General features: G+C 39.4%; 3 protein-coding genes and 1 pseudogene across 6 annotated transcripts in view; all 4 read left to right on the top strand.

Annotated features, from left to right (window-relative positions):
• The window catches only part of LOC119775476 (serine protease HTRA3-like), an 8,281-nt gene extending 1,042 nt beyond the window's left edge, over positions 1-7,239 (top strand). The window contains exons 2-10 of the mRNA XM_038273471.1: positions 973-1,078; positions 1,277-1,499; positions 1,876-2,070; positions 2,449-2,481; positions 5,477-5,591; positions 5,694-5,744; positions 5,826-5,874; positions 5,951-6,046; positions 6,901-7,239. Of these exons, the coding sequence (XP_038129399.1) occupies positions 973-1,078; positions 1,277-1,499; positions 1,876-2,070; positions 2,449-2,481; positions 5,477-5,591; positions 5,694-5,744; positions 5,826-5,874; positions 5,951-6,046; positions 6,901-7,069 (1,037 nt within the window). The 3' untranslated portion in view covers positions 7,070-7,239. The remainder of the gene's footprint in view (positions 1-972; positions 1,079-1,276; positions 1,500-1,875; positions 2,071-2,448; positions 2,482-5,476; positions 5,592-5,693; positions 5,745-5,825; positions 5,875-5,950; positions 6,047-6,900) is intronic.
• Positions 7,240-24,408: 17,169 nt separating this feature from the next.
• On the top strand, positions 24,409-25,447 carry LOC119775488 (annotated as a pseudogene).
• A 3,118-nt stretch (positions 25,448-28,565) lies between these two features.
• LOC119775491 (carboxypeptidase Z-like) lies at positions 28,566-39,946 on the top strand. 2 transcript variants are annotated; one of them, XM_038273487.1, is made up of 13 exons: positions 28,566-28,820; positions 29,275-29,304; positions 29,926-29,977; positions 33,068-33,390; positions 33,502-33,717; positions 34,782-34,978; positions 36,951-37,112; positions 37,207-37,365; positions 37,459-37,594; positions 37,689-37,828; positions 37,946-38,045; positions 38,146-38,291; positions 39,220-39,946. In XM_038273487.1, exons 1-13 carry the CDS (start codon positions 28,730-28,732, stop codon positions 39,421-39,423), a joined length of 1,956 nt encoding a protein of 651 aa, XP_038129415.1. In that variant the 5' UTR covers positions 28,566-28,729; the 3' UTR covers positions 39,424-39,946. The 2 variants fall into 2 exon arrangements, with proteins under 2 accessions (XP_038129415.1, XP_038129414.1); XM_038273486.1 differs by having other exon boundaries at positions 34,782-35,017.
• Positions 39,947-43,521: 3,575 nt separating this feature from the next.
• LOC119775484 lies at positions 43,522-51,183 on the top strand. Of its 3 annotated transcripts, none has more exons than XM_038273481.1 (3): positions 43,522-43,716; positions 44,253-44,414; positions 44,800-45,980. In XM_038273481.1, the coding sequence occupies exon 3, from the start codon at positions 44,936-44,938 to the stop codon at positions 45,977-45,979; it is 1,044 nt and encodes a 347-aa protein (XP_038129409.1). In that variant the 5' UTR covers positions 43,522-43,716; positions 44,253-44,414; positions 44,800-44,935; the 3' UTR covers position 45,980. The 3 variants fall into 3 exon arrangements, 2 of the variants coding, with proteins under 2 accessions (XP_038129409.1, XP_038129408.1); XR_005279658.1 differs by lacking the exon at positions 43,522-43,716 and adding an exon at positions 50,911-51,183 and having other exon boundaries at positions 44,045-44,414; positions 44,800-44,852; XM_038273480.1 differs by lacking the exon at positions 43,522-43,716 and having other exon boundaries at positions 44,045-44,414.
• Positions 51,184-72,089: the final 20,906 nt, after the last annotated feature.

Raw genomic sequence — 72,089 nt, 5'->3', positions numbered from 1 at the left:
AGGACGATAATATTGTAAAGCATGGCAGAAAAGTTCCAAACAGGAATTACATCCTGATAAATTTAAAGATTTCTGGAAGAATTTCACAGGTTGACTGAGTACAAAGGGCTTGGTGTAACATGAGGTTGGAGAGCAGCTGCATATCTGTCTTAATTTGTAATTAAAACTATTAAGTGCTTTTAATCATTTTCAGAGATTTCAAAAGATGGAAATTAGAAACGTGACTGTAATGAAGAGCACCCTTACCACCACATGTGTTGATCACTCTCACAGATGTGTTTTTTTTTTCTTTTCTCAAAATACTGATTTTATAATAGAACAGCAAAAGTCCTTCATCACCAAATTAGATTCAACGTCCAATTGGTGAAGTTTCTATAATTAAAACTTCTCCTACTTCATCACTCAGGGTCACAGTGGTCCCTATCTCCAGCAGTTTATTTGCAAAAGTTGAGGTCACCAGTTTGCCGCAGGGCAACGCAGAGACACACAACCATGCACACACACTCACACCTAAGGACAATTGCAAGCTGCATATTAACCTAACAGTCATGTTAGGCCACAGGGACCAATGTCTTTGTATACTTTCTTCTAGTAACTATCTGAAAAGTGTGGCATGCATTTGTATTCATTCCGCCTGAGTCAGTAGATAGTGTTTGGTTCCAGCTGAAAGCTTTTTGGGTATTTCTCCACCCGCGTTGCACATCTAGATAGTGAAAATTATGCCACAAAATCTTTGCAAAACAGTTAAAATATGATCAGCATGGTTGAGGAGCATCTGTGAACATAGTTTCTCAAGTTTTAAGACTTTGACAGGGATAATGAAGGACATGGATATATTTTAATCTAATATGTAACAACCCCAGCCCAGCACAGCAATAGATCGGTCCCCAAGAGCCAAAAGAAGTGATAAAATGTAGAAGTTGGGGTTTGCGTTGCAGCCTTTTCTGTGTATAATGCAGCTTGTTTTCTCAGGTCGTTCTCTAACCCGTTCCGGCAGCCCTCGGTACAAGTTCAACTTCATCGCAGATGTCGTGGAGAAAATAGTCCCTGCGGTCGTCCACATCGAACTGTTTGTAAGGTGGGAAATCTTAGAGTAGATTTAAAGCAAATCTCGATGTTTAACCAAATGTTCCATACAGATAAATTTGAGCTTTCCAGGGTACTGCTTTCTTCCTGATGTTGAAATGTTGTTAGCTTCACTACCTGCAGCACCATTCAAATATAAAATCAGAAGATAAAATGAGAAAACCTTTTTCCTTCTGTTTCCCCTTTGCAGTCATCCCCTGTTTGGCCGCCATGTGCGTCTGTCCAGCGGGTCTGGTTTCATCGTGACTCACTCGGGTATGATCGTGACCAACGCTCACGTGGTTACCACTACTGGCTCAGTGATCGGGAGGCCGCAGCTGCGAGTCCAACTCCACGATGGAGATGCTTATGAGGCTGCAGTGAGAAATGTAGACAGGAAGGCGGACATAGCTACAATCAAGATCAATCCACAGGTAAGCGGGATGGTGTGGATGGCTTCTGGTCTATTCATTTACCTCTGCGATTGTTTATCGAGCTAGCATGAAAATTCTAACCCAGCTACATAACAGATATGCCTGCGAGGCTTTCAGAAAGTTAGCGGAAATGCTTTGGTAAACACTGAGTCATGCTCCAGCACTAATGTGTGTATTCTCACACCCACATCCCAAATACTTTGGCTGTTTTGCTTGCATGAAAGTGTTTCCCTTTCTCTCCTCATCTCTAGAAGGATTCTTTCTTTTTTTTTTTTTTTTTTTCCCTGACTTCCTGACCACAATGTTTTTCTGGCACTTGCATTTTTCACTCTTTTAGTTTTTTTTTTCCTCTATCTCGCTCTCCTTTGGAAAACAGAAGAAGCTCCAGGTGCTCTCTTTGGGCAGTTCAGCTAACCTGAGACCAGGGGAGTTTGTCGTGGCCATCGGCAGCCCCTTCGCCCTGCAGAACACGGTGACTACAGGCATCGTCAGCACTGCTCAGAGAGATGGTAAAGAGCTGGGCATCAAGGACTCGGACATGGACTACATCCAGACTGATGCCATTATCAATGTGAGCACACAAACACACACCTCAGCGAATGCATTGTTCAATAATCCAATCGTTTAGAGTTAACTTCAGTGATAAGCTTAAAGTCTTTGGGATTGTAAGGCCTCCTTGTCATCGTCCTAACCTATAGCTCCCTTTTCAAATTCTCAACCAAGGTTCAAGTCCAATTTAAGGCTGGGCAACTTCAGAACATTATAACCTTAAATCAAAGGAAACATGTTAGACAAATTAAACAATCACTTTATACCAGAATCTACCAGATGTATGAACGACTTTGGGCTTCACTTTATAATCATTTTACATTCATATTGATTATGACCAAGAATTTAATGTTGCTATGTTTTTTTTGTTCTTTTCTACGTCCATCATGCTTGAAACAAGTATGGCAACTCTGGAGGTCCTCTTGTTAACCTGGTAAGTTATATTTTTATGCACCCTATTTGAGGTAGTTCTCACATTTAAATCATTCAAAGTAATGAAAAACTCGAATTAAAGTGACAAGCCTTTTTGCTAAAATAATTTAGGTAAAGTCTTTCAATTCATTTGAGTGTTAAACATATTTATATAAGCAACTAGATCTAAATTCTGTTGTTTTTTTATGCAGATAATATTCTAGATATTGTGTATGTAATTCTGATGCTATTTTAAATACACAAAGAAAAATATATTTTTTTATCATCTTTAGAATGTTAAATGTTACTGTGATATTACTTGTGCTGCTTCTTTATCTATTGTTACTCATACTACCATGCTTCCTTTTCCCCATGTATAACTGTTTAAGAGCTCAACACTGGAAATCTGTTCAACTTAACCTGTTGAAGAGCACATTCATCTCATAAATACCTAGTATCTTTTTGATCAATTGTTCCTTCTGTTTTTATTATATATTTATTTCCGTAGGAGTAAATGTATGTACAGTGGGGGAAATAAGTATTTGACCCCTTGCTGATTTTGCAGGTTTGCCCACTTACAAAGAATGCAACAATCTACAATTTTAATCATATGTACATTCTAACAGTGAGAGACAGAATCCCAAAGAAAATTCCAGAAATTCACATCATATGAATTTATAAAAATTGATAACCATCTGATGAGGAAAAACAAGTATTTGACCCCCTACCAAATGGCAAGTATTCTGGCTCCTACAAGCCAGTTAGTCTTTCTTTAAGAAACAGCCCCAATCCCAACCAATTATCTACATCAAATACACCTGCCTCACCTCATTACCTGTATAAAAGACACCTGTCAACACCCAAACAACCAGCATCCAACATCACCACCATGGGCAAGACCAAAGAGCTTTCTACGGACATCAGGGACAAGATTGTTGATCTGCACAAGGCTGGGATGGTCTACAAGAGAATCAGAAAGCAACTTGGAGAGAAAAGATCAACTGTCGGTGCAGTTATCAGGAAATGGAAGAAGCACCACACCACCGCCAACCTCCCTCGGTCTGGGCCTCCACACAAGATCTCGCCTGGTGGGGTGTCCCTGATTATGTGAACGGTGAGGAATCATCGCAAAACCACAAGCGGGGAACTGATGAATCAACTGAAGGCAGCTGGGACCACAGTTACAAAAGGAACGGTTGGTAACACACTACGTCGTCATGGATGGAAATCCTGCAGCGTACGCAAGGTCCCCCTGCTCAAGAAGAAACATGTACAGGCCCGCATGAAGTTCACCATTCACCACCTGGACGACTCAGAAGAGGCCTGGAAGAAGGTGATGTGGTCAGATGAGACCAAAATAGAACTTTTTGGCCTCAACTCAACTCATCGTGTTTGGAGGGCAAAGAACACCGAGTACAACCCAAAGAACACCATCCCCACCTTCAAGCATGGTGGTGGCAACATCATACTTTGGGGGTGCTTTTCAGCCAAGGGGACAGGACAACTCCATCGTATTGAGGGGAGGATGGACGGGGCCATGTATGGTGGAATTCTGGACCAACATCTCCTTCCCTCAGTGAGAGAGCTGAAGATGGGTCGAGGATGGGTGTTTCAGCACAACAATGACCCTAAGCACACCGCCAAAGCAACAAAAGAGTGGCTGAAGAAGAAACACATCAAGGTTCTGGTGTGGCCTAGCCAGTCTCCAGACCTGATTCCAATTGGAAAACTTTGGAGGGAGCTTAAAATTCGAGTTGCCAGGCAACAACCTCGGAACCTGAATGATTTGGAGACTGTCTGCAAGGAGGAGTGGGCCAACATCCCTGCCGAAATGTGCACAAACCTAGTCACCAACTATAAAAGCCGTTTGACATCTGTGCTGGCCAATAATGGCTTTTCTACAAAATATCAACATACTGTTTGGTAGGGGTTCAAATACTTGTTTTTCCTCATCAGATGGTTATCAATTTTTATAAATTAATATGATGTGAATTTCTGGAATTTTCTTTGGGTTTCTGTCTTTCACTGTTAGAATGTACATATGATTAAAATTGTAGATCCTTGCATTCTTTGTAAGTGGGCAAACCTGCAAAATCAGCAAGGGGTCAAATACTTATTTCCCCCACTGTAGCTTTTTCATATCTAGGATATTAACATAATTTTCCTCATAAACTATTGTCAGCAAATGACTAGGAGAGTCAATCAAATTTCTTTTATGTTTTTTTGAGCACCTATGTTTTTACGTCTGTCCATTTCTGTGCATCCATTTTGAATGTCATGTACTTTCTTACATACAGTATCTTGCATTTATTTTGTCAGAGCATATAAATGGTTAATGGCCTGTACTTATAGGTCAGGAGACTTGACGAAACTGCTTTATATTCATTCATTCAGTCACTCACCCATTCACTCACACACTGATGGTGGCAAGCTACATTGTAGCCACAGCTGCCCTGGGGCTCACTGACAGAAGCAAGGTTCCCGTACACTGGCTCCAGCGGGCCCTCTGACCGCCATCAGTAGACAATGCAGAGGATAGTGTCTTGCCCAAGGACACAACGAAAATAAAATCCAGGGCCGGGGCATGAACCCTCAAACAGGGCATGGCAAACTCCTGCATTCAACACATCATCGCCCTCCAATCCATATAAGAGTTTCTGAAGATCCTTTAACCTTCAGAAAAGTTTTGGTTTTCTCTCCAGTGCTTGTTTTTGTAAAGCTGTGGTTTATGGTTGAACACAAAACTGCCTCCTTTTCCTGAGTTTTAAACATGTTTTTTTTGCGAGTAAACCATGGTTCAAAGTAAACTGGATTAACAAAGTACATCTTCTTAAAAGATGGTCAGACACTGGACAGAGAGAGGAGGAAAAATAAAATTTAGCCCAACGAAAAACACTTAGAGAGGCAAAAATATTTATCTGGACCATATTATACTTTGACAAGAAAATGTTTAATCTTAAAGAAACAGGGAATAATTCATGACACATGTCCAGTACTTCAGGTGTATTTTCTTACAGGATGGCGAGGTCATAGGCATTAACACCCTAAAAGTGACAGCAGGGATCTCCTTCGCCATCCCCTCAGATAGGATCAGCCGCTTCCTCACAGAGTCACAGATCAAACACAGCAAAGGTAAGGCTATTAGGTTGAGCAGGGGTCATTTCTTGAAATAACTAAAGTTATTCACTATTTTTTGACCAATGTGTTAATCACTTGTTCTTGCCTATGTGACAGAAAAGACCCAGCAGCTTAGGAGGCGCAAGGAGGAACCTCAGTCTGATACAGGTGAAAAAGGCTCATGCTGCTTTACTGATAAACATATTATGATCATATATAATAAATGCAATAATTGTTGGTTGCTTTTAGAAGTGAAGAAATACTTTTTAGGCATCAGGATGGTGACAATCAGCAAAGTGTGAGTTCAAAACATAAACACCACAGGACATGGTAAGATGATTGTTTAGTTATGATGGATTGTATCTGTGCTCCAGTTTAATGAGAGAGCTGAAACTTCAAGATCCGGACTTCCCTGAAGTCAGCAGTGGTGTTTTAGTGCAACAGGTCGTACCTAACAGTCCAGCTGAGAGGTATGCTGCACCATGTTTTTATAACTTGCTTTAAAAGATCTACACCTTTATTGTTAAATTAGCCCAAGATACTTTGGGAGAAATAAGTGTAAAATAGTTAGCTTTACTGTGTATGGGAACATGGTCATATTTCTTGAGCCTCTTTCCACCTTTTGTCACATTAGAACTACAAACTAATGTAATCTATTAGGATTATATATACATCACGTTATAGAGGAGCAAAATTATACATGCTTAATATGGTATGAATCATACTTTGGGCCGGATTTATCAAAGGTTTGCGTGTATAAAAACGTGAGCTATTTCACTGCGCACGCTAAAAAATGTACAAACTGATCTATCAACAGCGTGCTAAAAGGATTTGGTCTTTAAAACGTGCTAAATAGCGCCTCTTATCCATTTAGTACTTTTTCTGCAATGAATATTCAATATTGGGCGCAAACCACAAAACGCGCAAAACCATCATTTAAATAGGGAGTCTCCAACAGTTTTGCACCTGCCACCAGTTACGCAATCGCTCTTGTTAAATCACCTGCAAACCATGGTTCAGCCCCTCGCGCAAAATTCCAGTTTGCGAGCGCAAATTACTGCACGCAAAATTGGATCTTGATAAATCCGGCCCATTGAAACAAAAATATTGAGTAATAGTTTGAGGGAAAAACTTTAAATTATCTGGATAATCAATGGACGATTTCATAATATCATATTTAAAATGCAAATAGATTTGTTGTTGTAATGTGACAAAGTGACCAAATATTTATAGGTTAATAATACATTAAAAAGGCAATGCAAACTGGAAACTATAATTGTAGAAATATATATAATCACAATTATGTCCTTTTGTTTTTTATCAGTGGAGGCATCAAGCCGGGTGATGTTATAGTGAAGCTAGATGGACAGCCGGTTCACACCACTGAAGACATCCACAAAGCTCTGCAGAGCGATCTGCCACTACTTCTGGAGATTCGTAGAGGAAACAATGACTTATTGTTTAACGTTCAGCCTCAACTCTTGGTACATTGAAAAATAGGTTGGGATGTTTGTTATCAGTAGGAGCTTTCTAGTGAAATGAAGTAACTTGAGGCAAAATATGTGAAAAGTCTTTAGGAAATACTGCAAGCAAACAACTGCTGCCAATTCCAAAAAAGAATATGTTGTTATATTTTTACTTGCAAAAAGTTTGCTTTTTTTTTTTTTTTTTTTTTTTTGCACAATGCTTTGCAAAAGTATTCAAACACTTTGACTTGTTTATATTTTGTCTTGTTCCAGCAACAGTTATTGATACCGACATCTTTTGCAACATCTACCAGATTTTCTACCAGGATTGCCCTTTGTTTAACATGTCCCTCCTAAATGAAAGTCTTTCCGCAGGATAAAGCTGCCACCGCCGTGCCGCAGTGTAGTAATGTTGTGGTCAACTGTGTACGTTTTCTGCTGTATATATATTTTCTTTTTTTTCTGTTAACCAATAAGGTAGATTTTAGTCTCACCAGACAGGATTTGGGACAAAACTGCAAGCACAACTTTTTTATGGCTTTTCTTTTCCCATAAAACCCAGATTTTTGGCTTTCAAGGCCGATAATAAACTTGGTAAATAATTCTGCATTCTTCAGTGACAATGGGTCTCTTTACTGCTTCTTTGATTCACACTCTTGCCTTCTCACGCTGAAGCTTAAATAAAATGATGGATATTGTTTTATAACCCCATCTATGTAGCATTATGACTTAAATGACACACCGTTGGACTTCGTTTGTCAGTCATTTTGACAAATATGGTACGATCACTACTCAGGGTGCTTCTGAGTATAATGTGCTACACCGTACACTGAAGATGCTTTAGATTAAGATTGTGAAACAGTAACAAGTGTCTGGCTAAAGGGGTGTATTTATCTGTCTGGTCTGCTGGACACCAGCTGCAAACTTCTTTCCACTGTTTATGTCTTTTCAGGCCTCATCCTTCCTCTTTGGCTTGGAACAACACCCTGTTAATTTAAACAACCCTTAGCCAAAATTTTTGTAAAAATAGACCTCAGTGACATACAAGGAAAAGCTCTGACAGGGACATTCTGTATTCTCTCCTGTTTTAGTGTAAATGATCTGGTGGAGCATGTTAAATCTTTAGACCCACAGAAGCTGAAAGTGTTTCAGGGATGTTTAGTTTATATGATAAATTCAACAAGGAATCCGTTTTTTTGTTTAGGTTTTTGCATCACTAGTGGCTTGTTATTGTACAGTAGTCTGACAGGAAATGGGGCACAAGAGAGGGAGATACATGCAGCAAAGGCATAAGCCTACGTACATGGTCGTACGCGCTAACCACTGCACCACCCAAGCTTATGCTTGATTTGCTGGGTTAACATTGACCTCATAATTAAAGAAAATGTGTTTATAGATGGCAAGTAAACCCTTTCTATTTATATTATAGACATTATTACATTATAATTGCCATGAGACCACCGCCACCTTCAAAGCTTTTTTTTAAAGGAAATAGAATCTGTTCAGCTTATTTAAACAAAAAAACAAGCTCTTAAAAGGAGAAAGAAAAAAGTTAAAATTATGGCCAAAGCATCATTCAGTGGTCATTGAAGACCCTGTGTGTATTTCTGTGGGAGTGTCTCTGTTGTGGATCTAGCTATTTAAGAGTACTTTTCATTGTTGGCAATAAAAGATCCCTCCTACATTTGTGGGTCAGAGAGTGGACACAGCTCTTTATCCATATAAAGTCAAACTGCTCATTTAGTGAGCTCACATTATATGCAATAAACTTGCTGGATTTTAAAAAGGCACCTGTGCTGGATGGATGGATACAAATAGATAGATAGATAAAGATAGATATAAAGATAGATAGATAGATAGATAGAGACATATAGATAGATATAAAGATAGATAGATAGATAAAGATATAAATATAGATGGATAGATAGAGATATAAATATAGATAGATAGATAGAGATATAAATATAGATAGATAGAGAGATAGATAGATAGAGATATAAATATAGATAGATAGATAGATAGAGATAGATATAGATAGATAGATATAAATATAGATAGATATACATAGATAGATAAATATAGATAGATAGAACATATTTTTTGCCACCTTGAGGCCGAACATAGAACCGACATTTTTAATTCTCAAATCGGCCACTAGATGGCGTGTTGGTATAGAAATTTACTCCTGACGTGGCAAATTCAAAGTTTTGACCCTCTGAATAGTTTCCAATGTAGTGCGAAAAAACAACAACTTCGGTTTCAACAGTTTTGTTAGTTAAAAAAAAAAAACAAAAAAAAACGGTTAATGTGTGTCACTGACATTTTTTTTCTTCTAATTATTTATCCCACTCACATGTAGGTTTTAGGTTTTCAATAAAATTTTCAAATTAACTGTTTTATTGTGACTAGAAATTAGATCAATATAGTTTGTTCATCCATGTCCCAAAACAAACATTTTAGCTATATCATAGTAGCTATATTCAGTTTGAAGTTTAACCAATTTTCTGCCATCTTGTAAAACTGTAGAACTCAGATTTCTACAGCGAATCTGCAATAAACTAAAGATAATAGTACAGCTGGTTTTGGAAAAGACACAAAGGTATTTGTAATCATCCCCTTGCTGATGATTAATAAACTTTCCAATTGGGAGTCATTGGTATATTTATGCTCCCAATTGGAGGAGTTATTAGACAGCATGGGGTTAATTTCCACTGTTATGCTGATGATATGTGTCTATTAATCCAGATGAAGCTAACACATTACATAGATTACAGGCATTGCTTGAAGACATAAAAACCTGGATGACTCTTAACTTTCTGAGACTGAATGCAGTCAAAACAAAAGTTATAGTCTTTGAACCAGAGTCCTTGAAAAGAAGCTGATTAGTCAGTCACTTCATTTGGATGGGATTAAACTGATTTCAGGTAATAAAGTAAAAAATATTGGTGTTATTTTTGATCAGGACCTGTCATTTAATTCCCATATGAAAGCGGTTTCTTGATTTCTTTCTTTTATCTGTGGAATATTGCAAAAATAAAAATATATATATATATCTTGTGGGGTGATGCTGAGAAACTAGTCCATGCATTTGTCACTTCAAGGCTGGACTATTGTAATTCTTTACTATCAGGAAGTCCACAAACTTAAGTTAAAAGCCTTCAGCTGATCCAAAATGCTGCAGCCAGAGTTCTGATGAAAATTAAAAGATCATATCTCTCCTATCCTGGCTTCTCTTCACTGGCTTCCTGTTAAATCAAGAATAGATTTTAAAATCCTCCTTCTCACAAATAAAGCCTTAAATGGCCAAGCATCTTATATCAGAGATATAATTGTTTCTTTTGTTCCTAACAGAGCACTTCGCTTTTTAGTTTACTAGTTTCCTAGAATTTCTAAAAGTAGAATGGGAGAAAGATATTTTAGGCTCCTCTCCTGTGGAATCAACTACCAGTTTCAGTCCGTGAGGCAGACACCCTGTCTACTTTTAAGAGTAGGCTTAAAACTTTCCTTTCTGATAAAGATTATCCTGAGCTATCTCTATAGTTATGCTGCTATAGGCTTAGACTGCTGGAGGACATAGGGACCCCTTTTGATTGTCCTGCTCCATTCTATCTCTATACTCGAGTTCTGCAGTATTTGTTAGTTAAATCTCTATCATTATGCTGTCTCTGCTATTTCTCATTATAGTAGCTTCATCTTGTCTGTTCCTGTTTAATGATTATTTAAAGTTGTGTATAGAGATTAATGGAATTGTAATGTAAAATATTTCGTCTTACGAGGCAGTGAAGTTACATTATATGTTACAGTCAAGTTACAATATGTCACTGGGATCTGCAACAATGATAATGAATAATACTTGCTGGACATACTGCTTAGACTTTTTGTTATCTGTTGAAAGAAGGTATCATAGTTTCACAGGCCCGAGCTGCTTCCATCTGCCTGGGAAATGATTTTCTCTGAATGACGCGGTGCTTCGCTGATCAGAGATAATGTAGGTAGTTTATGGTAAAATGAGGAAAGGAAACACAAACCTGCTAAAGTTTCTAAATCACAGAATCAGCCCATTATCTACACACAACCACAGTCCACATAGTGTTGTGCAATATTATCATCTAATCTCTCACAGCCATAACAACTTAACAGAAGCAAGGAACGGCCATATGAGCTCATAAACAAAACTTTTTCTGAAATCTCTTCTCTGCATATTCCTTTTCAAATGTGGTTTTATCTGCTGTTAAGGTTTAAAGCTGGACATGCAAGGAAAGCCTGTGACAGCATCTCCGGTTAATCTTACCTTCAGTGAATTTATGCTGTCCTGGAGCTACATAGTTTTGCTTTCTTTTTTAGATTTAATGAGGTCTGAAATTCCATGAATGCCTCTGAAAGCACAATCTGTTTTAGTGGCATTTGGTCTGAATTTACTGTGTTATTCAGAGCAAGAAGAGACTGCAGGAAGCATATACTATGTCCGTAAGCATCTGGATCTTTCATATCATTTAATATGGTTTTGTATTTTGTTAGGTTCTTCAAAAAAAATGTAAAACACACTGATACAAAAATAAAATAAATGCACTGTAAGACAATACAAATAACAAACTACAGAATCATGCAAGCATTTGAGTGATGCATAGGAGGCCCAAGTACAAATGCCAGAGGACCATGTTGTCTAATGCACCACTGGCAAACTCTGCATGTGTAGGATAGAACATGATAATTTCAAACCATTTTTATTATTGCTGTTGCTATCTGGGAAACGCGTTATCACACTGTTGCTGGGGTTTGATTGTTGATTGATTGATCAATGAGAAGTTATTGTTTTTAGCTTGGCTGCATCTAGACCCACATTACCTTAGTCTAAATATAGACTAAATGCGGGCCTGTTCTCCAGACATGCCTGCAATCACAATGGGGATTTTTCCTAATTAATAGAGGAAAATAAGAATAATCCTGGATATTTTTTTAAAAGCAGTTCCCAAACTCACACAGAGACATAGCTCTGTTGAACTGTCCATCCCACCTGCTTTTAGCAGTAATGATTTTATGGGATTCTTTATAAATAAGATTGATTTTATTAAAAATTAGATCATTAGCACACCTCTACCTACAATTGGTTTATCTCTGGAAGGTGAGGCAGTATCTGACTAACCATAGAATCTGAACTGGGTTTAGACTGCTTTGATCCAGTTGAACTTTCAGAGTTACCAAAATTATTGTCTTCATCTAAACCTTCATCTTGCACGTTAGATCCAATTCAACAATGATATCTAAGGAGGTATTCCCTTTGATCTTGTCCTCCATTTTAGATGTGATTAATCTATCCCTGTTACAGGGATACGTACCAAAGGCTTTTAAGGTTAAACTTTTACTTAAGAAACTGTCTCTTGACCCAGATGACTTGGTTACCTGTGGAGTACCACAGGGATCAGTGCTAGGACCAATTGTCTTTACTATATATATATGCTCCCAATCAATAGAATTATTAGACAGCATGGGATCAATTGCCACTGTTATGCTGACAATTATCAGCTATATCTGTCTATAAATATAGATTAAGCTAGCCAAATACATAGATTACAGGCATGTCTTGAAGACATAAAAACCTGGATGACTCTTAACTTTCTGCTCCAAAATGCAGACAAAACAGAAGTTATAGTTTTTGGACCAGAGTCTCTGAAAAAGAAGCTGATTAGCAAGTCACTTCATTTGGATGGGATTAAACTAATTTCAAATAATAAAGTAAAAAATCTTGGTGTTATTTTTTATCAGGACCTGTCATTTAAATCCCATATCAAAGAGGTTTCTAGAATTTTCTTCTTTCCTCTGCAGAATATTACAAAAAAATTGAAATATCCTGTCCAGGGGTGATGCTGAGAAACTAGTCCCTGCATTTGTTACTTCAAGGCTGGACTATTATAATTCTTTACCATCAGGAAGTCCACAAACTGTAGTTAAAAGCCTTCAGCTGATCCAAAATGCTGCAGCCAGAGTTCTGATGAAAATTATAAAGAGAGATCATATCTCTCCTATCCTGCTTCTCTTCATTGGCTTCCTGTTAAATCCAGAATAGAATTTAAAATCCTCCTTCTCACATATAAAGCCTTAAATGGCCAAGCTCCATCTGATATCAGAGATCTGATTGTTCCTAACAGAGTACTTACCTCACTCTGCAGGTTTACTAGTGGTTGCTAGAATTTCTAAAACTAGAATGGGAGGCAGATCTCTTAGTTATCAGGCTCCTCTCCTGTGGAGCCAACTACTAGTTTTAGTCTGTGAGGCAGACACCCTGTCTACTTTAAATGGTAGGCTTAAAACCTTACTTTTTGATAAAGCGTATTAGTTAGAGTGGCTCAGGTTATCCTGAGCTATCTCTATAGTTATACTGCTATGGAGGACATAGGAAAACCAACCTAAATTATTGACTTTGAAGTATGGCACCCCCCTGCCAGATGATCCTGTGGCAACTGTCCTGTTTGCATTGTGTCATTGACTCTTTGCAACCCCTCATACTGAGCATGTAGGCAGCAATAGTGGAGAGGAAAAACTCCCTTTTAAAAGGAAAAACCTCCAGTAGACCCAGGCTCACTGTCAACAACCTTCTATCATCCTTATTTTTGTTGGACTGCAAGGGGGCGAATTCCTATCTGCAAAAAAGTTGTGCTAAATATAGGAAAAGTAAACAACAATACCACAAATGGATGAAGATGTTTTTGCGGTGTGGCGGGAAGTTTGCGCTTGCAATCCAGAGGTTCTGAATTCAAGTTCCACTCCCATTGACTGCCACTCTGGGTCCCTGAGCAGGACCCTTAACCCCGCTCTGCTCCCCTTGCTACACAAGGGGATGGGTTAAATGCAGAGTTCATTTCATTGTACTTGTGACAGTGTAATGACAATAAAAGCTGTAAAAAAAATAGACGAAAGTTGTGGGTTGGATTTCAGCTTAATTCTGTCACATGATGATGTGTTCCTGGGCAAGGCACAAGGCACTTAAAACACTTAGCCCCAAATTGCCTAATATTTTACACATTGAATGCTAGCTGTTTGTGAGTGCCAGTGGGTTAATGTGGTGCAATGTAAAGCTCTTTGAGTGATCATATACTTTAAAAAGACATACATGAAATCATTTTTACCATTAATGACCTTCGGAAAAAGTTTTGCTGCGGAGTAAGAACACACAAGACTAGTGCAGGCAGTCAGAAAAACAGATGGCTGTGTGACAACAGGATAATAAACTGTAAGCCCTCCTAAACAGTTTGATTATGTTTTTTATCTTAGACTTGGCACAAATATGGTTAACTTCTCTTACCCATAATTGAGACTAATTGTAGAGCATAGGAGCCAGGAGAAGGAAAGCTCTGAATCCCTTTCTGGATCTAAACCATTTTAGAATGACAACTAGAGCTCCTTTTCTGACTTATGTGTTAGTGTAGAATAGCACAAAGAAATTAGGTGATTTCAGATGAAACGCCACTGACCTATTTTTTCTGTTGTTTTGTGAGGTCATGGTCCCTATTTCAACCATGATCATTTATACGGAATCATTTTTATGGCTATATTTTTGGATGAGATAACTAGGGAGGGTTCTACATTGGATTACGTTATCAACCTCAAAAGTGTGTGCTGATTTGTCAGCACAAGAAGGAGGAGAGGGAACAGGAGAGTTAAACATTGGTCATTCCACATGCACAAACAGCTGTGACATCCAGAAAACTAAGGAAAGGCAGTAGATATGGAAGTGTATTGTTAAGGAGGAAGGAGGACCTGACTTTCAAATGCAATCTATGATAGTGAGATCATTCCAGAGAAAGACAGAGAATGAAGTGGAACCATTTTTTCCCTGCAAAGTTTGAATTAAACCAGAAGGAGAGAGCTGATGAATCAGTATGCAGCGGTACGTACTACCATCACTGCTACATTTTACCTTTTGTTGTACAGATACTTTTTTGAAATTAATGCCAGAACGTGAGCACATGACATAACGACATAATGACTTAGGCAAACTTTATTGTCTAATCCTATGAACTTTAATTGCATACAGGTTTTCAACAGTGAATGAGAAGATTACAACAGTGAAATGTCCTTTACCATTTATAAAGTGCAGCAGTGATCAATAATGTAGACAGTGTAGGAGAAAAGGAAACCCATTTTAAAGTCATGGTGCAAAAGGCATTGATATGGAAAGGTTCTGTGCAGTGCAAAATAAATAAATATGATGCAAAATGCAGTAGAACATTGAGTTATGTTCTATTTAAAGAGATTATGAATCAGCCATCTTGGTAGTGACATTAGTTCAAGTACTCTGTCGTTCCTCCACTTAAAAAATGACCAAAAATACTGTTTGTTTCTCTTCATTTACAAAATAATTTCTTATTAATGTTTTGAAAACAGCTGCTATATAAGATAGGTTAATTTTATGGGATTCTTTATAAATAGGATTGATTTTATTAAAAATGAGATCATTAGCACACCTCTAACTACAATTGGTTTATCTCTAGAAGGTGAGGTAGTGTCTGAGGTAGCCATAGAATCTTAACAGGGTTTAGACTGCTTTGATCCTGTTGAACTTTTAGAGTTGGCAAAACTATTGTCTTAATCTAAGCCTTCAACTTGTATTTAAGATCCAGTTCCAACCATGATATCTAAGGAGGTATTCCCTTTGATCTTCAGGGTTACCTGTGGAGTACCACAGGGATCAGTGCAAGGACAGATTCTCTTTACTATATATATGCTCCCAATTGGTAGAATTATTAGACATCGTGAGATTAATTTTCACTGTTATGCTGATGATACCCAGCTATATCTGTCTATTAATCCAGATGAAGCTAACCCATTATGTAGATTTCAGGCATGTCTTGAAGACATAAAAACCTGGATGACTCTTTACTTTCTGCTCCAAAATGAAGACAAAACAGAAGTTATAGTCTTTGGACCAGAGTCTTTGAAAAAGAAGCTGATTAATCATTTACTTAATCTGGTTGGGATTAAACTGATCTCAGATAATAAAGTAAAAAATCTTGGTGTTATTTTTGGTCAGGACCTGTCATTTAAATCCCATATCAAACAGGATTCTAGAATTTTCAATTCAATTCAGTTTATTTATATAGCGCCAAATTCACAACACATGTCATCTCAAGGCACTTTACAGTTCAACCAGATCATACAGTCAAATTGATACAAAGTTTTCTATCTAAGGAAAACCAGTTGATTGCATTGACTCATTGACTCAAATACAATCCCCCACACTAAGCATGCTTGTAGCGACAGTGGAGAGGAAAAACTCCCTTTTAACAGGAAGAAACCTCCAGCAGAACCAGGCTCAGTGTGAGCGGCCATCTGCCGAGGCCGACTGGGGTTCAAGGAGACAGAAGCAGAGATACAAAAAGCAGCTGTAAAAGGCGGCCCCGTCCAGGAAACACACAGCCAGGCAGACGAGCTCCAAGGCAGCTCCCATGCCAGAGGACGAAGAGAGCACATCCACTCAGTCACGGCCAGAGAAACAGGACCACACTGGAAAACAGGCCGATCTCCAACATCTATAAACAAGGGTGTTGATGGAAGCAGCACAGCTGATGTTTTTTTCCAGGATGACGTCACAGCCAAACAGGAACAGATGAGGCAAAGCTACTCTGAGGAAAAGCAGAGAGAGCAGAAGGTTAGAGATTGAACTAACAGATTCTGCAGAATAGGAGAACAGAGAGAGAATGAAGCAGAATGATGAAATGGGGGTCCCTATGTCCTCCAAAAGTCTAAGCCTATAGCAGCATAACTATAGAGATAGCTCAGGATAACCTGAGCCACCCTAACTATAAGCTTTATCAAAAAGGAAAGTTTTAAGCCTAGCCTTAAAAGTAGACAGGGTGTCTGCCTCACGGACTAAAACTGGTAGTTGGTTCCACAGGAGAGGAGCCTGATAACTAAAAGATCTGCCTCCCATTCTACTTTTAGAAATTCTAGGAACCACTAGTAAACCTGCAGATTGAGAGCGAAGTGCTCTTTTAGGAACATAAGGAACAATCAGATCTCTGATATAAGATGGTGCTTGGCCATTTAAGGCTTTATATGTGATAAGGAGGATTTTAAATTCTATTCTTGATTTAACAGGAAGCCAATGAAGAGAAGCCAGGATAGGCGAGATATGATCTCTCTTTTTAATTTTCATTAGAACTCTGGCTGCAGCATTTTGGATCAGCTGAAGGCTTTTAACTACAGTTTGTGGACTTCCTGATAGTAAAGAATTACAATAGTCCAGCCTTGAAGTAACAAATGCATGGACTAGTTTCTCAGCATCACCCCTGGACAGGATATTTCTAATTTTTGCAATGTTCCTCAGATGAAAGAAGGAAATTCTAGAAACCTCTTTGATATGGGATTTAAATGACAGGTCCTGATCAAAAATAACACCAAGATTTTTTACTTTATTATCTGAAATCAGTTTAATCCCATCCAAATGAAGTGACTGGCTAATCAGTTTCTTTTTCAGAGACTCTGGTCCAAAGACTATAACTTCTGTTTTATCTGCATTCAGAAGCAGAAAGTTAAGAGTCATCCAGGTTTTTATGTCTTCAAGACATGCCTGTAATTTATGTAATGGGTTAGCTTCATCTGGATTTATAGACAGATATAGCTGGGTATCATCAGCATAACAGTGGAAATTAATCCCATGCTGTCTAATAATTCTACCAATTGGGAGCATGTATAAAGTAAAGAGAATTGGTCCTAGCACTGATCCCTGTGGTACTCCACAGGTAACCTTTGAGCGTGTTGAAGATCTATCATTAACATGAACAAACTGAATTCGATCAGATAGATAAGATTTAAACCAGTCTAGTGCTGTTCCTTTAATTCCAACAAAATATTCAAGTCTTTCTAAAAGAATATTATGGTCAACTGTATCAAATGCAGCACTAAGATCCAACAGGACGAGCACAGATACAAGTCCATTATCTGAGGCCATGAGAATATCATTAGTGACTTTCACCAGAGCTGTTTCAGTGCTATGATGAGCTCTAAAGCCAGACTGAAACTCTTCAAAAAGTTCATTATGGTGGAAGTGATCGCAAACTTGTTTGGCAACTACTTTCTCAAGAATTTTGGATAAGAAAGGAAGATTGGATATAGGTCTATAATTGACCAAGTCATCTGGGTCAAGAGACGGTTTCTTAAGCAGAGGTTTAATTACAGCAACCTTAAAAGCTTTAGGTACATATCCCTGTAACAGAGATAGATTAATCACATCTAAAATGGAGGAGGAGATCAAAGGGAATACCTCCTTAAATAACCTGGTTGGAACTGGATCTAACATACAAGTTGAAGGCTTAGATGAAGACAATAATTTTGCTAATTCAGAGAGTTCAACTGGATCAAAGCAGTCTAAACCCGGTTCAGATTCCATGACTACCTCAGGTACAATCACGGATAGAGGAGTGCTTATGATCTTATTTTTAATAAGATCAATCTTATTTATAAAGAATCCCATAAAATCATTGCTGCTAAGAGCAGGTGGAATGGACGGTTCAACAGAGCTATGGCTCTGGGTGAGTTTGGCAACTGTATTAAAAAGAAATCTAGGATTATTCTTATTCTCCTCTATTAATGAGGAGAAGTATGCTGCTCTTGCTTTACAAAGGGTCCTCTTATACAGCAGTAAACCATTTTTCCAGACTAGGAAGGACTCTCGCAGGCCTGTGGAGCGATATTTTCTCTCCAGTTTCCTAGCATTTTGCTTCAAAGTACGCAGCTCTGCATTAAACCAAGGAGCAAGCTTTCTATTTTTAACGGTTTTCATTTTCAAAGGAGCTGCATTGTCTAAGGCAATACGCAGAGAACTAGCAACCCCATCAACAAAATCATCAACCTGTGAAGGGGAATAAGCTAAGCTTTTGCACTCTGCAGCACTGCTCAGTGACACAGAGGAGAGAGAAAGTGAAGCAGATTCTTTAAAATTTTTAACTGCACTATCTGATAAAGATCTACTAAAATTGAACCTTCTTTTGGGGGAGGAGAACTCTGTTAAAGTAATCCTGAAGGTTATTAGAATCTGCGCAATATTGCAATATTGCAATATTGCAAAAATTAAAAATATCCAGTCCAGGGTTGATGCTGAGAAACTAGTCCATGCTTTTGTTACCTCAAGGCTGGACTATTATAATTTTTTACTATCAGGAAGTCCACAAACTGTAGTTAAAGGAATAGTACACCCAAAACATGATTAGCCTTCATTTTCTACTCACCCCCATGCTGAACAACACCCTGGAGTACTTTTTTGATATCTCAAATGGATCTGGAGATCTGGGAGGCTTCTTGCTGTCTGCTGACATTCAAATAATGGAGGTCTATGGTGACCGAGACAGGAAGGTCCATAAAAGTCCACAAAAAACGTTTCAATATTCCTCCATACTGCTCGTCCAATGTATTCCAAGTTTCCTGAGTGGGTAGCATCCAGAATTTACTCGAAACGAAGTCATTTAGAATGTTTTTAGAGCATAAACAGTAGTGTATAGGATTTCCTGAAAGCGCGCGCCGGCGCGTTCATGACGCTACGGAAACCGCGGCAGACCAAGCCAGATGAAAGTGCGCATTCAGCGTCTGCTCTGCCAATAATGCAAGCGTAGAAGAAGAAATGTGCTGTTTACCTGTGCAAAGAAAGAAACAACGAAAGAAAAATGTCTGAGGACTTCAGTGTTGAGGAAGAGCATGAGTTCTTTGCCGAGCTGAATGCGCTGGTTTGGTTTGCCGGCTTCTGTAGCGTCGTGAGCGCGCATGTGCGCGCTTTCAGGAAATCCTATACACTACTGTTTAGGCTCTAAAAACATTCTAAATGACTTCGTTTCGAGTAAATTCTGGATGCTACCCACTCAGGACACTTGGAATACATTGGACGAACAGTATGGAGGAATATTGACACGTTTTTTGTGGACTTTTATGGACCTTTCTGTCTCGGTCACCATAGACCTCCATTATTTGAATGTCAGCAGACAGCAAGAAGCCTCCCAGATCTCCAGATGCATTTGAGATATCAAAAAAGTACTCCAGAGTGTTGTTCAGCATGGGGGTGAGTAGAAAATGAAGGCTAATCATGTTTTGGGTGTACTATTCCTTTAAAAGCCTTCAGCTGATCCAAAATGCTGCAGCCAGAGTTCTGATGAAAATTAAAAAGAGAGATCATATCTCTCCTATCCTATCCTCCTAACATTTCTAAAGGTAGAATGGGATTCAGATCTTTTAGTTATTAGGCTCTCTTGTGGAACCACCTACCATGATTAGTCCGTGAGGCAGACACCCTGTCTACTTTTAAGGGTAGGCTTAAAACTTTCCTTATTGAGTAGTTAAAAACTCTGAGTAAGATGAGAGGTAGTTGGAGGCAGAGCGTTAACAGTCCTGTATTTGTGCTGCTATATGTTTGGGCTGCTGGATCACATAGGGACACTTTTCCTCATTCTGCTTCATTCTATCTCTATTCTCCAATTCTGCGATTTTCACTGATAACTTTTTGCTATCTCTGCTTTTTCTCAACATAACAGCATCATCTGGTCAATTCTTGTTCAGCTGTGACTACATCCTGGATTGAAATATAAGCTGTGCTGCTGCAATCGACATCTCTCCTCGGAGCTTGGCCTGTTTCCAGTGTAGTTCTGTTTCTTTTACTGTTACAAACAGAGATGGCTCAGAGCTCATCTGTCTGGCTGTGTCTTTCACACATGGGGCCACCTGTGGAGCTGGTTAACAGTTACCTTTTATACATCTGCTTTCAATTGCTGTTTTCCAACTGCCCAATCCTAATAAATGTGGAAAAATACTTGGAAATTGTTTTTCACTCTGTCAATGGACTGAGCTTAAACTATTTTCCAAATATACAACAATTGACGTTTTAGAAGTTAAAAACAAATGGGTTGATGGTGAAAAAATATTTAATAATTCATATTTACATAATGACAAGATATCCGTTTTGTTTGTTTAACTTGACAAGAACTGCTGCATTTCACTAGAATTACAGGCCAAACTGGCCACATAGATGTTAAACAACTCAACAATTCACGACAAGGGTGTTTGCTAAACATAACTTTTAAAGTTAGACAGATGGAGTGAGAAAACAAATTAAAACTGACATCATCTGGATTATTTCCCATTGCATCATTTCTAAAGATGATTTAATCTATACTGCAGAGACCTGAACCCCACAAAGACACCCTCTTGCCAAATCGACACAATCCAGCTGAACTCTAAATTACAACTCTTCATCTTGAAAGATAAATGCTTTTGGATATGGGTTAATAGGTTCAGTTCTACATGTCATGGAAGAATAAACCATCTTTATGGGCCGAATACATTTCAAAGAACAGCTTAATTATGTAGGGTTGCAGAGTTAACAAAGTAAAAAAAAAAAAAAAAAGATTTCTGCTGGCCCTAAAGGAATGACTCCAACAAGTAAATATTCAGTGCTTCTGGAAGAGAGCCAGCTTGCACTCCTTTAACTTTGTGGGTTTTTTTCTCCTGTAATTCTTGCCTGTTATATTTTCTTCCCTTCGTGTCTTAATTTTTCTTACTGAGCCCTGTCTGTGAATGTTGAATAATTCAGCTACATTTTTAACATCCTGTGACCTCTGTGTGGGTGATGTGTGCTTCCATTGGCACTATGACTGTCAGTGCATGTGCAGATGAATATCATGTGCGTGTTGTGATGTGTGCTTTTTAGCCTTAGAGCTTGAATGCACAGCATAACTGCCTGGTGTTGCAGTTGTAAAGGTGACTCAATCTCTTAATGAGGATAACTGCTGTTGTGACCAAACTAGAGGTCCAGCAGCAGTTGCAGATGAGACACAGGCGGATGAAATAACTGTTTCGATTTTTTCATTCTTTGTTTTTTGTCTGAAATTAACACAATTGCACTTCAGGGAGCGGGTTCATCCCCTGTATTTTAAAACTGTGATACAACTAAAACAGAATAAATATATATTTAGCTTAAGATGTTGCCAACTGTTTGAACTTAGCTGTTATGTAATTATTGTCATACTCACAGCATAGAGCAGCAGTGGGCAATTCCAGTTCCTGAGGGCCGGTATCCTGCAACTTTTAGATGGGACTCTGGTTCAACACACCTGAATCAAGTAATTAGATTATTGAGAGGACTGAAGGAACTGACTGCATACTGAGGAGGCAAGTCAGCCTTTTGATTCAGGTGTGTTGGACCAAGGATGGATGTAAAAGTTGCAGGATACAGGCCCTCAGAAACTGGAATTGCCCACCCCTGGCATAGAGTATACAGCCTGAGGTTTACTAACATAGAGGGAATTCTAGTCGGGAAACAGCAATTTAAAGCATCCCCAACATTAACCACTTATTTTGCTGTTGACGTAACAAAAAAAAAAAAAAAAAAATTGAGCAATATATGATCTCTCAGGGGGTTCCCTTTGGATTAAAGGTATCACTCCTACCTTTGCCCCTTTTCACTCCATTGCTCTGGAACACTTAACAGTGCAGAAATAAAATAAATATGTTCTGCTGCAGCAGCTCAGCTGAACTTAGAAGAGTGGCAAGAAGGATAAAAAGGGGTACTTGATTAAAGAGAAAAACATTGATGACGTAATCTTCGGAAAACTGGAAAAGATTAAATGATTTGAAACAGAAAGAACAAACACTTGATGGCAGCTGCATCAATCAAAAGTTCAGCTCAGCTGTAGAGGTGGTCAGCAGCACCAAATTCCTAGGGGTACACATCACAGACACCCTCACCTGGACTGTAAAAACCACCTCACTGGTTAAAAAGGCACAGAAGCGCATGTATTTCCTGCGGAGGATGAGGAGAGCCCATCTGCACCATTCTCACAATCTTCTACAGAAGCACCATAGAGAGCATTCTTACCGGCTGTCTCACTGTGTGCTGTGGAGGCTGCAGCGCCGCAGACTGGAAAAGGTGAGAAGAGTGGTGAGAACATCAGAGAAGATCATTGGGGCTCCTCCTCCCTCCATAAAAGATGTTTCATCCCAGCGCTGCGTGTCCCAAGCCCTTAACATCTAAGGGGGGTTTTAAGGGGAGTGGCAGCCCAGTGGTTAGGGCATAGGGCTTTGAATCCTGAGGTTATGAGTTTGATCCCCCACTCCCACAGACTGCCACTCTGGCTCCCTGAGCAAGATCCTTAACCCCACTCTGCTCCCCGGGCGCCTGCATTCAATGCAGGTCCGAAACAGCTTCTTCTCCTCTGCCATCAGACTGACAAACTGTTGAGAAAACTCTTAATCATGTCATTGACTCCGCATCACACTGATAACACCAAACCAAAATTCTGCATATTTGCATCATATATATCTAATGCTCTTACATTCCATATCAATGTGTTTTTTTTTGCACCATGTTTTTTTTTTCTGCCACACTGTTTACATTTGATCACTGCTGCTTTTTAGGTAATGGAAATGTTCTGTAAGTTCTACAAAAACTAAATTTTACCTTGTATACACTTATATATTCTCAGGATAAATATTTCAATTGCATAATCTAACAGATATAGCAAAATGCAACCTTTATTCTTAGAATATCTTTTATCAGGGTGCAAAAAGAGCTTAAACAGGAATGTTTAACATCAAAATGGTCAAATCCCTGGTAGCTCTACCAGACCTTATGAATATAAGTGGAGGATTTTCTATTTAAGATTTATTAGTTAAGTTGAACTGATTTTCTTGAACTTTTTAAATGTTAATTGTGTCATGTTTATTTAAAGTATAACAGTGATATAAGAGTGACACAGGCAAATTTCACTTACGAAGACCCGTATTTATCTTGCCTTTAGTCAAACAGAAGGCATATTGGCAATGGAACTGTTTCTAAAATTCAGTTTTAACTATAGCAAAAAGAGCAAATTAATAATTTGAAAGACTTAACTAGTCTTTCAAGCAACCATCATTGCTATTTGCCCGTTAATATATCCCTGTATTCCGAATGATTATTTTTAAAGAGCAACAAATAATTGCCAGCAACAGGCAACAGATATTAACACACCAAACTAGTTTTGTTATGGAGTCCCATAGTTCATTTCCCATACAGTTTTTAGTCTAATGTGTGTGTGACGGTGTGCTTCTGAGATCATAAGAGCAGAAATTAAGTTTAGCATAGATAAACAATTTCCCAGAGCGAGTTATAAACATTGATATGTGAAAGGATTAGAGTTGGTTATTATATCATAGCGAATGGGATTTAGTGTTTATGAAGTAAAGCTTATTTGAGTCAAACCTTTAGCTTTCACTGCATCTACTTGTATAAAATCTGAATGCATGCTCCATATCTCAAACTATTTAGGTAACTTTTGTTTTTTCACATTTTTTGTCACATGAGTCAACCACTGGCTGCACGTGTCTTGCGCACAGAGGCACCTTTTTTGTGCATGAGCGGTAATAAACACAGAAAGATCCGTTTGTAAGCTCATCTGCACAGCTTTACAGTCTAATTTTAAAAGCTGCTGTTGCTTTGAACATTACTGAAGACGTGTCATCTACATGGCTTGAGTACATCAAATGGGAAATCCTTATTTGGACATTTCAGCACTTGACAGATATCAGCGTGTGCGGGACTTTGGCATGTGGCAGGGCTGATTTGCTCCAACTGAAGGTGGGCAAGACCTGAACGTATGAGGGACCCTCCGATCACAGAACTGCAGGAGATGAGGTTTTGGTTTCTGCTGTTTGCACGCTCCTAACAAACTTGTCAGTGATGCTATGTTTCATCCAGAGCGCAGAGTTACTTCATCCTGAATCTCTCTTTCTCAAACATCATCCTCACTTTTCTCAACATGCCTGCCACTCTACTGGGGGTGGCTGGCCGCACGAAACTAATCAGAAACCAACTTTGTCGTGCTTTCAGTTTTAATGAGACGTTCATCACCTGCAACGCCATGCTGAGAATGGCCACGTTCAGCATGGACAGGTGGCTGGCTGTTTTCTCTCAGGTATTCCAGTAAGATGCACTCCAGGGAAGCTTTTGTGAGCGTGGCATACTCCTGGCTCCACTCCCTATCTTTCTCCCTGACCCAGCTGATGGTGGACTGGGGGAAATACAGCCAAACATATGCCTTATGCATGCTGCGCCTGGACGAGCAGGGTGGGGATCGGCTTTGCCACTCTCATGGTGCTGCTCCACTTCAGCAGCTTTGTGCTCTGCCTCTTCGTTCTCTCTTTCTGATGGTAGAAATTCATTCCAGGTGGAGGTTAATAATTGGGCAACAAATAATATATCCATCTGTTATTCTAGGAAACGTCATAATATATATAAAACATATCAGACATGTGTTTTCCCCTATCTCTGTCAGTATAAAGGAGAGGTACCTGGTTCAGCAGACAAAGAGAAGACAGCGAGCTGCTAAGAAGATCTGCCTATTTATTGGTTCCTTCATCATCTGCTTTTCATCATATGTCATTACGAGGTAACCCCCTGCTGTGGAGCTCAGCCATTGTAGTTTTTAATTATATGTTTGCCAGATATTTCGTAATAGCTTACACTTGACTGACTTACCTTGGTATTAACAAATCGTAAAAAACTAAATGATTCCGCTCTAAACAGGCTGTTAGTCATTCCAGATGTAATTTTGTGATCAATGCTGTCATTATTACAGTTTGCTTCGTGAGTATTATTAAAAATAAATAACCAAATTATTTACTTTTACTTGTACCAAATAAAATAGATTTAAAAAAAAATCAAGACATAAAAAATATAAAGTGTGAATCATCACAGATAACAGAAAAAAGTATAAGAACCTACAGTATACAACCAAAGGAAATGTAAAAAACAAATGGCAGTATTAAACTTTAGATAATGATTTTAGTTATTTCACAGCCTTGGAACCAGGATCTGAAAGGAGTGAGGAGAAGTATGAGGAGGTCGGACATCCAGGAGAGGCCCAGAGTACAGCAGCTTCTTCACATCTAGTGGAGGCAGCTGAGGTGCCTTTGGCATCTTTTTTTGATGCCCCCGGGACACCTCTCAAGGAAGGTGTTCCTGGCATGTCCTACCAAGAAGAAGCGCTGGAAAAACTGTCTCCTTCAGCTGGCCTGGAAACCCTCTGGCTTCCCCCAAGAAGTGTCTGGGGACAGGGAAGCCTGGGAGTCTCGACTGAGACTGTTTGCACAACGATCCAGTCCCAGGTAAGCTGAAAACGATGACAACGGGTTCTTCTGACTGGGAATATTAACATTTTCTACTCAGGTAGGATGATAACTTCAACGTGTCAGGTTATTCATGAATTGAACTAAAGATAAGTGTTATGGGATGCAGCCTTACAGGCCACAAGTGATTAGAATATCAGATGAAACATTATGCAAAAAGAGAGTTAGCAGTTATATAAAGATTCAGTAAATTACCACTGCTTTTCAAGATCTTTTTCTAAATGTTACACTCATCTTGTTAGAAACATCCAAAACCTTTATAAGGTAAATATCAGTCCCTCATTGTGCGTATTGTTCTTGAAATACAAAAGCATGGATAGCAAACACATAAGATGGGGGGCACTTCTTTTTAATTAAAAGCCTCAGTAGTTTCATTTTTTCTAAAAAAAAAATAAATAAACAACATAATCTTCAGCTTTCACACCCACACTAGCCATGTTTTTCTACTTTTTGTCTCTGTCATTCTAACATACACGCACACCCATGTTTGTTCTGCTATATATAGCGAGGACCATGTGTTGACTTCCATTAATTTTCTGTCATTTTCAACCCTTTCTGTTCCCTAACCATTACCAATGCATGCCTCACCCTCAATGGTGTAACGACACAGCAATAGGCCCAAAAGCAACATTATCTGGGTGGGCCCTATATGAAGTAAAACACAATTTTTCGTACCGTTACATCTGCAAAGAGACGTCCTAGTGTACAATTGCTTAGGGGTCAGTGAGGGGGCCCGTAAAGGCGGATTTATACCCTGAAACCAGGTCCTCCGCCTAGGTCTTGCAGTGAACAAAAAGCCATCCCCGCCCCCTCTGCAGGCACTCTGGTGCACCTCTCCCAAACTGTAACTGAGCACAGAGAGTGCTGCCGACAGGAAGCCTCTGATTGGTCAAATCTACATTCGCTCTACTCTATGCGTAATTCCTGTTTGTTATCTTACCAGCTTGTTTTGTTTGTATGACCGCCATTACGAAAAACCACTCGTAAAAAGATGGACCAGGTAGAAGAGCGAATCTGCGAAGAAGTGAGGAAGTCCCCACATCTCCACGACCCGAGCATCTGAATCAAAGTACGCATTTGTCCAGTCGCCATTGTTGTTGAATGTTGAATGACCTCGGGAACCAGAAGAGAAAACACGCCACACACTACACCACAATCCTTGCTAGTTTGTGATCAGTGTTGGGCACGTTAATTTGAAAGAGTAGTTAGTTATAGTTACTAGTTACTCTCCCAAAAATGAACTGAGTTACTGAGTTACTCCACAATAAAAGTAACTAGTTACTTTTAAAAGTAACTATTGCGTTACTCGCCCCCGTAACCCTCACCACCCGGCCCCCACCTTCTCGCCGTGTGTTTCAAAAGCCACCTGAATAGAGTGGACGACAAAAACAAGTACCTGCAGAGAGTTTTGCATTTATTGCAACTCAACGTAAATGACATCAGGGGGGAACACTATCTGACGGGCTTCTAAACCCCGTCAGATAGCGTTCCCCTCTTCTTAACATGGGGGGAACGGTATCTGATGGGCTTCTAAACCCCGTCAGATAATGTTCCCCTCTTCTTAACATGGGGGGAACGGTATTTGATGTGCTTCTAAACCCCGTCAGATAGCGTTCCCCTCTTCTTAACATGGGGGGAACGGTATTTGATGCGGTGTAAATATCATTTATCTATCTATCTATCTATCTATCTATCTATCTATCTATCTATCTATCTATCTATCTATCTATCTATCTATCTATCTATCTATCTATCTATCTATCTATCTATCTATCTATCTATCTATCTATCTATCTATCTATCTATCTATCTATCTATCTAGAGTCCTCCACACTCTCCATATCTCTGTGTTTGGTGCGTGTTAACACCCATAACACCCATTCTCATCCTTCCCTCTCTCATGACAAGGCGTGCACGAGTCCTATCATGAAAAAAAGGTTCATTGTGCGACCTGAATAACGTGCAGTAATGGGGTGTCGGCAATGTTTACTGTGTTATAGTTACAGTCAAAGTAATTAGTTAAAAAAAGGTAACAGCATTAGTAACGTGATTGCCCCTCTAGCGTTGTGTCGTGATACTACATAGCATGGACCACGCTTCAAAATTGAGCATAAATAAAAAATATCTGCATCAAGCTGACTGCGACAGAGTGCTTCAGAAGAATAACCTGCCCCTAAGAAGTTGGGGGCCCCTAAGCAACTAAAGTCTCTGCTTATCGATAGTTACGCCATTGCTCACCCTCAATTGAACCCAATTGAAACCTTAGTCCTAATGGTCCAATGGTCCTCATTGTGATGGTAAAATAGGAAAAACGGTCCTCACTTTGGTGTCTATACAAACACTCACACACACACCCACACACAGAGTGAAATCTGATCGTTGCAGCTCAAAGCCACATTCTGGTCTGGGATGCTCTCAGCGCAGCAGACAAAGGACGGGGCCCCGTGCTGTTGGTGGTAATTAAAAAAAGAGTCTTAGAGGAAGAAGAAAAAGTAGCAGCTGAAAGTTAACTGCCACATATCACAGTCTGCTCGCCTGAAGCTAAGCATGCATCTGGGAGTTTTGGCGCTGCTGTTTTTAGCGTGGAGTTGCCAGTGCGCTCCGCAGCAGCCGTGTCATCCAGGAGAGCAGTTTTTAGGTAAGTTCACAGAGAGGAGAGAAAACAATGGCCGCGAACAAGTCTGCTCACATATGAGGCTGAAATGCATACATTTTTTTTTTTTTTACTGAAATAGACCTTTTTTAAAATTAACACACTAGATGATGATGATCAGTTTTATTCTGAAACCAACGCTTAATTTTATCTAATAAATAGGTCATGATCCGCTCCGAATTAGTAAACACATAATTAACTGGTTATTACACTTATTATAATCATTGTTCCTCAGTATTTCTCTGCTACATTTCTGGACATATGCCTATAACGTTGGAACCACTGACAGTTTTTATTTGTTAAACAAATGTTATTATTATTTTTCTATCTTTGATGCAGAGTCAATGCTTTCTATTTTATCATTCATGTGAACATATCGCCCCCTAATGTTGATTTTAGGACCCACTACTTTCTTTTTGTTCTTGATTCTTCCCCACAGGAAGATGCAGCAGCACATGGGAAGAAACACGTATGTGTCTACTTGGTTTTTCCTTCTGTCGCAGGGTTTTGCACTGAAAAAAAATAAAATAAATAATGCAACAATTTTCGGCATTAACTGAATAATTTTTAGTTACTTTAACACAAATGTTTTGTTTCCCACCCTGCTGGCATGAAACAAATGTGTTAAAGACTAAATATGATTAAGTAAATGTCAAAAACGGTTGCATTTTTTTTCTTCAGTGTGTGTATCACAGCATAGGAGAGAAAATAGCAGGTTTCACCAATGATTTAAGATCAGTGAGGTGTGCTGTTTTCTGAATGGAGGGTATGGATAAAGGGGCGCTTTAATGCTTAATAACCGGATTGTGAGCTTGAGCTTGATAAATTGTCAAAAAAATGCCAAAAATGTATGTTTGGAAGAATCAAAACCTGTCAAAGCTACAAACTTCAGGAAGGTGGAATAATAGATTGCATTATTGCATTGGAGCCTTAACTACATGCTACAAATGTATATTATTTTATTATATCAATGTATGTTTAACCATGATTAAAAATACAATATTTTATTGTGTTTATTTACTGGGAAAATAGTGTTGTTATTGATTTTGTAATCAAATTGTTTTATTTCCCCTTTACTATCTTTCAACAGCTACTTGCACAGAACTGAACCTGGGCTACTGTAATGATTTGGAGTACTCAACGTGAGTTATACCAAAGCAATAAAGTCGTTGGTTTCTTATTCATGTAGAGTAGAACAGAAAATAGAATAGAAATATCCTTATTGTACCAGTGGAGAAAAATCAAGGTGTTTCATTCACAAAACAAAAAGGCAATTGGATCAAAAAGGTTTATTCATTACAAAAAAAGCACTTTTCTTACTGTTACTATCGCTAAATTATTGTGCTTTAGGGACAGAAAAAGATTAAACATCAAAAGACAATATATTTACAAAAACTATAGATGTTTTTAATTTTTATGGTAAGTAGTTTTAAGTTACTTTTTCCCCATCAAGCTGAAAAATATGTGGGTACTGTTTTCATAAATGTTTATGGTTAATTTTACTTGTGAGGAACTTGTATTTTATCAGTAAAAGTGTTTTCATATTCCTTTGAATATGAAAGTGACACACGTAATCTGGTTAAATCGCTGTTATTTTGATATGTGAGAATCTATGATGATGATAACCTTTAGATTTCTAGCAAATATTGTGAATCATCACAGCATTTTAGAGTCACTCTTTGCTTTTGATGTTGGTTTGCCACCCCTAGGGGTTTTTAACAGCCCAATGTGCCCTATAAGCTTTCTGGAGGCTCCATTGGGTTTAACTTAAAATTGGTCCACAGGTGGTGGTAATAAAACATGCTTGGAAAATTATCAGCAAGTGTGATTAAGCCTATAAAGTATGTGTATTTAGTTTTTGGTCAATTTGCGATTTTTACTGTTTAAAATCAATACCTTACTTACAAATAAGAAACCCAGACAGCTGACAATCTTCCTAGAAGTGGAGCTCATAGGTAATTTACCTTAAACTCAACTGCACTAACCTGACAAGACAGACTGATAATGTTCAGAATTCAGGTATAGCTCTAGACAATCAGAACGCTCCAACCATTCAGTTGGGGGAAAGGAAAGATGCTTAGTGGAACTGTTTGAGCAAATTGGAAAAAGCAACACCCACCTATCCCACCTTCATAATTTTGGTTTTGCCAATCATGGTAACAAATGTCTCTTTCTTTCAAATATTAAATCATGGATTCTGATGAATCAGATGTGACAGCAGCAGACATATTTATATTTTTTCGTTCTACCTGGAGCTTGGCAACATGAAAAAATAATGCAACTGTTTTTGGAATTTACTTAATGACATTTAGTTACTTTAACACAATCATGTTTTCAAGCTACCAGGGTAGATCAATAAACTATTGTGTTAAAGTAACAGAATATGATTAAGTAGATGCCAAAAACGATTGTTGCATTATTTGTTTCAGTGCAGCTCTTGCTGTTGTCACAGCTATACACTCACCGGCCACTTTATTAGGTACCCCATGCTAGTAACGGGTTGGACCCCGTTTTGCCTTCAGAACTGCCTCAATTCTTGGTGGCATAGATTCAACAAGGTGCTGGAAGCATTCCTCAGGGAGTTTGGTCCATATTGACATGATGGCATCACATAGTTGCTGCCGATTTGTCGGCTGCACATCCATGATGCGAATCTCCCGTTCCACCACATCCCAAAGATGCTCTATTGGATTGAGATCTGGTGGCTGTGGAGGCCATTTGAGTACAGTGAACTCATTGTCATGTTCAAGAAACCAGTCTGAGATGATTCCAGCTTTATGACATGGCTCATTATCCTGCTGAAAGTAGCCATCAGAAGTTGGGTACATTGTGGTCATAAAGGGATGGACATGGTCAGCAACAATACTCAGGTAGGCTGTGGCGTTGCAACGATGCTCAATTGGTACCAAGGGGCCCAAAGAGGGCCAAGAAAATATTCCCCACACCATGACACCACCAGCCTGAACCGTTGATACAAGGCAGGATAGATCCATGCTTTCATGTTGTAGACGCCAAATTCTGACCCTACCAACCGAATGTCGCAGCAGAAATCGAGACTCATCAGACCAGGCAACGTTTTTCCAATCTTCTATTGTCCAATTTCGATGAGCTTGTGCAAATTGTAGCCTCAGTTTCCTGTTCTTAGCTGAAAGGAGTGGTACCTGGTGTGGTTTTCTGCTGCTGTAGCCCATCTGCCTCAAAGTTCGACGTACTGTGCGTTCAGAGATGCTCTTCTGCCCACCTTGGTTGTAACGGGTGGTTATTTGAGTCACTGTTGCCCTTCTATCAGCTCCAACCAGTCTGGCCATTCTCCTCTGACCTCTGGCATCAACAAGGCATTTCCGCCCACAGAACTGCCGCTCACTGGATGTTTTTTCTTTTTCGGACCATTCTCTGTAAACCCTAGAGATGGTTGTGCGTGAAAATCCCAGTAGATCAGCAGTTTCTGAAATACTCAGACCAGCCCTTCTGGCACCAACAATCATGCCACGTTCAAAGTCATTCAAATCACCTTTCTTCCCCATACTGATGCTCAGTTTGAACTGCAGGAGATTGTCTTGACCATGTCTACATGCCTAAATGCACTGAGTTGCCGCCATGTGATTGGCTGCTTAGAAATTAAGTGTTAACGAGCAGTTGGACAGGTGTACCTAATAAAGTGGCCAGTGAGTGTATGTTCCACCTTAAACTATTGTAGTGCAACGTGATTAGCAGACCTGTTTTGGTTTCAGACTTGAATTATTTAAGCTGGAGCAGTACAAGATGGAGCATTGTGGGTTTGTGAACTCACTAATCCTGCAAAAAAAATCATCTTGAAAGCAAGATTATTACTGCACAATGCTTAGAGCAACCGGACAATAAAACTGTGAAAAACCTACATCTTTGAGTCTACAGGCAAAAGTTTGCCATCACAATTATAATAAGAAAAAAATATCTTGTTCAAAATATGTCCTGTTGCCACATAGTTCAATTTGAGAATTTAATTAATAAAAAGTGCTCTGCTGCTGCTTAAGACAGCTGTATAGAGAAAAATGAACTGAATCAAGGTTGCATAAAAATAAGACAAGAACTTGGCAGAGAGTCCTTCAAAATTATGCCAGGAATTGATAAAGTTTTAACAATAGCGAATATTTCATGGTTCATTTCATTGTATTACATGGTTCTACAAACTACATAGTCATGGGAGGTTTGTACAGTTTTCCAAATGGCATTCCTATCTTCCATTTTTCCAGCACCAAATTCCCTAATATTCTTGGTCACCAAAGTCGTATTGAAGCTGAGTCAGGAGCAGAATACCTCCTTCTGAGTGTCATCCATGGTCTACTCAATGGTGAGTGCTCCCCTGAGATCCGTCTTGTAGGGTGCTCGGTACTGGCCTCACCCTGTCGGGATAACAAGATTATCAAACCATGCCGCAGCACATGTGAGGCATTGAGGAAAGACTGTATGCACGCCTTTGAGGCCATTGAGATGGCCTGGCCCTACTTCCTGGATTGTGATCGCTTCTTTGCTGGTAATGAGGAGGGCTGCTTTGACCCATTAGCAGGGCTGAAAGGTAAAGATATGTGTCTTTGTTTTTTTTTAACCAATGATACCGAAGTAATGTTTGAAACCAACACAGCCAACCATTTCTTCTTCTCCATATCCCTGTGATTCACTCCTCCAGCCAGACAGGAGCTGACGTTATCCAGTCTCACTCCTGAAGAACCAAGCACCATCATTCAGTTCACCTACACCTCTAATGCCCAAATGTACAGCTTACTGAAGAGAACAGCAGCCAAATGCTCCCATATCTCTCAAGTCTACAGCATTGGAAGAAGCACAGAAGGCAGAGATCTGTTGGTGATCGAGTTTACTGACAACCCAGGACAACATGAGCTGCGTGAGTAAAAGCATTTTAGTCCTGACGTTTACTACGTTACTGTCAACAAAATAGCCCTCTGTTCTTACTTTTGTCATCACAGAAAACACATTAAATTGACATTAAAGTATTTATACTTTCTATACATTTTTATTTTAATACTGGAGAAAGATTACCAGAGTAAATATGAAAAGCATTTTTTAAAAGTTTTTATTTGTTGAATTTTATTTTCTTTGTCCAACTGTGTCTGATCTGAAAAAAAGCTACTTGCTTTTAAACATAGCCAGTTTTGCCACAATTGGCCACTATAATTACCATAGGTTATTTGTTATAACTGGTAGTGAGTTTTTTTTACATCACAGTGGTGAATTGGGGCCTTCTCTTGTTTGCAGAATTTAGTCACATTTGGTTGTTTATTGCATCTTGTTCCTTTGTGACCTCCAGCAAAAGCTGTCTAGAAACACTGGAGGGCAGCATTGTTCAATGTTCCTCTGTTTCTGCATAATGGCCTTATCTGTGGTTCTTGGGCTTCCAAGGTTAAAATGATTAATTTGAACCCTTTACAGACTGATCAACATGAAATACTTTTCTTTATTTTATTTAGATGAAGTGTCGCTTTCTGAGACATACTAGCCTACTTCATGCTTTCAGACAGATTCTAATTAGGTTCCTGATTCATATTTAGATACCTACTTTTTGGATGTATTTATCCATCTAGTTTTAAGTGTTAAAAAATGTGTCAAAAAGGAAAAGAAATGACAAACTCCGTCAGGGGGGTAGATACATCTTCAGAGCAGTATTCCTGTGGTGTATATTAAAAAAGAACACCCCTTTGATGTGCATTGGGCACTGAACTGAGGATTTGTCCTGATATAATTGGTGGAACTGTCCTTTTGACAATAAATCTTATAAAAGATGAAAAGATATCAGACTACATTTTTGAATTTTAAATATGTTATGCCAATTGTTTCTAGAACAAGTTGTCGCATTATTTTAAAAAAGATATTTTATCATCATATTTATTGTGAATGGCATTGCTGTAGCTTTAAGTGTTTTTTTTTATTTATTTTGCTCATTTTCTGTAGTTGAGCCAGAGATTAAGTTGGTGGGCAACATGCACGGAAATGAGGTGCTAGGCCGTCAGCTGCTCATCTACTTGGTGCAGTACCTGTGCTCAGAATACATCCTGGGAAACCAACGAATTCAGTCCATCATTAACAACACTCGGGTTCACATTCTGGCCTCCATGAACCCTGACGGTTATGAGCTGGCTGCCTCAGAGGTAGAGGATAGCAATGACCCGGAGCTCTCCAACCAGGAAGTAAATATTGTTAACAAAAGGAAGAACAAACCACCATTATCCACTCTCATTTCTTTTTGACTCTTTTCTTTTGTCTTTTGCTTTGAAGCCTGATCAGTTAGTCTGTAGAAACAACTCCTCTGGCTCCCAGTCTCAAGTGATCAACCAGTGATGACCTGTAAAGTGCCTTGAGGTGACCTGTTGTGAATTGGCATTATATAAATAAACTGAAATGATGTCAACACTGGTTGACAAATGAAATCACATAATTGACCCAAATAAATCTGATTCAGACAGATTTCAGAAACATCTTTAAACAGGTTGAACACTTAAGCTGGCTGTGGGAAAAGTACATGTCTGCTGTACAGGCAGCAGCAGCAGGTTTTTCTTTTTGCTCTGCACATCCACTAATCCTATGACTCTAACATCTGGGAATTCTTATGTGAATGGGTTGTGCATGTTACAATGTGGGCATTTATAACTGGCCTGGGTCAGATAAATGTTACTGAATGCCAATATGCTGCTTCAGTCAGTGCATGGTTCCATTTTAAGTATTTTATTGGCTTTGACAAAATCTATAACTTAAGAAAGTCTGCTTAAAATTAATCTTTTGGACGTCACTGCATGTGTGACAATAATTCTGAAAATATATGCTTTAAAAGGAAAAGGTTTGCTCTGTGGTCAATGTCTGGAATATAGAAGGGGAAATTGTTTCTGTATCCGTGCATGCATTTGGCAACACAGAGCTGTACAACAATAATCCTCATTTCTTTGTATCTTCCTTTTCAAAGAACCAGAGTTTTATATACTATGATAGCCTTGATCAATGCTTCTTTAGAGTGTCTGTTTTTTCAAGGATTATCTCCCCATTTATTTTTACTCTCTCCTTGACCTGACTTCATAATCAGTTATTCAAACATTCAAAGAAATTTAGTTTTGGATTATCTTTCACTGGTAGGCTGCTCCAAAGTTTTCTTTCCGCTATATATTTTATATCAGCAAGAAAAGCCAGAGATAACAGTACAACAACATGCATGAAAAAGAACTGCAGTATTAAGGCAAGACAATTCCCAAAGAGATTCCAGCTTAATAGTAAGTTGAACAGCTAAAATATTATGTATCTCTTTTCTTTTGCCCCAAAAAGTACCCAGGATGTTATTTGAAACATGATTATTCTACTCTGGAAATATTAATAAAATATATATATGTATATATTTTTTTTTATCTGTCCAGTTTCATTATATTTCATAGGGAGGGGCTGGCCTTTTAGTGATCAATATATTTGCAGATGGGTCACTAATGTAGCACAATATTAAATTCACCTCTAGATCTTTTTTTAAATAAAAAGATCAAGTGCTCAATTAGATGTCTGTAAAAATAAAAGTAATTCATGTGTTACCTAGAAGATTGTACTCTGCCAGCATGATATAAATACAATAAATATTCAACTAAAAAGGATCACATAATGATGGCAAAATAAAAATGTAAAAGCAACTGAAAGATACAGTCAGAAAAGCCAGGAATACTTTGATCAAGGCAACTTATATGATTTAAAAAAAAATCTGGAACTTTAAAGGAATATACAAAGAAAGTTTTTTTTTTCACATATAAAGAAATGAACAGTGGCTGAGAACTTAAAGCACATAAAGCACATAAACCAAAATCAGATGTTTTTTTTAAGCAAAGGACTAGTGTTTGAATTTAATTCTTGAATAATGCCCTAATGTTTTCTTTTCCTCTGTTATAATGGATAAATGGTCTTGTCTTCATGTTAACAATAGAATTAACATAGACATCTAACATTAATTTTGTTAAATTCTGACTAACTTGATTTAAGTTTTCTCTAATAATTGCTGGTGCCACTTGTCTTGGTTCATCACCTTAAGTACCATTACCATAATACCAGAATTTGTAAACCTTAATGCCAAGAATTATTTGACCTCAAATCTTTTAGGGTCATTTGCTGAATGGATGGATAAGCGGACGTGCTAATGCCCAGAACCTTGACCTGAACCGCAACTTTCCTGATCTCACCTCCATCTTCTACCGAAACCGTCGCAGCAGGCACTACCGCATAGATCACATCCCTATCCCTGATGCCTACTGGTTTGGGAAGGTAGAAGAAAATTAAGGAACTTATCACAGTTAACTAGTTGAACGACCAACCAACCTTGGCTGTAAATGATGTAGTTGTGATTTTCTACCTGCAGGTGGCACCAGAGACCTTTGCAGTAATGAAGTGGATTAGGTCACTGCCATTTGTTCAGTCTGCCAGCCTTCATGGAGGGGAGCTGGTGGTCTCCTACCCTTTCGACTTCTCCAGACACCCACAGGAGGAAAAGATGTTTTCACCAACACCAGATGAACTGGTGAGGATTCATGTAAAACACTTCACTAACATAACAAATCAGACACATTAACATCTCTCAGCTTTCACATACCAATAATCTTCCCGTGCCCAGATTTTCAAGCAGCTTGCTCGCACTTATGCAGATGCTCATGCAACCATGTCAAACAACGACACAGACAGGTGTGGGGCCTCTTTTTATCGCACCAGAGGCATCATCAATGGTGCACTGTGGTACAGTTTTGCTGGTGGTGAGATACCTTCACAGTTGCCACATATATACTCTGATGATTCTGACAACAAAATATCTGATACCTTCACACAATATCTCTCCCTCAACTGCAGGTATGTCTGATTTCAATTACTTACATACCAACTGTATGGAGATCACAGTGGAGCTTGGCTGTGACAAATTCCCCCCAGAGGCTGAGCTCTATCCAGAATGGAAAAGAAATAAAGAAGCTCTGCTTAGTTTTCTTGAATCTGTAAGTGTTGACTGGAAAGCTTAGAGTTAGTTTGAAGGGGCCTTATTGCTTAGTCCAGATTAAACATGCTTGGTCATTATGGAATTAGATATGATTGGCCTCTTTTTTTCCTCCAAGGTCCATCGAGGAATAAAGGGTGTTGTGAGGGATACAGATGGAAATGGTATAAAGGGCGCAACTGTTTCTGTCAGGGGGATTAGGAAAGACATCACTACAGGTAAAAATACATATCCAAAGTTTGACAAATTTTAGCTACAAATTTTATTATTATTTTCATTATATTTTATGTATTTCTCTCCTCCATAACTCACTTCAAGCTGAGGATGGAGATTACTGGAGGCTGCTTAATTCAGGAACTCACATTCTGACAGCTACTGCCAAAGGCTATTCAAAGGTCAGCAAGAGGGTTCATCTCCCTCACAACATGAACAAAGCTGGACGGGTCGACTTCGTCTTAAAAAAGGTTTGGATTTTCGGCTTCCATGTCTCTATTTTACTTTGTATTTAAAATTTACTGTTTCACCCAAAGGTTTGCAAACTCTTACTGTTCTGGGTGCAATACCTATTTAGCAATTTTGCAACAAATTTTTTGAACTCCAAAGCAGCCCAAAGCAGAGTTCAATATCAGATAATTAATACGGACAGTTTAGGAAGGCTTCATAAAGGCTATGAAATCAAGGCGCATTATGTCATCAGGGTATGGGTTCATAGACGAGCAGGGGAGTCACACATGCGAAGCACAAAACACGAAGCGTCAAAATCGAGTTACGGAGAAACAGCCGGTATTTTTCAGTTTTGTTCCACCCTTGTCTCTGCAACGCCTCCACTTATCACCAAATCAAACATACTAAGAAAACGATACAAAGAAAAATAGCTGCAAAAAAGACTTAGCACTGGTTATGTTGTGGCTTTAAAACTGATTTTTTTTGTTCCCTGCTAAAACAAAGTTTGTGAATTCAGTTAAATAATTGTTAAAATATATCTGTCATTTGTGTGTTTTTAGCTTTCTTCCTGTATGGGAAGCTTTTCAAAATTTGAAACATTAGTGCAATGGTTTATGTTAAAATAAACCTTTGGGTTAAGTTGTCACAAGCAGGTTTTTCTTGTGTTTCTTGTGAATTTGGTCTTAAATTTTTATTTCAAGTGGCAATAAAAAGTCTTAAAAAGTCTTGAATTTAACTTGTCTTATGCTGTAGGAACCCTGTAAAAAGACTTAGCCAAAAGATAATGAAAAAGATGTAAATCCAGCTTAAAAGATATGCCCTATGGCAGGCCTTTTCCTGTGTACTATTTCACAGAAAAATCTTATTGCTGAAATTCATTTTTAAACTCTAGATTGAAATTGCTATCTATTTTACCACCTTTCCATCTTTCTCTTATCACATGTGCAGGTTCCCCTGGAGCCGGATATAGATGATCACCTCTTCCCCTCGGTTGACACCTGGGATCGATTCGACCCCTATAACCATTTTGAGCGATATGGCGAGCCAGTAGTTACTGAGGAGGGAATAGAGCGGCAGGAGAAACCCTGGTGGTGGAGCTACTTCTCCCAGTCTGGCATCTCATCTCCAAACTGGCTGCTGAAAAATGTATAGAATGATTTTGGAAAAGCGGACGTTCACATGCATTCATGTAGCAGTGGCTCTGACACTGACTTTCAAACCTTTCATCCGAGCATTTTGAAAAATATTTTAAGATTTTGGGGCCAATATTATTCTGCTCTCTGGATTTAACTCAGTTTGAACAATAAATAAATAAATGAATAAATAAATAAATAAAAGTAGGGATGGCACAGTATTCATCACAAGTAGAAACGTGCACTTAAAATAAATCAATTTCTAATGATCTACTGTGTAAAATATTCCAGTTTTAAAATTTGAGTTTGATGTGTTGTTTTTGATGTCATACATTAAATACAAAATCTTCCCGTTTTTATTTTTTATTTTTATCTTTTGTAAGCCAAAAGGAAACAGTGGAGCATTCAGTCCGGTCAATATCAAGCACCTGAACTAAATTAAAGCTTTCCATAGAAGGGTTTGTACCATCACTGTGTACACAGTTAAATGGCTTGCTTTGATTCTTGCTTCAGGGTAAAATAAATATGAATATGAAAAAAAATTGGGTTACATTTTCTTTATCCGGTATTTTTTATTTAATTTTTTTACCTTAAGATTCTTTAAATGCCTCCCTTTGTCCAGCAGAGGCTACCACAGAATAAGGCATACCAACTGTTGAAATGTACTATTTTACAAAAAATAAAATGTTAACATTCTATCATGGAAAAAGCTAATTGTTTAAAATGTAAGGTTAAAGATATGTCCCTAAAGATAAGTCCCCAAACTGCAGCTTTATCCTTGAAAGCTCACTTGATATGACTCCATATTTTGTTATAAAGCATCAAAGTAAGATAAGAGAACTAAATAAAGAATTATAAATATATCTTTGTCAGGATTTGGAGTTGGTTTGGACGACCCAAATGCAGAGGCCAGTAGGCAGAGGTGAATTTAATTGGGTTTACTAAGGTTCACAGGAACTGAGGCAGGAATCAAAATCCAACAGAAAATAACAAACGCACCACAACCAAGGAGACATCAGGGGTAAACCAAAACTAGGAGCCAGGGAGAGACGAGGAAAGCAGACAGACGTTAGACGAGAATCCAGCAAACAGGAACTGAAGGCTTTTAAAGGGGACAGAGACAAAGAGAGGGCTAACGAGGGTGAGGGCAGAACAGAAAACAGAGCAAGGGAAAGGACACAACAGGGCAGCAGAGGACAACAAATGGAAAACCAAGAAAAACGAACTAACAAACCAAGACTCTGACAGTACCCCCCACTTAAGGGCGGATCCCAGACGCCCTAAAATGTCCAGAAACAAAAAACAACCCACCCAGGGTGGGCGGAGGGGGAACCAGGAAGGAAGGCACAAAAACAAAACAGAGTCCGAAAACAAAAAACAACCCACCCAGGGTGGGCGAGGGCAACGAAAAGTCTCTGGAGGCAGACGAGGAAGAGTCTCTGGAGGCGGGCCGTGGGGCCGAAGGCGTGGCAGACGCTCTGGAGGCCGGCCGCGGGGCCGGAGGCGAGGCAGACGCTCTGGTGGCCGGCCGCTGGGCCGGAGGCGTGGCAGACACTCAGGAGGCCGGCCGCGGGGCCAGAGGCGTGGCAGATGCTCTGGAGGCCGGCCGCGGGGCCGGAGGTGTGGCAGACACTCAGGAGGCCGGCCGCGGGGCCAGAGGCGTGGCAGATGCTCTGCAATTAATCTGCTCTGCAGATGCTAAACAATTAAACACAACCAAAAGTCCAGATCATGACAGTGATTGTTTTGCATAAATTACATTAATGACATTAAGGCACTATTCTTCCTAATGCCTTAACATTTGTCTTTTAAAATTTAATTGTTATTATTAATATCACACCTCTAGTGTAAAATGGATTAGTTCCAGTTAAAATTAAAGCCAAGTCAACCATGGACGTGTTCATGATGCAACAGGATAAACAGGATGTGAATGAATTCCTTGCAAAGAGCAATATATTAGAAGTCATGATCTGGATCCTAAACATGTTCGTACTAAGTTAAAATTCCCATAATGACCCTGAACAAACACAGACATCACACCTGAATTATGAAAAGTACCACAGAGTCATCATTTAGCAAGTGGATGTTTAAATGTTTTGTTTTATTTATTAATTAATTTAATAATTTATTGTTGTTGCTTTCAGTACAATACAGTTTACGTCTCACCTAAACCTTATAGTGACCTGTATGGAAAACAGGATAGGTCCAGGGTGGGTGACGGGGGCACGGAAGAAGGGTGTTACGTCCCGGACAAGCCCCCAATTTATGTTACGTCCCCTGGCTGAGTCTAAGGGATGTAAGGGACCAACATAAATTTAGACAGTATATGAAGGAGTCAAAAGGGCATTTTATTCTGACATTTCTTTTGAATAAATTGTGGTAAAAGCTTTAGGGAGAGCCCAGGCCACAATAACAAACAAAACAACCCTAAAGAAAAAGAAAAGTGGACTTACCTAACTCAATTTGAAACCAAAATATACAAACCTACAAAATAACCTAACCAACACATAAACAGGAGAAAACTGGGGTTAAACAAGAGGGCAGCTCTCCCCTACAAAAACCATCCAAGAAGGTTTACATGGTCGCAATCTAAACAGTCCTTTTAGATTTTACAATTAACACAGAGGTGTATGGCAGAGAAATGGCTCAAAAAAGCCCTGAAGTACTGCTTTACATGCCTGTAATAGTCTTCAGGTGATCTTGATTGGACTGAGACTCAGAAAGCAGCAGCCAGTCTTAAAGGCGGAGCCTAAAAGAGAGCAAGGTGTTAATTGTACATCTTGGGGATGTAACAGAGGGCATGAGGGACTAGGATCACAGGCTTAATCATGGAGACATAGAACACGGGGTACATCCTAACATGGGGTGGCATCATTAGGCGTACCACTGTGGGCCAGGGAGAAAAACATTGACAGGACCAATAAATCTAGGAGCCTGTTTTCTGGGCATAGACTTCAGTTGGATGTTCCTTGCGGCCAGGGCCAGCCAAACCTCCTTATCTGGGGTGTAGCCTGGGGTGGTAGTCATTTTAGCCAGATGCTTGTTTCTCTGCAGTTAAGGGTAGCTTCTGTTCTCTACCAGTTACGTTTGCAGTGTTGAATGAGGGAAAAAGTGGCGGTTGGTAGCCCAAGGAGCATTGGAATGGGAATACACCCATAGCTGAGGACACATGACAACTGTGGGAGTATTTCACCCACAACAGTTGGGAACTCCAGGTGGTGGGAATGCAGGAGCTAACACAGCGGAGGGTGGCCTTGAGTTATTGGTTCATATGCTGTTTGCCCATTGGTCGGGGGATGAAACCCAGAACTGAGGGTAATCTTGGCCCCGAAAGTGGCTCCTAACTCCTTCCAAATTCCAGAGATGAACTGAGGGCCCCAGTCCAAGAGGATTTCTTGTGGAATGCCAAGTAGGTGAAACACGTTTTATCAACAGATGGGACGGTAGGAGTTTTCTCACGGGAACTAAGTGAAAGGCTTTGGAAAATGGTCCACTATGGTAAGTATGATCATAAACCCATGAGATAGAGGAAGCCCAGTGAGAAAGTCCAAAGCCAAAATGAGACCGGGGGGGCTTAGGGATTGGCATGGGCTGGAGGAGACCCCTGGGGGGACGATTACTGGTCTTGTTACGGGCACAAATGTGACAGCCAAGAACATATTCTTTGACATCGCTGTGAAGAGAAGGCAATCAGGTTGATGGTGTGGCTAACCCCAGTGTGACATGAAAATTTGGATGGATGTGCCCAGTGAATCAGGCATGGATGAACAGTACTTGGTACAAATAGCAGTTAGGGGGGCCACCACCTGTATCAGGCTCTGCCTTTTGAGTTTGTAAAGCCAATTCTCAGATTTTCCAAGACAGAGTTCTAATCACAGAAGGGTGGGCTAGGACCATATTTGGCATAGGGTTTTCATCAGTTGAAAGCTGTCAGGAAAGGGTGTCAGGTTTGAACACCTTGCTATCTGTTTGCTCATGAACATTTCACCAACAAACCATCAAAAAGAGTAAAAATCTGACTAAACATTTCAGAAAGCACCTGATTGCACTGATTCCCTCAACATTTTAGTTTAGGAGCTCCATTGTGCTGGTTTACCTGTTTTTTTGTTTTGTAGTGGTATAGAAATATATGTATTGCTATACAAATAGCTTTCAGGTGCGAGGTTCAGGTTGGGCAAAGTGGGCGTGGTATATAAGAAGCCGCTGCGCCCAATCGGACACACGTCTTCCTCAAGCTTTGGCTGTGACTCGCGTCTCAGGGACTGACAGTCGAAAGGCATGACATTAGGTGCATGCTGCTCTGATCTTGCTGGTAGGTTTCCCCTCTCTTTGCACTATTGCTGCTCATTCACAGAAGATCTAAAACGGGTGTGATCATAGGCAAAACGCTACTGTGCGGCTCTCCTCCTCGTCGTCGGTTTGTGTGTGTGTGTGCGCATACATGAGTTTGTCTGGATTGGGAGGTAAGAAGTAACGCTCATTGTTAGCGCCAATTTGTTGCAGTTTTGTTAAATAGTGACTAACTTTTACAGGTCTCCCCATATTACCATTGCTGCTCTGTTGATATTCCGGATTCTGCGCATCATCAACCTCGGATTGTGGTGGCGGCTGCACGCCCTAATTGAAGTGGTGTTTGGCACCGGCGCGCTCCGTTCACCTCCTATTGTTGTGTGGCCAGAGGGTCGCACTGGATTCGGATATTTTAATTTGTTTTTCTTTATTTTTGTCCCAGCCTGTTGGTGTGGTATAACTATTTATATATTTAGGTTGATATTGTTTTCTTTTTGTTGTACATTTTGGCTCGTTGTCTGTATTAATTTGTTTTTTTCTCTCTCTCTCTGCTGACAGTGCTGAGGCCCGGCGGCGGTGTTGGTGTGGTGACGGTGTCTTCCTTTTTTTTTGTGTGCCGTGATTCCTGAGTTTGGGTCTTCTCACTGCGTCTGGTGCTTTACAGGGGTTTTGTTTGCTGTGTTTGGGTGGATCCCGTCCTATGGTGGCCCCCTTCCGCCGGTAACCTCAGCTACTGTAGTTACTTTTCTTTTTTTCTCTTTAGTGTTATAAAGAATTGGTTTTAAAAAGAATATTTTAAGAAGCCTCTAATAAAAAGCTGTTTGTACATTTTAAAATTGTTTCAGATGTCTTAATCCATGCATGAGCGAACTTGTGTGTCCTGTCAAAAAGGGGAGTAATATTCCTTGGGTGAAATTCCCAAGGTGGCGTTGTGGAGCAATTTTATTTGCGTTCAGAAATTTATAATTTCCTGATTTCAATCTAGTCTTGCCACATTTTTGGCGTTGCTGGTAGGACTCATGCTTTTTATGAACATCTGAGACAAGAAGTTTTTAAATATTTGTGTTTTTTTTTTCTTCTTTTTTTTTTTTTTTTGTTTGTGCAGATTGGCTAATCCGTCAACAGAGCAGCAGTGGTTTCGTGCAGAGCATCAAAGCGGTGGGTGAGGTGTTAAGAGTTAACCTTAGGTTGTAATTCTGCACTGTAGTAATCACAAGAAGCAGAATAAGCTTGTGATAATTATGGAAGAAGAAATTCAGGAACTTAAAGAGCTGGTAGCAAGCTTAAGAGCTGACAATGAGCGGTTGCGACAAGGACAGGCTAGCTTAAGTGCTCAGCCATCCACTTCTTCAGCATTGCCTAATGCCCCTCCTACACCTAGTCTCCCTGTAGCAGAGAGACTGATTTTTGTGCCTAGAGATAGGAAATGTCCCATCTTTAGAGGAAGGACAGGTATAGGTTTGAGTGAGTGGACTGAGGAAGCAAGATTGTGTATGAGAGCCCGGCATCTGTCTGTAGCTGACCAAGCGTTTTTCCTGTTTGATCACCTGGAGGGAGAAGCTAGAAATGAAATAAAGTATCGCTCTAGTGCAGAGAGAGAGGACCCTGCTAGAATATTTGAGATCCTACAAGAGTTGTATGGTTGTTCTGAGTCCTATGTTGCTCTTCAAGAGGCCTTCTTTTCTAGAAGACAACAAGAGGGAGAGAGTCTTCAGGAGTTCTCCCTCGCATTAATGGGCCTTATGGAGAGGGTAAAACAGCGTGCACCTGCTGGTATGTTGAATTCTGAGACACTGTTAAGAGATCAGTTTGTTGAACAGGTGTTGGACAGTTCCCTGAGACGCGAGTTGAAGCAGCTGGTACGCACAAGGCCTGACAGTACTTTACGTGAGGTTAGGGCCGCAGCAATCCAGTGGGAACGCGAAGGGGTACCTCATGGTGGGAGGAACCGTAGCCAGTCGCTTCCTTCAGTTTATGGCGTCCAGTATGGGGTACATGGTGGTCCTCCGGTAGCTTCTTTAACATCAGCAACGGAGATGAGTCAAATAAGAGAAATGCTAAAGTGTCAGCAAAAGCAGCTCCAGCAGCTTAGTGAGAGCATTTCTCAGTTGCAGAATTTCCACCGCCCTAATCATCCACGCACCACTGGTCCAGTAATCTGCAGGCGGTGCAACCAGCCAGGTCATTTCGCACGAGAGTGTGATGGGGTGCGTGTCCCCCGTCGAACCCAATGTCCGCCAAATTCAGCTGCCCAGTCCCGTTCTGCTTCTGTGGCGGAAAACTAGTTCCCACCAAACTGCTGAGCCACAGTTTGGGTGGGGATGCTATTGGCTCACTAGCCACTATTGGAAGTTCGGGTGCTTCTAAGTTGATTTCAGATTGCCCTCATGCAGATGTAGTCATGGGTGGGGTGACAGTCCCATGTTTGGTGGATACTGGTTCGATGGTGTCCACGGTTTCTGAAAGCTTTTTTCGTCAGCATATGGAGTCTTGGGGTTCAGAGCACCTCCAGTCGTGTCATTGGTTGGAGCTTAGAGCTGCCAATGGTCTTAAGATTCCTTATATTGGCTATTTGGAACTTGATGTACACCTCTGTGGTAAATTGATTCCCCACTGTGGTGTTTTGGTTGTGCAGGACCCTGGTGGTGAGGTCCCAGCTAAGGTCCCAGGTGTTTTGGGGATGAATGTGATCAGGAAGTGTTACCAAGAACTGTTTGGGCAACATGGTGTAGCTTGGTCTTCTGTGTTTGGTGTTTCCGAGGCCCCTCAGTCAGTCATGCAGGCACTGCAGCAGTGCCAGTCTGCCAACTCACGAGAGCCTCGAGGTAGTCCTGGAAGGGTTAAGGTCAGGGGTAAAAAGGGCTGTCGGATTTCTGGTGGAGTCATGAAAATTGTGGCTACCACATGTTCTGATGTGTACTCAGGTTCTACTGTTTTGTTTGAGCCTTTAGAGTCTGGATTGCCTTCTGGTTTGCTTGCTTCCCCTGCCTTGGTTCAGGTAATCAGGGGTACAGCTTATGTGCCCATTATCAATGTTGGTACGACAGAGGTGGTGGTATACCCCCGCACTGTTGTTGGCACCTTAAATGTTGTCAATGTTGTTAGTCTCCCTGCAGGAATTACTGAAGTCCCAGCAAAGGTAGCTACGATGGTGTGCCAGACAGCCTCAGTTAATGTGCAACAGCAGGTGGAGGACCTGGATTTGTCCTCTTTGTCTGTGGAAGGACAGGGTCAGGTAAGGTCATTGCTCAATCAGTATATGACAGTTTTCTCCTCTCATGATGGTGACCTGGGCTGTACCAATGTGATAGCCCATGACATTCCTCTGGTCGACGATGTTCCAGTTAAACAACGCTATCAGCGTATTCCGCCTTCAGATTATGAGGTGGTGAAGGACCATATAAATCAGTTGCTTGCTTCACAGATCATTAGAGAAAGTAGCAGCCCATATGCATCTCCCATAGTCTTAGTGAGGAAGAAAGATGGGAGTATTCGTATGTGTATTGACTATAGAAGACTAAATAGTAAGACCCGGAAAGACTCTTTCCCCCTTCCACGAATAGAAGAATCGTTGGATGCCTTGTCTGGTGCATGCTGGTTTTCTACCCTCGATCTCGCTAGCGGATATAATCAGGTTCCAGTTGCGGAGGCAGACCGTCCAAAAACTGCCTTCTGTACTCCCTTTGGGCTGTTTGAATGGAACCGAATGCCTTTCGGGCTCTGTAATGCGCCTAGCACTTTCCAACGGCTAATGCAGCGGATTTTTGGGGACCAACAGTACCAGTCCGTCCTGTTATATCTTGATGACATTGTTGTTTTCTCTTCAAGTGTGGATCAACATCTGGAGCGCTTGAAAGTGGTGCTGGGCCGACTTCAACAACAGGGGCTTAAAGCAAAGCTCAGTAAATGTTCCTTCTTTCAAAAAGAGGTACGTTATTTGGGACATGTGATCTCTGGTGAGGGGGTTGCTACAGATCCTAGTAAAACTGAAGTTGTAGCCAATTGGCCAACTCCCACTAAGGCCTCAGAACTTCGGTCATTCCTTGGTTTTGCCAGTTATTACCGTCGTTTTGTGGAAGGTTTCGCAAAATTGGCAGCTCCATTGCATAAAGCGGTGGCTCAGTGTGGTGGTACCGGTAAGAAACCTGATCGTGGACTTGTTGCATGCTGGACTGATGAATGTCAAAAGAGCTTTGAAACCTTGAAGGCTAAGCTAACAACAACGCCAGTACTAGCCTATGCAGATTTCACTCAACCATTTATCTTGGAGGTTGATGCCAGCCATGGTGGCCTAGGAGCAGTCCTCTCACAAATGCAGGCAGGCAAAGTGAGACCGATTGCTTATGCTAGTCGAGGCTTGAGACCCACAGAGCGAAATATGGCAAATTACAGCTCCATGAAGCTTGAGTTTCTGGCCCTCAAGTGGGCCATGACTGACAAGTTTAGAGAGTATCTGTTGGGAAACAAATGTATTGTATATACTGATAACAACCCTCTCAGCCATTTGTCCACTGCTAAATTGGCTGCCACTGAACAGCGGTGGGCTGCTCAGCTAGCCTCTTTTGATTTTGAGATAAAGTATCGGTCAGGGCGGTGTAATACCAATGCTGATGCACTTTCTCGTCAGCACTCACCTGATCCGCCAGATGTGAAAGCAATGCTCCTAGGTACAGCTTTGCCTAAAGCATTGCAGGATGCTTTGGGGTTTGAAAAGGTTGAGGCAACCCAGGCGGCAGTTGCAGTTTTGCCGCAGCATACTACGGCTGAACTTTGTGCTTTGCAGCATGCTGATCCATTTTTACAGGACTTGCTGGTGTTCTGGAGGAAAGGACAGCATCCCAGTCGAGAGGAGCGAGCCCAGCTGTCCCCGTCCACTTTGGTTCTGCTGCGGCAGTGGGACCGGTTTGTCGAGAGAGATGGAGTTCTCTATCGAAAGGTATTTAGGTCAGATGGTGGTGATGCTGTGTTTCAGTTGGTGCTGCCAAGTGTGCTAATTAAGGATGTTCTGACTAAAGTCCATGAAGAGCATGGTCACCAGGGAGTGGAGCGAACGTTGGCGCTCTTACGGTCCCGGTGTTATTGGCCTCATATGGCCTCTGATGTGGCTCAATGGTGCCAGGCTTGTGAGAGATGCCAAGTGGCAAAGGATGTTCACCCTAAAGCTTATGGCTATATGGGACATTTACTGGCATCACGTCCTAATGAAATTTTGGCCATTGATTATACCACCTTAGAGCCCACCCATAATGGGTTGGAAAATGTTTTGGTCTTGACGGATGTTTTCAGTAAATATACTGTTGCTGTCCCTACACGGGATCAGCGAGCGGCCACTGTGGCTAAGGTTTTGGTGTCTGAATGGTTTTACAAGTTTGGTGTTCCTGCTCGGTTGCACTCCGATCAGGGTCGTAACTTTGAGAGCTTGCTTATCCAGCAGCTGTGTAACTTGTACGGCATAGTAAAATCACGCACCACTCCTTACCATCCAGAAGGAAATGGCCAATGTGAGCGCTTCAATCGGACGCTGCACAATCTGTTAAGAACACTGCCTGTGTCCTGAAAAAGAGATTGGCATGCCTGTTTGCCCCAGGTTCTCTATTGTTATAATACAACTCCTCACCAGTCTACTGGAGAGTCACCATTTCTCTTAATGTTTGGGCAGGAACCTAGATTGCCCCTGGATTTTCTTTTGGGTAGAGTCGAGAGTCCAGTTGGTGGTTCTGTCCATGAGTGGGTTCAAGAACATCAAGCTCGGTTGCAGGTAGCCTTTGATGGGGCTAGGGAGCACCTGAAACATGCTGCAGATCGTCGAAGGCAGACTCATGATACTCGGGTGAAACATCAGCCACTAAAGGAAGGGCAACTCGTGTTTTTGCGTGACTTTACTGCTAGGGGGCCTTATAAGACAAGGGACCGATGGAGCTCTGTGAAGTACAAGGTATTGAGGGCACCAAAGGAGGGTGGCTCTGTTTACACCATTGTGCCTCTGGATGACCAGACTAAAGTAAGACAGGTGCACCGTACCATGTTAAAGCCTGTGGTTGGTGTTGTTCCTCCTGATCACATTTCTCCCCATAACTCGCCTCCTGTGGAAAAGGGACTGTCTGAAGATAGTGGCCCCTTTGATTATGATCTGTTTGTTTGTGAACAGCAACCCCTAGTGGTTGCTTCTGCCTTACCTTCTGGTGGGTTGCTGCCTCAAACTCCATCTCAGGACCTTGGGCCACCTTCTGAACCTGCTGCATCTATTGAACCCTCTACATCTTTGGCTGTCCCATCTACCAGCTATGCTGACCCAGTGGCCCTACGTCGCTCCAGACGTCCAACTGCTGGTCAACATACTAATGTGCACCATCTCCCACGGCCAGCAGGAGACATTCATCTTGGGGGGTCTTCTGCATCTTTGTCAACTCAGTCAGCGTTGTTTAGACCTTGGAACTGATTTTATTAGTTTTGAATCAGCCATCGTCGGGTCGACGATGCAAGAAGGGGGGGTAGAATGTAGTGGCTATACAAATAGCTTTCAGGTGCGAGGTTCAGGTTGGGCAAAGTGGGCGTGGTATATAAGAAGCCACTGCGCCCAATCGGACACACGTCTTCCTCAAGCTTTGGCTGTGACTCGCGTCTCAGGGACTGACAGTCGAAAGGCATGACATTAGGTGCATGCTGCTCTGATCTTGCTGGTAGATTTCCCCTCTCTTTGCACTATTGCTGCTCATTCACAGAAGATCTAAAACGGGTGTGATCATAGGCAAAACGCTACTGTGCGGCTCTCCTCCTCGTCGTCGGTTTGTGTGTGTGTGTGCGCATACATGAGTTTGTCTGGATTGGGAGGTAAGAAGTAACGCTCATTGTTAGCGCCAATTTGTTGCAGTTTTGTTAAATAGTGACTAACTTTTACAGGTCTCCCCATATTACCATTGCTGCTCTGTTGATATTCCGGATTCTGCGCATCATCAACCTCGGATTGTGGTGGCGGCTGCACGCCCTAATTGAAGTGGTGTTTGGCACCGGCGCGCTCCGTTCACCTCCTATTGTTGTGTGGCCAGAGGGTCGCACTGGATTCGGATATTTTAATTTGTTTTTCTTTATTTTTGTCCCAGCCTGTTGGTGTGGTATAACTATTTATATATTTAGGTTGATATTGTTTTCTTTTTGTTGTACATTTTGGCTCGTTGTCTGTATTAATTTGTTTTTTTCTCTCTCTCTCTGCTGACAGTGCTGAGGCCCGGCGGCGGTGTTGGTGTGGTGACGGTGTCTTCCTTTTTTTTTGTGTGCCGTGATTCCTGAGTTTGGGTCTTCTCACTGCGTCTGGTGCTTTACAGGGGTTTTGTTTGCTGTGTTTGGGTGGATCCCGTCCTATGGTGGCCCCCTTCCGCCGGTAACCTCAGCTACTGTAGTTACTTTTCTTTTTTTCTCTTTAGTGTTATAAAGAATTGGTTTTAAAAAGAATATTTTAAGAAGCCTCTAATAAAAAGCTGTTTGTACATTTTAAAATTGTTTCAGATGTCTTAATCCATGCATGAGCGAACTTGTGTGTCCTGTCAAAAAGGGGAGTAATATTCCTTGGGTGAAATTCCCAAGGTGGCGTTGTGGAGCAATTTTATTTGCGTTCAGAAATTTATAATTTCCTGATTTCAATCTAGTCTTGCCACATTTTATTAATAATATTTCTGTTGAACCACAATTTAAAATTGATGGCACTATTTTCATTGAATTTTTGCTGATTATTTTTCCATCTTTAATGGGAGAGTATGTATAGTTTTTATATAATATTTTTCTTATCCAAGTACTATTAAGTTAGGGCATACAATATAAAAACAACAGCCCATATTTTAGGAGTGCTATGATTAAATTTAAGGCTGCTTCAGCACTCCCAAAAATGGTCTAAAAACGCCTATGGCAACAGCTAATATGCAGTCTGTGCCATAACTTCACCCTATTGACGTGTTTGCAGCTTTTCTCATTTGATTGCTATATACTTAATACATTTAATGTATTTCTTTGTTATGTGTTCCTTATGGGTTGCTAACTTTTATTGTAATTTTGTATCGGTCATACAAACAAAACAAGCCGGTAAGGTACCAAACAGGAAATATGCATGAGTAGAGCGGCTGTAGATTTGACCAATCAGAGGCCTCCTGTCTGTGGCGCTGTCTGCGGTCACTTACAATTTAGGAGAGGTGCAGCAGAGTGTCTGCCGAGGCTGCGAGGACATCTGCATTCACTGTGACACCTACGCAGATGACCTTAAGTGTTGCACTTCAGTAACCCCTGCAATAATTTTAAGGGTTCCACTAGAGGTGTTTAGTACCTAGTTACATTTACTTGAGCAACTTTTTGAAAGAAAAAAAAGACAAATTTTAGGAGTAGTTTTACAGCATTGTACTTTGTACTTTTACTTCAGTAAAAATATGATAAAGTAATACTCTTACTTAACTCAATGCTCTTACTTAAGTATAATTTCTTCCTACTCCATCATTTGTGAGTTACTTCACAAACACAAGTTTTTTTTTAAACAAATATGTGACAAACTGACACACTTTCTTATTTTGTGGTCAAGGCTTAATGATTAAAGGCTGAGGTGGCCGTGTCATTTGGATGTTGAGTAACAATACAATAAACAGCATGTTGTATTTGAAGCTATTGTAAATACTGTAAGTATATATTTTCTAATTTTTATAACTCACTGTAGCGTTTTTATCAAATACTTTTTTACACTTACCTGAGCAATTTCTTCAAAGGCTACTTCTCACTTTTACTTAAGTACAATTTCTGGGCACTCTACCCACCTCTTGGTGCCACTTACAAACATTTCAAAATAGTGCAAGAATGTTGCAGTAAATTGGGAAAAGCATTTGTTTATGCAGTAGACCGGACCTGATGCCAGTTTGTCAAATCACAGAATGCAAGATTGCTTATATCTTCAAAGATTACCTATAGAATTCCCACCATAAGTAAAACTCATTGACAAGGCTTGGTGTACTGTAAATCTTAAGTGAGCATTTTTTTTGGTCTTTTCTTAGATTTTTCTCAAACTATAAATTAATGTCATAACTGTTGACGTGGGATTTAAATAATGTGATTTCATTTAACCAATGCAACATGTTTCCAGAAGTTGTATCTGTTATGTTTCCACCAAGGAGTCACACTCTTCCTTTTCTCTGGCCTCTCCAGTTTAATGAAAGTTGGAATGATTTACTTTCATTAGCATGCAACTTTAATTACCTTACCACTTTACTCTGAACCTTTTCTGTCATTCTCTTTTACTTTGCTTTCTTTCTTCCATGTCCATCCTTGTGTGGGTCTATCTTTCCTGCAGCTATCTAGCTGCTATGCCCCAAGAGTAGATGCCTGCTCAATGTGGCAGAAATAATTTGTTTGCTTTGCAATTATTTTCCATCAGTGGAGACAAATGGATTCATACTGCATAGAAAACCTACAAAGACAAGTCCAGAGTGATGAATTCACTTGAAACCAAATAATGTTCACTCTCTATAGGACATAGTAGATCCTTTTGAGGAACTAATGATTTGCTATATGGATAAAGGCACAGAATCATGCTTATTAAATAAAGACAATTGTTATTTGTCTTTATTTAATAAGCAATAATACAATTGGTATTTAAACATGACAGTTAGCTTGAGAAAGTAACATGATATTTAATCATTTGAAATGAACAGTTTTGGCAGTCTCCTATTTATCAAAAGTCTAGTCTTATTGCATAATTTTACAGAATGGAATGAAACTGATTTTAAAGCTAGAATTTTGAGAATTAAAGAGCGGTAGTATTAGTCTACATCCCTTATAATATTCAAACGTGAACCTTTAGTAAAGAAACACTTGAAAAATCTGACCACGGTGAGTTACACTAAGAGGAAACATGTAAGGAACCCCCAAATGTATCTTTAACTGATTACAGGCATAACCTCATGAAAAGTTTTATTACTATATTTCCCTCTCAATGGAATTTTAAGGCCTTACCTCATCATCGCCGTTCAATATTTTGTGAAGTTTTTAAATTAAATCCTGATAAAGGGGAAATAATTGAGGAATGTCTTGCATCTCAGAATTTGATTTATCTTCTCTAATGTTTCCAAGCCTCTTGTCCTGTCTTTTTGTTGCAGCTTTAACATAATGTTATTCAATATGTATTAAATTTCCGAGCCAGTTTGAGAAAGCAGGCAATTTTTTACTTAAATGTAATGAGAAAATAAAAGAATGAATGCCAACAAAAAAAGAAACTACATAAGTACAGTAGCTCGGTATCTATTTTTTTATTATTTGACACCTCTGAACATACAAGATTTAAATCAAATTGATCCTCTAACATTTGGGAAAGCAGGAAAATATTTAAACCTGAGAGAACCAGAGACATACCTTGAACATCTATGAGCATGGTACAGTCATATCATACTGAAATTTTAACACTTTCTTTGATGCTTCTAATATTTTTTTGTAAAGCACTCTGGTTGTCTTGTAAATGAAGTGTGTGATTGAAATAATTTTGCATAGCATGTGGTCAGTGCCTAAGCTAGATAATGGCATAGCTGTATGAAAGCTGCTGGTGAAGCTTCTCAGTCATCCAGGTTCGTTCCAAAAGAGTTAAAAAAACAAACACCTGGACTTTGTTTTCCAAGTTTGAAGATGTTTCTCTTCCCATCCAGGAAGCGTTTCCAATTTAAAATGTGGGGGACCAAGACATCGGCCTGTTCAGCCAGTCCAACAATGACCCCAACGACTCCCCTTTCAGAGGCATAGACCAGTACTCCCCATTACTAAGGGGCAGACCTGTTCTTTCAGTTTAATTTGCATGTTTTCTAAGCCAAAATAAGGCTTTGTTGGGCTATTCAATAATGCTTAGAACTCAATGCTAATTCTGACATTTTGAGTTTAAAAAACTTCCTGGATGGGAGGCAAAACGTCTTCAAACTTGGAAAACAAAGTCCAGTTGTTTGTTTTTTTTTTTTTTTTAGCTTTTTTGGAATATATGGAAACTCTACAACAGCTTACAACATGGATTCAATAATCCTACTTAAAGAGTTTTTATGCTAAGCATCAAATTTTTTCTGCAATCTTTGAGAATAACAACCACTTTTAAATATGCAATTTTATCTAACTCTGCTGTGGACCAGTAAAGACACTTTAAAATTGTTGCTCTAGGAGTGAATTTAAGAATTCTATGTACCAACATATTGTTAAGAAATTTTTTTTTTTTTTTTGTCTTTCCAACAATTTCTTTTTCAGAAGGAAACTTTATAAACGGACTTAACATAGTTAGGTATTGCTATTTATTTTCGATAAATTAAATGCTCAGCTACATTGCGGGCTTTTTTTTCTATGAACTTTCAACCCTTACATAGATAAAGAGATTAACCTTTCCCTCTTGGCTCCTGTCTTTTTGATTTTCCTTTGTCCTGCTTTTTGGGGTTTCTTTCTGCTGTATAACATTATCTCCCCCTTTGGAGTGTCTGGCTTGACAGTTTCTTTTGCCGTCTCGTACCTCCTTTACTTGCATCTTCTTTGCCCTTCCTTTCCTCCATTTATATGAAGGGCAGGCTCAGAGGTCACCAATTACTCTAAGAAGGCTAAGAAAGCTATATGGACTCTGCCCTCGGGGCTGCCATGTTGTATTATCATCAGCAAGATTGCAGGTACGCGGCAGCCTCTGGCTCCCGGCTCAACAGCCACAACCTTAGCCTCTGCACACAGTTGTATAGGCATAGCTAGTTTTAAACTCTTGTCCTGCCTAAATGGACAGCTGGGCAGAACACTTCAAGGAACTCAATGCATTGGTTATGCATGGAGTACAAGTAATAATTTTTTATGAGATTCATAAAAAACAGTGGACATGATGCACAATTGCACATATTGAACAATAGAATATAACCAAGCTTAAAGCACATTTATGGTTATTTTATTTAACTTCTGTTGAATAAAGCTTTTTTTTTCAATAATTAGCATTATTACTTCCAACTACATGGCTTAGAAACTCAACTTTCTTGTATGACCACTCTCAGCTGACTGCAGAACACGTGATCTGCTTATTTTAAAGGACCCCTATGCAACATTTTTCAGTTAATTAATGTGTTCCATAACGTTTTGGATGATTAAATGAGTCATTTCAGGTTGAACAAAGGTATTCTCGGCCACCCTGGTGGGGGAAATACCGCACTTGCAATTGCAGGAGCCATCGGCCCGCACCCACAGGCTCAGAAGTCTCGTGAGAGTCGGTCTTGCTTTACTGCGAGAACTGCTACACGCCCCCAGTTAAAAGCATGCTCGTTGCTAGCACAGTGGCGATCTTTGTGCAGTTATCATGGCGGAACCAGCGTGAAAACAGCGAAAGCCCATGTCGGAGCAGGCAAGAAAGAGGAAAAGGGCTCCGGACAGAGAGGTGAACCTCGGGCAAGCTTTTTCCGAATGGCAAGAGCTAAAATAAAAAGAACGCTGTAATGCTGACGCGGACCTCGCGTTTCTGCTGATGCGATTGTAAGTATCATTGGAATGGTTACTCTCTCTCTCTGTGTGCATGTTCATACTTTCACTGTGTTAGTCATTCGTTGCGTTCGCCTGTCTGCTAAGCTCAAAACAACCGTGCCTGGCTTGACGGAGAAACCAGGAGAACAGCTGTGCATATTTACAACAGTGCACTTTTACTTTCGCCCTCTGGGGGGAGCCTCGCTGGAAAATCAACACCGGTTGCATAGTATACCTTTAACAGGCTGAATCAAATCGGATCACTTGCAACAGGTCTATTTATTGCACATACTAAAAAAAATGCACCTCTTATTTGGAATCTTTGAAGACCAGGTCCACAGTGCATTTAAAGGGTTTATTCAGTTTGTATTATGTGCGGGCAAACGGGTATCATGCTTGAGAAGGCAGATGAGGGAATAACACATGATGACAGGCTAAACTGGCTGCCTGCAGACTTGAGAAGGCAGACAATGACTGATGGGATTGGAGGCAGGCTTTGAGTAGATTGGATAACAGTTGGCAGACTGGAAGCAAACTTTGACTAGACTAGTTGATGCCTGACTTGCTGGAAACAGGAAGCAGGCTTTGAGCAGTCTTAATATGACTACCGGTAGCAGAAACAGTCAAGAAGGGGACCACAATGTGAAGCTGAAAGGAATCCAGTAAATACATTCTGAGCACAGGAACACAGGGACATTTCCATTCAGGTCCGTTGTGTGGAAGCAGGAAAATACCTAAAACATGAAGGAGAATGGGTCATGATTGTTGGTGCCAGCAATCATCAAAGGTCACAAGAATATCCTCTTTTATACCCCTTCTTAACACTTAATTAGAACTTTAGGAAGTCTCTCTCAACATGTTTAGATGCTTAAATGCATCAAGGTTAGACTATTTTTCTTTACAAGAAATTAAGGAAGACCATTTAATGAGATGGCTGTAAGAATAATATATTTTATAAGTTACAGTTGATAGCTGGATGTATATGTGAGGCTGGATAGATTTAATGGAAGGAAATGAAAACACTACTCTTATTGTGGATTAAAGTGTTTGGCGTCCAAAAGGAGGTAACATTGGGGACATTTGGTATAGATAATATACGTACATATCCGATTCTTCAATTAATCAATGGATTCTATGCTGGAGTATTGATATTTGATAAATGCAGCTCTTAAAGTGCAACATCTTTAAAGGTTTTTCCTTACTTCATGCTGATAGCGCTTTCACGCTTTGACTATTTAGCCAGTGTATTTTGACGTCCCAGAATGTTCTATGTGGGATACACTGACCTTTCTATGTGTCATGATCGGTTCTCTAATGGAGACCCAAAGATGCAGAACACCACTGACGGACACAGGATGAAAAGTTTAACAAGTTTATTTGCACAAGCACGTAATATGCAGATGACTGGTTTGGGCCTGGAATCTGGTTTCACCGGAGTCTGCGTGAGAGACAACACAGTTAACGACTGTTGACGGGGTCTTGGTTTCCAATGGTGCTCTGATAGTACCTTGAGGGTTCTTGAGGTTCTCCTTGGGAGAGTCACTGTTGGTTCTGGAGAAGGATGTGTTAGCAGAGTCCGTTAGCTGCTTCAGCGTCTCACGTCTTAATAGAACAGACCTTGGCTTGGGTTTCCTAGCTCTTGCCCAGAGCTGCTTAGAGGTAGACTGAGAATCTTCAGGGTTTGGCTCGGAGGGTCGGCTCGGCAGGTTAGCTCCTCCAGAGCTTTCACGGAGGAAGCACGAGTCACCTAGAGGCACAGAGACAAACGTTAGGATCTGACTCGGGATTAAGGTCATGGAAAAATCACTGAGATCAAGGCTTTAGCGCTGACCAACTGGAACAACACTGCGGCGTTGAGGTAAGGTCTGAAGGCAGCTTAAGTAGTGGATCCTCTGATGGTCTTGATGAGCTGCACCTGTGCAGGAGGCTCCCTCAGAGGATCCACGGCGGACTCTGCTGGAGAAAAATGGTATCTTCTCCAGCTCCCAACACTATGTAATTTTTTTATTTTTATTTTAGGCGTATACATAGAGTATTGATAATGAGTCCAGAACTTATGTCCAACAACATCTTAACTTATGCATAAAAAATGGCAGTGTATTGCCGATGTTATTGTACAAGCCAGTATTCTGTGGGTGGCAGCAAGGCGCCTGAATGCGCCAGGCCTGCAGAAAAAGCACAATCACAATCAATTTCTATAAACTCTGCAGTCGCGGTATTAACCTAGCTGCTGTTTACCACCCGCCAACAAAATCACATAACTTACCAATAAGTAACTTATGGCCCACGTATGAGCATACACGGGCATACATTATTTTGAGCATGCTCAAAATTTCTTCACGTACTATGTCAACATGCTTCAACATGCTTCACCATGCTCATAACTTATACAAAACATACCCATAAGTTATCCAACGTACGCCAGCGTTTTTGCCAAATTTTTGTACGTCTGCATAAGCTGAATAAATCGTCAAGGTGTGACAGCACCATAAAGTAAGAATGCACAAGCATACACCTCTAAAAAGAGGGTTAGGGTTAAGGGGTCTAGTCGTGTACTGCACCTATAGATAACATTAGAAAAGAAAGATTGATCTTCAAGAAATATATTGTACAAAAACCAATATTCGTCCTGGTAGTGCTTACCTTGTCCCTTTTGTGTCATGTTTTTTTTAGATCTGCTTTGACTGGCCTGCTCACTTCTGCTTCCTCTCCTGCTGACTGCTCATATCTACATGCTTTTCTGTATTTGAGCAAATGCTCTTCATCAACTCAATGTGAGCTTGGATGCTTTTTTTTTGCAGCATTCAAGCCCTGATCCATGAGCCTTGTGCGTTCTTGTTTATCAACCCAATCTGCCTCTGCTTTTGCCTAGTCCTTACCACTGAGTGGGGTTCGTTTTTTGATCTCTGGTCTCTGAACCTTGCCTGACTCTGACCCTGTTTAAGCCAATTTTATTCTTGATATTCCTTGCTTGTGCATGGCCCTGTATTTTCTATTGACAACTAATAGTTTGATATTTGGATCCCATTATCTATGCTTTTAGTGGACACTTCCAAGACATCAAGGCCCCTCATTTTAAGAGCACCCTGTCCTGCAAAAGCTGAATTCTTGGACCCTGTGATTTTCCCTGAAAAACAAAGTGTAAAACACAAATAGATCACCATATTTTAATCTTTTGAAAGCTTTTGTATGTTACCAGAGTGTGCTACATAAAAAACAAACAACCGAAAAAGAAAAAAAAAAAACCATAGCACTTTGCCCCTTTAAAATACAAATAAAAAGCTTTAAAGAATATGTTTTACACTAACTTCACATGAATTTTAGATAGTTCCCTGGTCTAACACACCTGGAAAAAAATTTGCTATTGCCTCTTCAGTTAAAATTCATCAGAGTCCTGCAAATGACCTAATGTGTGTTAAAGCAGAGACGATCTTAACGGTTCAAGATGCAGATTTTGATATCCCTAAGTTAGAGAGTGTTATTGGTCCTAATAGACTATTACCCCATGAAAACACTTTATGAACCTTTTTGATTTATTATTTTTTTTAATTTAGACATCAGTTTTATCCAAGCCGATATTCCATCCCTTTGAAAAAGCTAATTGTGGCATATCCCTGTAAATTATAGATTAAGCGATTGACAACATTTAACCCAGATGTGGCTGTATTTCTGTTTCTTGATTGCCATTTATAACAACCCTGTGCCAGATAAGCAGAGCTACATTGATGTTAACTGAGCTCATTTTCTTAAAAATATAATATAAAATGACAAGTTGTTGCTCCTGGGTTGAGAAGGTTTAAGGATTGGTTGAAGAGTACCAATCCTTTTCTATCTATCAAAAACCTTAAACAAGTTGCCAGTCTTTGAATTTGTATGTTTATTTTACCTCTCTTGTTTATTTCTTTTTCTTTTTGTTCCCTTAAAATCTACAAATACAGATTTACTTGTTCAGTTAAAAGTCTAGTCCAGTGTTGTTCATTCTGGGGACAATATAAGCTGTGCAGCAAGTTGGAGTTGAAATGGCTTTTGAACAGAGAACCCCAAAGTCTGTTTCAGCATGCTTAGCCAAACCCTCAGTAATTGCAAAAGCAGCATTTGGTTGAGTAATAACGGCTGCGCGTCATCTCCAATCTCTAGTCAACCTGTCTGTCCACACCACACTAGAAGCAATTATAGAGTTGGACTTTACACTGGATGTTCTTAAAGCCAAAGGAACAGTAGACTCTGTGTATATGTGCGAGGGGGAGGCAGGTTACAGGGTGCATGAGAAACTGAACTGAGATGTTTATGTACACCCTAAAGAACAAATATAGACCTGCCTTTAAAGGATCTAAAAAAATTAAACAGACATTCATGTGTTGGTATCAAATGTTTTAATTTGTTCAACCTTTACTGGCAACTAAAAAGCTTCAGGTTTTTCTTAAGGACTTTTCTGTTTTTTATTTTGCCAACAGAATCATAGGCTGCCAAGGTTAAGTTAAAGGACTAACCCTAGACAAGTGAAAAAATTAAAATGTTTCATCATTGCCAATTCAGGCACCTAGAAAACTCAGAAACTAATGTAGCCAATTTTCTTCCTAAAGTCCCTGAGTTACTTCCTTTACTAAACACCCTCATGGCTACCCATCCATATCTCCTACAAAGGTCATCACGAGGATTAACTGAAACGCTCACTGATCTTTCCTGTTAAGCTGCTATTATTTTATTTGATTTTCCCCACAGGAGCATGACGAACTTGTCGAGCAAGATAATTTGCCAGTTAAGCTCTTTTAAGAAGTGCCAGTTTGCCTGTGCTCAGTTTGTTTTACTGTTCTCTCTATATTTATTTTGATGTTCTTAATTCTCAAGCACAGACCCATAAAAAGGATTAGGAAAAATGTGTATGAACTTTTCAGGTCATAAGTTTTTACTAACTGATCGTTTGGTTCAAACAAACTATGGATACGATCGAAATTTTTTTTTTTTTTTTATATACTCTGTGATTTAAAAAAAATGACTACTAAAGTATATGTAAGTCTATCTTTATGGTTTTGACTTAATAATTCAGGAAAACAAATTAACCAGATAAATAAAATAAAAAAACTTTAGCTTTCAATTAGATATAGAATTTTGTCTCTAAAGCTCACTTGTACATTTATATCTGAAACGTCCCTCATATTACTCATCATCTATCTAAGCAGAATCTGCTTTTGATTTTGTTGCCGTATAGTTGTGCCACAACATCCAGAGTCCCGTTGCTTAAAGGTCAGAGGCTGGGACGGAGTAGCCCTAAGCACCATTGATATGTGTGAAATTTGACTCAACTCTCCACCATTTGTGTGCGATTATGCTGATTTTCAAAGCATCATGTGTCGGCAGCCTCTCACAGATGGATAGCTACACAGTAGAGGGATATGTGTTTGCAGAAAAAAACTGTCTGTGTCTGTTTAGAAATTTATACTTTTGAACAGGCTTTAAAGTTCGTGACAATTTGCTAGTCATACTAACTCTGTATTTTTGCAATTAGTTAAACATGGTGCCCAAGTAAAATGGGACAAATATGATGTTCAGTGCTACAATTATGTAATCCATATGCACAGTGTTGTCTTTGGAAATTACATGAGTAAGAAAGATCAAAAGAAGGTTTCTGAAGTAAAGGGTTAATTATAGCTATCTTAATACCCTGCGGTACATATTTTTGTAGTGTTAGATTGAGCATATCTAACTTGATGGTGAATATCAAAGGTAATACTTCCTTAAATCATTTGGTTGGAGGTGTACAGTAGCTAACATTCAAGTTGAAGGATTAGAGGAAGCTAATAATTAACTTTATTCAGAAAGCCAAACTGGATCAAAACAGTCAAACTAGAATTCAGGTTCTTATTTTGGTCTGAAAATTACTTAATTTTTTTTATTCACCTTAAAAAAAATATTGGCACATGCATGAAATTAAATTAATTAATGGATTTCTTGAGTCCGATAAAGGAATAAGGATAAATTTTGGTTCTAGCGATTTTAATTGACACTATAAAACAACGTGGACAATGAAAAAGACTTAAAAGTTAAATAAAACAAATTTGCCTCATTTATGCATTTTTGAATTCATAAATATATGACGTGTGTATGTTCATTTTGTATTCATAATTTTCTCATTACATTTGTATTGGTTTTTGAACACATATTTACTGTTATGGTTCTCCCCATTTGCAGAGATGGCAAAAGTACTCACTTTCCGTACTTGAGTAAAAGTACAGATACTTGTGTTAAAAAATACTCTGGTAAAAGTGGAAGTACTGATTAAACTTCTTTACTCAAGTAAAAGTAACAAAGTACAGGCTTGTAAATTTACTTAAAGTATAAAAGTAAAAGTAGAAACCACTTTTTTCATGCCGTTGCCTACATTTTAAATGGAGGTCTGCCAATAGGACTAGATCTCCGTTGTGTTCATTTTCAATCATCTCGTCATCCATACTACTATGCTAACGCCACCGCCACCAAGCTGCAATGATTTGCCGCGAATGAATACCGCCGAATCTGTCGATTCATCTTGTAGTGGTGCGTCAAATGCAACATAGATTCCCATCCAATTAGATTGAATTTGGTAATGATGACGTGAAAAATAATAACAGTAACTCCACTGAAATGATTCAAAACTGTAAAATGTAAGGAGTAGAAAGTACAGATATTTGTGTAAAAATGTAAGGAGTAGAAGTAAAAAGTCGCCATAAAAATAAGTAGTAAAGTAAAGTAAAAATATCAGAAAAATCTACTTGAGTACAGTAACAAAGTATTTGCACTTCGTTACTTCCCATCTCTGCCCATTTGTGACTGAGTTTTTAGTTTTCCATTATCAGTTGTTCTGTTTTGTTCTTTGGTTTATTTTCCATTATATTCAAGCAGTCTTTAGTTACCCTCTATTGTCCCCCTTGCTCGTTTTCTTTCCCCTTGGATTCCTTCTAGTTAGTTCCACTCACACCTGCTCCTTATTCAGCTCATTAGTTCATCCTTTGTTCTGTTCCCCTTAAATACTCCACCTCTGCAGTCACTCAGTGCTGGTTCCTTGTTTGTCATTTCCTCATCTTTGGCTGCCCACTTAATTTTAACCTGAAAGTTTTTGGTTCTTTATACTTTGCATTTTGGATGTCTGTCTCAGTTACCCAATTAAAACAATCAGAACTCATCTCTGCATTTGGCTCCTCAAGCAACCTCACCACCCGTTGTTGACATATACAAGTTCACTGCGCAAGCGACAGGAAACGCGCATGCTCGCTAAAGGCGCGTAACAGCTGCCCTGTGTTCGCGCCACAGGGGAACTATGGAGAGCGTGAACGATCAAATGTTAGCCTATATGGAGAAAGGGAGATGGATGGATGGATAGATGGATGTTGCAGTATCTATAACAACCCAAACACACAGGATTTCAGAACTAGACATCCGCAGTTATTAATTTAATATACTCACCAGATCTGAACGCCCTGTTAAAAAACTTCTCACCCATGAGTACAGGTAATGCAGCCTGATGATATTTACACCGCGTCAGATACCGCCAGATACTGTTCCCCCCCAGCTGAATAGAGTGGATGACAAAGACAAGTATCTGCAGAGAGTTTTGCATTTATTGCAACTCAGTGTAAATGACATATGCTTTCCTGTATAAACAGGTGAAGTGGGAGTGGTCAAGAGTGTAAAGATGCATTCTGTAAAGCAAAAGAACAGCTCTCAAGCAAGAATGTTCTAACACATTTTGAGACCAGCACTTGTCATTCTTTACTACCATGCTTCATCCTATGATGTGGAAGCTGTCTTTTTACTCAAACTGCCTAGTGGCTTCGAGCATCCACTAGTGGTCATATGCAACATTAAGTAAGGCAACACACAAGTGAGAAGCACTAGGAATCATTTTTGGGGTTAGGCATTTCCACTCCTACCTCTATCGTTGCCATTTACTTTGTTACCTGATTATCGCCTACTAAAACATGCTGGTACATAGAACTGTAAAAAAAAAAACAAAAAAAACATATAGATTAAGGTTAATGCAATTAAAGAAATTAACATACAAAATATTCTTAAAATGGATTCTAAAATGTGTGTGGATTCTAAAAAAAGATGTAGATCCCTTTATTGTCCCACAATGTAGAAATTTACTCTTTGCATTTTTAACCCAACCCCTGAGGGAGCAGTGGGCTGTCATTGTGTGACCCCCGGGGAGCAGTGTGGGGTTAGGTGTTTTGCTCAGTAACCCAGAGTGGAGGCTGTGGGGATCGAACCGGGTACTTGCAACCTTCTCGCACTGCTCTAACCACTAGGCCAACACTCACAATGAACTCAAAATTGGGAAAAATGCTAAACTTGTGTTAGACTTGTAGATTTTATCCCAATGATAAATTCAGACAATATTTTAGCCATATTCAGAATGTATTTTGGAAGCACTTGTAAAATCCACTAATGTTTATTAATTTGTTTATTCATTCATTCATTCATTCATTCATTCATTCATTCATTCATTCATTCACTCACAGTTGGTTGGAAATTTACTAGTATGATTCAGGAAGCTTACAGGAAGGAGGCATTCAAGTAGGGCAACACCAGCGTTCTTTATGACAGCCATCGCAGATTTATTCTTAGCCCCATTTGAAACCGTGCCTAGAATGGTCTGAACATGGTAGCCTGTTGAGTGAACAGTTGAGGGAAATGAACTGTACCAAGCCAGACACAACTGAACTACACTAAATCTAATACTAGTTCAACAGTAGGGCTCAGCAAGGTTCAGTTTTTCTTCGGTTCTCTGATAACAAAGAACGCATGAGCAGACCGCATTATCTCCTATTTACAGTCAGCTGACTCATTTCATGGGTTTTCCGGTGTGTCACCGGTTCACAACATGAACTTCTCAGCCTATCAACAATAAATGGCATCAAAAGAGCAAGGTGCGACAAATAATGATCTGACCTCAATAGCTGGGGTGGAATGAATATAAAGCCCTAACCACAGGTATATGAGAAGAGGAGTAATTAGACAGCTGGGAGGGAACAGCAGGTGAATGATATTAGCAATTAAGGTCAGCTATCAGAGCAGATCATGACAGGTAGAACATTAACATCTAGATCTTGCAGGGAAGGATTTTCTCCTTGGCCGTACTGTTGCTATACCTTTCTCATATCATATTCAAAATAGGAAGTTATCCTGAGATATTTTTTATATTTATTCTGCTACATGTTTGGGCTGTTGGAGGACAAAAAAACATTTTTTTTTTCTAATTTTGCTTAATTCTATCTCTATTCTCCCATTCTACAGCATTTGTTAAGTTCCACTTATATCTTTACGTTCTCTCTGCTTTTTCCTGTGATAGTAGTGCTCAGCTGTGGATTGAAATATCAGCTGTGCTGCTGCCATCTGCATATCTGTCTACTGATGGTGGAGTTTGGCCTGTTTTTCAATGTAGTCCTGTTTCTTTTACTATGGCTAACTTTTGTTCTCTGTTTCATCATTTGACAATAATCTTCCATGCCCATCTTTTGTGCATGGGCCAACCTGATGAGCTAGTTAAAAATTATCTTTTGTATGTCTGCTTATTTTTGTATGTTTGCTTCAATCTTCTTTCGACCAAGTGGAAATGGAGCAAGTAAAAAAACAGGAAGTAGAAATATACGAAGTGGAAAAAGAGAAGGAAATAAAAGGGCAGGCGTAAATCCTTTAGGAAAAAAAAAACTGTTCGAAAAGTAAGAGGTATAAATAAACCGTTGTTTCAGAAATAGAAGGTTAAAATAGAGTAGAAAGAAATATTTATGGTGGAGTAAAAAATTCTTTAAATATTTCTTTAAAAATGTTGCTTTAAAGTATGAAGGTGAAATAGACAAAGCGGAAAAAGAGGAAAAGGAAATGAAAGGGCAGGTGAAAATCTTTGGGTAAAGAAACAGTTAGAAAAGTTAGAGGCAGACATAAATGACTGTTTAAGAAATAGAAGGTTAAAATAAGATAAAAATTAATTTTTATGGTGGAGTAAAAACATGGTTTAAAAATGTTGCATTAAAAATAAGAAGTAGAAACACACAAAGTGGAAAAAGGGGAGAAGGAAAGGGAAGGTAAAAATCCTTTGGGTAAAAGTTAGAAAAAAAAAATGTTGGTGTGAATAAATATGACAAAATAAAAAAGGTTGTTGTGGAAATACGCAACAAAAAGCCCCCACTTATGAATACACAAAGAAAAAATAAAGACTTCAGTAAGAATGTATAACAGAAAAGAAGTGGGTTAAAAAAGCCAGCATAAAAGCAAGAAGAAAAGTAAAAATAAAAGTTTAAGTTAAAATATATTTTTTTTGATGAAGAATTGATAAAATGTTAAGTATCTTCTTTTTTTATTTTGTCACATTTAATGGCACACAAATTCATATTATTAGCTACTTTTTCAAGTAATTTTATATTTTTTAGTCCCAAGTAAAATTTTCACTTGTTTTTTGATATAACACATGTACAGTACTAACAGGTCCAAGAGGAAGAGATTGTCAGAAGTATTTGTCATTGCAGAATTGAAAAAAAGGTGCCAGTCTATCAATGTTTTGATTCTTAATGGGAAAGTAGAGCCAGCTAATTAGGTTAAAAATGTTTACTATTGAAATGGAAATCTCTTTAATTTCGGTCTTATCCCATGTCATTTTTTGCAGTTTTATCCTAGAGCAGAATGAGCTATCTTATATGACCTTGGGAGTGAATCTTGTTTATGTTTCATTTTCTGTATGTTCTGCTTTTGAAATAAATATTTTAATCCTTCAATCTCTTATCTCTAGTGCATCACTTATACTGTGACTTCCACGTGATTAAATGATCTCTTGAACTTAGCTCTTGAATAAATGCACCAACAGTCTACAACTATGATGCCTGACTCAGTACACAGTAAGATTGTTGGCTTTGCTCTCTCCAATGCCAGGCTTTATTATTCATGTTTCCTTCAGGAGAAAACAAACAAAAAAGAAGGGAAACACTTTAAAAGAGAGCTAGATAGAGAGAGAATGAGAAGAAACCCCTGAAGGCAAATGGCAGGAACATCAGGGCCGTTAGACGGAGCTACTTAAGCTGTCATGCAAGAGTATGTGAACGCTCTAGTGAGCACACAGTCAGCATCCCTGAGCACACACAAACAGCCAAGATGGTGACAAGCTTTTTTATCAGCTTTATTGTGTGTAAAACATGGTCGCATATACAGTGAACAACCTGAAACTCAAATGATGCTGTACCAGTTAATCTTCAGAGCTTTTCTACAGTTATTGTGACCATCCAGCTATTAAGGCATGATATCTTAATGCTGTGCAATTTTCTTTGTAATTGGAAGTCAACTGACAAGTCAAACCAGGCAGCATAAACTCTCAAGAGGTATTTGGTTTGTCAGAGCTGATTAGAGACAGGCAGATGCTCTGAGATAATACGAGGTACCACTGAGCAAAGTTGGCCACAGGCTGTTTGTTGCAATGTGTCAGCACAAACAGCATGGAGAAACTCATGAAGATAGATAAGTACTCACTCTTTTCTCTTTTTTTTACATAATAAAATGCCATTTTGATTCCACTGCCAAATCTTGTTATGTTGCTATTGTGATTGCTTGTTCAGGCATGTGGAAGGCTTTGTTTTAAATCCGTGTACACAAGCACATTTCTTATAATTGCTTTATGTTAGGGACACGTCTGCATCTTTTATGTACAGCAAGAATGTGAGAGAGCTTGTGTTCCTGTGTCTGGGTGTGTGCATGTTGCTGAGAAACACTTTGGTGCTTTTTGTCATTGCTCATCTCCATGGAAGATCACACAACGCGATGTGACAGTGCACAGCGCAGCTCAGCAAGTGGTGCTGGGATTTTAATTGATGTAAAACCCACAAAAGAGTTGAAGCACTAAAGGGTAACACGTACTGAGAACAGCTTCCCTTCACAGCCAGATGGTCATAAATCTAAATAAAATAAAGAATATTTTCAAAAGGAAATTTAAATGAGTAATAAGTAATAGAATTACGTAATTTTGCATTAAAAGAAATGATCAATGTAACATATAGACATGAATGACTTTGGTAAGTTAAAGTTTTATGGTTTAATCAATGCAGAAGTAAAAAAGTTACACTGCAACATAAAAAAAAAAAATATATATATATATATATATATATATATATATATCTGCAATGAACTGCCAACCTTTCCATGGTGTACCCCGCCTCTCGCCCATAGACAGCTGGAGATAGACACCAGACACGAGCACACCTTGTGACGCCGCTTGGGATAGGTGAATAATAAAACATATCAACAATCAAGTGGTTAAGGCATAAAGTTTTTATGTGTCGCCCTAAATCAATAACAAAATACAAATGAATATATGTGGCAATACTTCAGATTTACTGTCCTACTCAGCCTGAATTTACAATGTATTGAGAAAAAGACAAAACAAACATTTCTACAACTACTTGATTACATATGCCTGAAAAATATCTATATTTACTTCTGTTAAGAATGTTGAAAACAATGTATCTTTTTACTTTACTTTACAACCCTGAAATATTCTGAGTAGGGTTATTGTATAAAATCCCAAATGAAAAGAAAAAGAAAAAAATACATAACATGACAAACTTAAAGATTTATGGACGACGGCAGTTTTTGACATGGACCATATGGCAAATTGCCAGGACAACATTAATAAAGGGGTACAACCACAAGATATAAAATGTTTTTTTTTATTAGAATAACCCCTACTTTCTGAGGATAATGAGAAAGTTTATTGCGCATAAACTTCTCCTTTTTATTAGATGATTTATTTAGATGACTCCATAGTTATGGGCCTTTTTTGCAAAGCCCTCTTCTGACTTAAATTTATCAAAACATTTTTTATTATGTACTCTTTTGTACAAAATGCTCTGTAGAAAATTTATTGCTACATAAAAAGCCATGGAATGGTCAATTAACAGTTCAACTAATTTAGTCTTTTATTGAGGTTTATTTCTAAGTCCAAGCAACACCATTTAAGCTACGCTTCCTTTTCACCTTTTTCATTTTCACTCAGGCTGTTTAACTAGTCAAAGCCAAATCCTCTGCATATGACCTTCTTTAATCTTGCATTAGACAAAAGTGATCCCCTGTTAGCTTTGTGCATTGAGATTATTACATGACAGTAATTCACTCATGCTGAGTTAAGTCATTTGGATTGAAAATGCAGTGGTTGAACAGGGCAAATTAGCATAGCTCTAGCTTGGCCTGCCAAAGCTTAGCCAAGCAGCTATTGAAAAGGACACCTTTAGGCTCTCTACAAAGCTAATATTAGCTTAGCATTAGCGTTAGCAAACAGCAGGCTTAATCAGGCTGCTGGGCTGTCAAAACGTATAACTGCATGCTTCCAAGGGTTCCTTTGGAGTTATAATCCTGGGTCTCGGCAGGCGATGACCTCATGGGCTGGATTGGTGCCTGTGGGAGGATTGTCTGGCAGGTCACTCGCAGAGATTTGCAGTGTCTGTGTGCGTGAGTTTTTTATGGCTGACGGTTTTATTGAGGACTGCGCCTCAGAGAGAACAGCGACACTGGCGAGTTGAACTTTCCAAACGTGTACTAGAGCAGAGATCCAGCTGTTTTGTTTAGTCATTTTTATACTGTGTTTCATAGAGATAGAGTGTGTGTAGGCCCCAGGATATAGGTGCAATGATATTTCAATTGTCTCTGTGCCACATCGCATTAACAGTGTGCCTTTTTTCCCCTCATGACTACAAGATAATTGAAAAGGTTAACCTGTCAGTTTTATCTTATGTTATTTGTCTTTGCTCAGACTAAAATAGTGGGGAGACTGTGACTGCCAAGATGGCACGCTCACTTGAGTCCTCAATGACCATAAGGGCATCTCGAACACTCAAAAATGACAGTGATGCTCCAAAGTAAGGCACATTCTCATTGAGGGGAAAGAGTACCATTATCAGGTATACCCATGTAAATACCTAGGTAAACACCCTCTGCAATAGCCCTGTATCATAATCCAGCTATTAAAAAAAGAAATGTAAAATGCATCATATCTGTACGCACTGTACTCAATATATCCCATGCACCTTTTTCTTCCTTTTGGAACCTTCTTCTTTTCTTTTGACTATTTGATCTTATGTAACGAGTACATTTCTCCACTGTGAGATTAATAAAGTCAATTAATCAATTTTATGCATAGCATAAAGAGAAAGAGAAAACAGATCTCTAGTGATACTCATTATCCTTTGTTGTATACTGTCTTGAATATTAATGTTGAATATCTTTTTATCTGGTCCCCACACTATCATTCACTGTCCTGAAGTGACAATCTATGTGGAGAGGTCCATATGCTAGGTGGGCCACCTATAGAAGTCAGGATCACAGACATGGGTCATTAAGTTTAAAATAACTCCACATACTTTGACAAGCAAACACAGATTGTAAATTAAAAGTCAGTTGACTGGGTTGAATGCCCACGCGTACAGACCAATACACATACACAGGCGGTTAGACCAGGGACTTTAGGGGCAGATTGCTATGCTGTCAGGATCATACATTGTCAGTGGCTCCAGCCAGCCATGGCTATCATCAGCCAGAAAGACCCAGGACTCACTGTCTCCATTAAGCTGTGAAGCTGAGGTAATCTGCCAGTACGGTGCAGAAGGCTACACTGGTTCAGACCAAAGGCTCATTATGTAACATATTATCTCTATAAAGGCTTTTCCCCCCCATTTTTTCTTGGGTGATATGCAGTAAAACCTTTAACTCAGATATTTTGAAATCTGTTTTTTAAATTAGGATAACAAGTTCTTAGACTGACTTATACTGTTATGATGTATCAAGTTTATAAAACCTCTAAGCATCTAGCATATGGTAATTGGGCTCTTGCAGCTGATTAATGAAAAGTGACAAAGGATGTTGGTTAAAGAAGTCACTAGTCAGAGCATTTAACGTTCACCACAATTTTTCTGTAACCCATTAAGGACAGCATTATTATAAAGTAAAAAATTCCTTTAGCACCTTGATAAATGAATTTTGTTTTGAACTTGAGGCTGACGTAGGCATTACATCCCATTTATGTGCCACAATAAAAAGTTACATCTAAGGATGTTCAGTAATAATGCACATCATTATGATTGCCTTTCTATGTTGGTCTCCCTTTTGCAGTCATAACAGCTGACCCACAAGACCATAGAACCTGCAGGTCCAACATATGTCACAGAAATTTGATTTAGATTGAGGTATTTGGAGATCAAGTCAACACGTCTAACCTGTTGTGCTCCTCAAACATTCCTCTACTATTCTAACTTTCTGTCTTAGGGCCTTTTCCCATTAAATGATTTTCAGAAATAAGGGAATACTGTTTCAGTAAAGACATATGCTTGGTTGCAACACACAAACAAGATTATGTAAAATATTTCAAAGTAACATCCAGATGGCTGTCAGGTACTCAACATTTCCCAAAGTTTACGTAGCTTCTTCTGTATGAATACTTGAAAATGCCTCAAATGCATCCAAGTGCTGCTTGTTTTCTTGGAGAGAGGCAGAAGTTAACCAAGGGTATTTTAGCAATTTAAAGGTATAATTGTATAGGCTAAAGTAATTTTTTGGTCTAATTATTATTAATGATAAATGTAACCTTGACTGACTGTCATTGAAGGTCTGTGTTGGTACTGCATTTAGTCAAATCCTTTTTATAACTATATTGAGGACTGTTTACCTCTGTTGGTAAAACTTAGTGGAAAAAGTTTTTTTAAATTTGTTTACATATGAAAATTTAATCATTTGGATTAGGGAAAACCTCTAGGTAATAAACCTTTGGGATACGTTTGTGTATTTGCTGAGTGTGTATCCATTTGTTAGTGCTCTCTCTACCTCTTGCTTTCCAACTGAGTTCATAGATCCAAAGTTGAGCTAATCTGATTTCATCTTTAGCCCCAAAAACAGCATAAATAATCCTGGAAC

Source organism: Cyprinodon tularosa, unplaced genomic scaffold, assembly GCF_016077235.1.
Source record: "Cyprinodon tularosa strain WSP-4 unplaced genomic scaffold, ASM1607723v1 ctg873, whole genome shotgun sequence".
Taxonomy (NCBI): Eukaryota; Metazoa; Chordata; class Actinopteri; order Cyprinodontiformes; family Cyprinodontidae; genus Cyprinodon; species Cyprinodon tularosa.
The sequence above is the reverse complement of the archived record's forward strand: the minus strand, read 5'-3'. Positions and strand labels throughout refer to the sequence as shown.

Bases quoted from the DNA above. Each gene is read 5' to 3' on its own strand.
- LOC119775491 (XM_038273486.1), top strand. From the start codon at position 28,730: ATGCATCTGGGAGTTTTGGCGCTGCTGTTTTTAGCGTGGAGTTGCCAG. The intron at 28,821-29,274 runs GTAAGTTCACAG...TCTTCCCCACAG, and splicing joins TCCAGGAGAGCAGTTTTTAG to GAAGATGCAGCAGCACATGG. The intron at 29,978-33,067 runs GTGAGTTATACC...CCATTTTTCCAG, and splicing joins AATGATTTGGAGTACTCAAC to CACCAAATTCCCTAATATTC.
- LOC119775484 (XM_038273481.1), top strand. From the start codon at position 44,936: ATGGAAGAAGAAATTCAGGAACTTAAAGAGCTGGTAGCAAGCTTAAGA.